The 72,089-nt window shown below is 35.4% G+C and overlaps 4 protein-coding genes across 6 annotated transcripts; 1 reads left to right on the top strand and 3 right to left on the bottom strand.

The window, feature by feature from the left end:
* Positions 1-17,919: 17,919 nt before the first annotated feature.
* On the top strand, positions 17,920-29,499 carry LOC18589742 (Cell differentiation, Rcd1-like protein). 3 transcript variants are annotated; one of them, XM_018127139.2, is made up of 9 exons: positions 17,920-18,290; positions 19,808-19,876; positions 21,039-21,128; positions 21,356-21,398; positions 22,683-22,789; positions 23,716-23,811; positions 26,310-26,500; positions 26,607-26,676; positions 29,154-29,499. In XM_018127139.2, exons 1-9 carry the CDS (start codon positions 18,105-18,107, stop codon positions 29,262-29,264), a joined length of 963 nt encoding a protein of 320 aa, XP_017982628.1. In that variant the 5' UTR covers positions 17,920-18,104; the 3' UTR covers positions 29,265-29,499. The 3 variants fall into 3 exon arrangements, with proteins under 3 accessions (XP_017982628.1, XP_017982627.1, XP_007014910.1); XM_018127138.2 differs by having other exon boundaries at positions 17,921-18,290; positions 19,805-19,876; XM_007014848.3 differs by lacking the exon at positions 19,808-19,876 and adding an exon at positions 19,696-19,767 and having other exon boundaries at positions 17,921-18,290.
* An 8,597-nt stretch (positions 29,500-38,096) lies between these two features.
* On the bottom strand, positions 38,097-44,993 carry LOC108663428 (uncharacterized). Its single transcript, XM_088809491.1, has 3 exons — positions 44,817-44,993; positions 41,726-44,695; positions 38,097-40,942 (listed from the first exon to the last, which is right to left on the bottom strand). Exons 1-3 carry the CDS (start codon positions 44,991-44,993, stop codon positions 38,372-38,374), a joined length of 5,718 nt encoding a protein of 1,905 aa, XP_088665617.1. The 3' UTR covers positions 38,097-38,371.
* A 42-nt stretch (positions 44,994-45,035) lies between these two features.
* On the bottom strand, positions 45,036-46,542 carry LOC18589741 (uncharacterized). The gene is made up of 4 exons (XM_088809710.1): positions 46,341-46,542; positions 46,056-46,258; positions 45,516-45,981; positions 45,036-45,427 (listed from the first exon to the last, which is right to left on the bottom strand). Exons 1-4 carry the CDS (start codon positions 46,540-46,542, stop codon positions 45,036-45,038), a joined length of 1,263 nt encoding a protein of 420 aa, XP_088665836.1.
* A 5,572-nt stretch (positions 46,543-52,114) lies between these two features.
* On the bottom strand, positions 52,115-53,342 carry LOC148760953 (uncharacterized). The gene is made up of 4 exons (XM_088809709.1): positions 53,227-53,342; positions 53,061-53,162; positions 52,716-52,924; positions 52,115-52,410 (listed from the first exon to the last, which is right to left on the bottom strand). Exons 1-4 carry the CDS (start codon positions 53,340-53,342, stop codon positions 52,115-52,117), a joined length of 723 nt encoding a protein of 240 aa, XP_088665835.1.
* Between the last annotated feature and the right edge of the window lie 18,747 nt (positions 53,343-72,089).

Genomic DNA, 72,089 nt, shown 5'->3' with positions numbered 1-72,089 from the left:
AAATAGTGAAGAATTCTGAGCTAAGCATTTTTTATTTCACTAGCATATCTTCTAGAGGGAAACTTCTCCCCATTTCCTGTGATAACTTCCCATAGATAGTTTGGTTCATATTTCTCTGGCATTTTGTATTCTCCTACTTCAAATTCAGTCGTTAAGAATTCTCATAGATCTTGAGCACTAATTGAAAAATCTTTAACAACTAAGAACACATTTAATCTATCCTTTGCAAATTCTTCTTCTTTTTCCAATTCAGTTTTGTTAATAGCTATACTAGAATATAACTCCTTAATCAGAGTTGAACTATACATTCTATCTCCAAATGTACTTATAAATCTTAATTTTAGAAATGCAAAATATCTCTTAAGATCTTCTTTTACTCTTGGTGAATCATTAAAACTTTCCCATTCAAAGAATTTCCCACACGAGATTGTAGCATTTTCAATCCTTATAAATCTATCAGCATGCAAGTCATTCTGAAAATGAAAGGAAGAATCAATACCTTTCTCTGCAGAGGATTTTCTATCTGTTGATCCTTTTCCTTTCTTTGTCAATTTCCTTTTGCTTTCTTTTTTCTTATCCGCTAAATGTCCTTTGATTTTTCTTTTCTTTTTAAAGGAATGTGATGAAGAATCATCAGTTTTCCTTTTACGTTTCCCTTTTTCAGCTACTTTGTGGGTGAAAGAAGTTTTTGCCATCGAATTTTCTTTTTTAGGGTTTCTCAGGTTTCAGAGAAAAAAATAGAGAGGAAAATCTAAAGGCTTTTGATATTGATTTTCAATGTAACTGACTTTTTAAGTAGATGGGGGGTCTTTTACAGGGAGTTATAACCGGTTACCTACGTTTTGAGTATGAGCTATCCAGTACCACTTACCCAGTTTTTTTTTTATTATTTTGAAAAATTCCTGCACGATAGCCTATCTTTTTCATAGTTATCATCTAATTAATTAGAGGAGGCCTTAATCGATTACTATGTTTCTGACTTGAAAGCCCTTTAACTACTAAGCTTGTATTAATCGGTTAAGGGAGTTGCTAACTGATTATTGCCTCACTAGCTCAGGTTAACTCCTATAACATAGAATTGTTTTAATTGATTAGGGAAGTCCTTAACTAATTAGAATGAATCTTATCTTCCATGTAAGGTCCTTTAACTAACCTAGAATATTCACTAATCAATTACACTAAGCAGTAGACACACTTATCATGCACTATATATATATATATATATATCAACAAAAACATCATCATTTCAACATAATTCATATTTCAGTAGCATCAATCATCCTTAAATTTCTCTTAATTCTACAAAATTGTTATTCATTCAATGGTTTTGTAAAAATGTCAGCCAATTGATGCAAGGTAGCTACAAAATCTATTTCAATATCTCTCTTAAGCACATGATCTCTAATGAAATGATGTCTAATTTCAATGTGCTTAGTTCTAAAGTGTTGAACAGGATTTTTGGAGATATTTATGGCACTCATATTATCACAATAAATGGGAACTTTCTGTATAGCCATTCCAAAATCATTTGGTTGTTGCCTAATCCATCAAATTTGTGCACAACAACTACCTAGTGATATATACTCAGTTTCAGCAGTTGATAAAGCAACAAAATTTTGTTTCTTGCAAGACCAAGACACAAGCATGTTTCCAAGGAATCGACCAGTACCACTTGCGCTTTTCTAATTAGTTTTCCTACTAGCAAAATCAGTATTAAAGTAACCGAAAAGATTAAAAAAATAAACCTTTTGGATACCATAAGCCTAAGCTTTGAGTATCCAAGAGATATCTAAAAATCCTTCTTATAGTAATCAAATGTGATTCCTTAGGACATGATTGGAATCTTGCACATAGGCATACACTAAATAAGATATTAGGTCTACTTGTAATAAGATAGAGAAGTGAACCAATCATACCTCTATAGTGCTTTAGGTCTACATCTTTCCCTTTATCATTTTTGTCAAGCTTTGTGAAAAGACTCATGGGAGTTCCAATTGACTTCATATTCATTCCACCAAGCTTTTTCAGCATTTTTTTGGTATACTTCTCTTGGTTGATGAATATTTCATCCTCACATTACTTGATTTGTAGATCAAGGAAGAACTTTAGTTCTCCCATGATGCTCATTTCAAATTCTCCCTGTATTTTCTTAGCAAAATTCTCACACAACCTTTCATTAGTAGCACCGAATACTATATCATCAATATATATTTGAACAATAATTAAATCATTCTCATTTTTCTTAATAAATAATGTATTATCTACACTTCCCTTAGAGTATCCTCTTTCAATTAAAAACTTAGAAAGTCTTTCATGCCAGGCTTTAAGAGCTTTTTTAATCCATAGAGTGCTTTGTGCAGTTTATAAACATGATCAAGTTTATCAAAAACTTCAAATTCAGGGGGTTGTTCTACATAAACCTCTTCTTGTATAAAGCCATTGAGAAATGCACTTTTAACATCCATTTGAAACAATTTAAAGTTCATAAAGCATGCATAGGCAAGTAAAAGTCTTATAGCTTCTAATCTAACTATCGGAGCAAAGGTTTCATCATAATTAATACCTTTTTCTTAATTGTAGCCTTAAGCAACTAACCTTGCCTTATTTCTTACCATATTTCCTAACTCATCCATCTTATTCTTAAATACCCATTTTGTACCAACAATTGGATAGTTGGTTAGCCTTAGAACTAAGGTCAAAACCTTGTTCCTTTCAAATTGACCTAACTCTTCTTGCATAGCAATCATCCAACTCTCTTCTTTTTCAGCTTCCTTAAAGCTCATTGGTTCCACTTGTGATATGAATGCAAGAAACTCACAAGCTTCACTTAATCCCCTTCTAGTTTTGATACATTCTAAGGGATCACCAATGATGAGTTCTTGAGGATGATTCTTTACGAATCTTAAGCTTCTGGGAAGATCATTGTGCTATTCTTCAGTTCTTTGCAAGTTTTCTAGTGGTGATTCATTATCATCTTTCCCTTTTGACCTTTCTCTATCATTTTCTTTGTTGTCCAAGCTCATATTCTCCATTTTCTTCTCAATGTCATATGCATCTCAAGTACTACCTTTCTTTATGCAACATTAGTCTCATCAAAAACAATATGAATTGACTCTTTAATAACTAAAGTTCTTTTGTTAAACACTATATATGCTTTAGAATTCAATGTATAGCCTAAGAAAATTGCCTCATCATTCCTAGCATCAAACTTTTCCAAAATGTGTTTCCCATTATTTAAGACAAAATATTTGCATCCAAAACTCCTTAGATGAGAAATATTTGGTTTTCTTCCTTTGTAAAGCTCATAAGGCGTTTTAGAAACCATGGCTCTAATGGAAACTTTGTTCAGTATATAAGTTGCAGTGTTTACAGCTTTAGTCCAAAAATATTTTGACAAGTTATTTTCACAAAACATTGTTTTTGCTATTTCTTTTGGAGTTCTATTTTTTCTTTCAACAACTACATTTTGCTTTGGAGTTCTAAGAGCAGAAAAATTATGATCAAAACCATTTTCATTGCAAAAGATTTTAAAATTATCAATTTCAAATTTACCAACATGATCACTTCTAACACCAACAATGGTGAGGCCTTTTTCATTTTGAACTCTTCTACAATGTTTAATAAAAATTGGCAATCCATCATCTTTATCAGCAAGAAAATACACCTATGTAAACTTAGAGTAGTCATCAATAATGACAAAGCTATATGACTTGCCTCCTAAACTAGCAATAGTGATTGGTCCAAACAAGTCAATGTGAAATAATTCAAGTCACCTACAGGTTGATATGACTTTCTTTGATTTGAAAGAACTTCTAACTTGTTTTCCAAATTTGACATACATCACAAACTTTGTCATTCTCAAATGATATCTTTAGAAGTTCAATGACTAAATCTTTTCTCATAAGTTTTGAAATTGTGTGCATACTACCTTGTCTTAACATTCTATGCCACAACCAACCATCACAAACATCATTTGCAATCTAGCATGATTCATAATTCTTAATTTTATCAAGAAAAATGATGTACATATCTTTAATTCTTTTGCCAATGAATGCTACTTTGTTAGTGTTAACATCAATTACTTGACATGCATGGGAATCAAAGCATACTCTAAAACTTATATTACAAAGCTGACTAACGCTTAGCAAATTATATTTTAAACCTTTAACAAATAAGACATGTTTGATTTGTGTTTAAGATGTGTTACCAATGGTTCTAATTCTTTGGATAATACCCTTGGAGTCATCACCAAAAAAAACACTACCACACTTTTTTCCTATCAAGCTTAGTAAATAAGTTTTCATTGCCAGTCATGTGTCTCAAGCAGCCACTGTCCAAGTACCAAGGCTGCCTTTTCTTTGGTTGAGCTTCAAAACATTGATCCTTTTGTCCTCACTCAACCTACAAAATACATTTTCGATTTTTCTTTAAAGGTACCCATACTTTGATAGGTCCTTAGGGGTTAGCAATCACATGGGATCCTTTTGGAACCCAAACCAATTTCGTTCTAGGAAATATTTTATTAGAATGAAAACATTCATAAGACAAATGAACGTTCCTACCACACACATAATAGTAACATGAGACAATATTAATTTTCCTTCTAAGATTTGTTTTTCTTTTAAACTATTCTTCATCTTTTGATTTCAATTTTAGTCTTTTTTATCTATCAACTTTAAGTGCAGCATTTACATCAAAAACTCTTTGTAATTCTAAACTTTTCTTACCAATTCAAGCTTCAAGAATTCAAAATTAGTTTTAAATTGTTCTAGTTCAAATTGAAGCATGTTCTGTCGATCAAAAAATAAAGTTGTACTCATGCTTGATTTTTTTTAAGTCTTTATTCAATGCAACAACCTTTTTCTTCATAGTCTTATATTTTGAAGAAAGTTTTTCAAATTTAACATATAGACAGTCATATCCATCTTGCAATTCATCACAGGAAATATCACATGAATTAGAAGTTACTTTGATTTCTTTTTCCTTTGCCATCAAGCAAAATTGGCTCTTCCTTCCAATTTTTCTTTTTCTTCTTCTGAACTTGATGAATCACTATCAGACCATGTTGCTGCCACCATTACTCTTTTTGGTTTCTTTACTTTCTTTAAGGTTTCTTCTTTGAATAATAGGCATTTTGATCTGAAGTATCCTGATTTTTTACATTCGAAACACATCATCTCATCCTTTCTGCTGAAATCACCTTTGTGCTTGTTTTTCTAAGAAGGACCTTGATCCTTCTTATAATTTTTTCTTCCAAACTTTATGCCTTTTCATCCCATTAGCTTTCTAAATAATCTGGCCATCATAACTTGCTCTTCATCATCATCACTTGATAGCTCATCAAATTATTCCTCAAGTAAACTAATCTTGAGTGCCAAGTTTTTCTTCTTCTCTTTTTTCCTCCTCTTTTTTTTCTTTCATTTCAAGTTCATGTGTGAAGAGTGAGTTACAAATTTCATCAAGTGTGACCACATTAAGATCTTTGGCCTCTCTAATAGCTGTGACTTTGGGTTTCCAGCTCTTAGGGAGACATTTAAGTAATCTTTTTACTAACTCATATTCAAGGATGGTTTGTCCAAGTTGATTGAGCTTGTTTGTAATCTTGGTAAACCTATTGAACATGGTAGTGACATCTTCACTTAGTTCTATTTTAAATATTTCATAATTATGGGTAAATAAGGCAATTTTGGACTCTTTTACTTGAGAAGTTTTCTCATGAATGACTCTAAGTTTTTCTCAAATCTCTTTGGCTGTAATATAGTTGGAGATTTTGTTGAATTTCAAAGAAGTAAGTGCACAATAAAAGGGTGTTGATGGCTTCAAAATTTGTTTGGACATTTTTGACGTCATCCTCAGTCCACTCAGCTTTAGGCTTAGACATTTTCTCACCAGTGACAAAACTAGGTGAGGTGGGAACATAGGGTCTTTCCATAATAACATTCTACATTTAATAGTTAAGGGCTTTAATGTATATGGACATTCTAGTGTTCTAATAGGGATAATTTGATCCATCAAATAGAAGAGGTTTATTTGTGTATTGTCTCTCAACAACAATTGATTTTTGCAAAGCCATGTAAATCTTCCCTAAGGATATTAAGTCTTAAATTTGAAAGTATGGCTCTGATACCACTAATTGGTCTCGTTTGAGTGCTAAAAAGGGGTGAATAGCATTAAAAATTTTCTACTTAGCCCTTTAAAGCTTGAAGAGCACTTAATCAACTAGATGAAGGGAATGACTAGAATTTGTTAAAATTACAAGACACCAAGTAAGAAAGGGTAAAGAAAAATGGACAATGTAAGAGTATTTATGGTGATTCGGTCCCCTTTACCTACGTCTACTACCTTGATCTCTCAATTAAAGCTTTTGAACCTAACTTCACTAAACTAGTGGAATTAACAGCTTCCACCCAGCTTTTACAAGGTGAGCTTCTAACCCAAGCTCTAATCCTTTACAACAAGTTTTAGAGTACTTCTCAAACTAATTTTTCAAGAAAAATAAGTACAATTAAGTACCTTTACAAGTCTGGACAGATTACAATCAAACTCAAACTCTTTTTTTGGATATGAAATGAAAGACAAGTGTTTTTTGTGAAGAATATTTGACTTTTTGCTCAAAGTAGCTCTTTTCTTCTCAATTATTCAACTCACTACCTTTTTTGACCTTTGGAGCTTCTTTTTATACCTGAGGAGTCAGATTTTTTTGTTGGAGACAGTTTCTAACCGTTACGAATAACTCTGATGCACTTCTAGCTGCTATTTTTTTCTTCTAGTGTTTAAATTCAAAAAGGGAACAAACTTCGGCTAACCAATTATAGGCAGCTCTAACCGATTACAGCTTCTCTGCTTTGCACTATATTGCTACTGTGTTCTTTACTCTAATCGATTATAAGATGCTCTAACTGATTAAGAGTTCTCCGCCTTCAGACTTTTCTTTTTTAATAGACTTTGTCTAACTGGTTATGGTAGGCTTTAACTAATTACAAACTTTCTATTTTCACTTCTCTACACAACAGTCTTCCTCTAATTGGTCAGCACTTTCCTTAACTGATTGAAGCTTTACTTCATTCAACCACAACCAATTAAAATCAACTTTAATCAACTAGAAGATCTTCGAATTTTGAACTTCTCCATTTTGGGTCCCTTTAACGGTCAACAATATTTCAAACTTGTTTTTGGCTCTTGAAGATACTAGGACCTTATGCTCTAACCGATTAACCAGACCTCTTAACCGATTAGCATTTTTTTGTTTTGCTTCAACTTATCACACAACCATGCCTTAGCTAATTAAGGTCCCTTGATAATCAGTTCCTAAGGTTTTGTTTTAGTTCATTAGTTGTTGTTTCCCTTTTAATTGATTAGCTTTACATTAAATTTAGCAAACTCCTTGACTTGCCTTTAATTAACAACTTTGTTAGGGGTATAAAATTAAATCCTGCACACTTATATAGTGAAATTAGACATTAATGAATGAAGAATGTTTTGTTATCATAAAAAATATATGGAGTCAAAAGGTTCTTGTGATAAAGAGAGAAAGCGTTGCAAACAAGTAAAATGATGCACCGGAGGCAACGGAGTAAAAAATCGGAGTAGTTTTTGAAGTACTGAGTGTAGTGGCAGGTGGAAGAGAACAAGAAGAGAATAGGTGTTCTGAGTGAGAATAGGGTGTAGAGAGAAGCTCTAAGTGAGAGTAAAGTAATTCTGAAAGTGAAAAGTCCCCTTTTTAAATTCTGAAGGCTCTATATATAGTGCCAAAAGTAATTTGGGCACTGTAGCAAACGGGGTAGAGAATAGGGTGTCCCCTCTAGAGGCAAAGAACCAGGTATAAAGGGTAGGGGGCACTATAGCAAACGGGGGGGATCAGGAGCCAAAAATCCTAGCAAAAATCCCCAACAACCTGCAAAAACCATAGCAACAAGCAGCAACCCAAAAAATCCTAGTTCTCTAGCAGCCAGAAACAATAAAAAATATCAAAAATATCAAACAATACCCAAAAAAATACTTAAAAAAATGTGTGTGCAGTGAGCGCTGGGGCTCTTGCCGCAGGTTGGAAGAGAAATTTTTGAGGGTTTTTGGGCTTTCGTTTGGGAGAGACCAAGAGCTTTGGGGTGGAAGTCAGCAAAGGAAAAAGAAAGAGCTACCCGATCGGTAGCAAAGGAAAGCATTAGAGGAGGGAGTTTTGGCGTCTGCAGTAGAGAAGCAAGAGATCGGTAAAGGGAGAGCCCGATTTGGGCAAAGGAAGAGCAGATCCAGGCAACCGACAAAGGGGGGTCCGGCGTGGGCTAGTGGCCGATGGTAAGAAGAGAGAAAGGAGAGGATTTGGGTTTTAGAGAGAGAAACAAAAAGGAAAATAAAGAGAGAGAAAAGTAAATTAGGGCTTTATAGCTAGGGCTCAGAAGGCTTAAACGACGCCGTCTGGTAACTCACCCAAAATTCGCTTTTATTCCCTCAAAACTGCGTCGTTTTGGGCACATCAAGGGCTACTGAACAAGGCTCCGAAATAGTGCGTTTTGAAAGAGAAATGCCGGCTTTAGAATAGCAGATTGGATTGGAGCAGGCTAGGTAGTTGGGTCAATTTGGCCCATAAAGATAAATTCCTTATCATTTTCTTCATAACTGTTGTGATTAGGGCTAGTCCATCTTGTTGGTCCATAGGATTATTGATTAATAATTATGTAAGATTAGGATTATATTATTTTAGTATAACATTTTTAAAATTTTTATATATTATTTTTAGGATTAAGAAGATGATAAAAATAAAGGATTATAAATATATATATAAATATTAATAAAAAAATATAAGTAAGGAAATTTAAATGTAAGATAATATTTATGAAAAGAATTTTAGCTAAGGTAAGTGAAGTATATATATAAAAAAATGAATTGCAAATTAGGATGTATTTTAGAGAAATGTAGATGGAAATAAATAATGAATATAAAAATGAATGAAACAAATAAATGATAGGCTAATATATATATATATATATATAGATTAAATTAAAAAATTAGAAAATATTAGATTAATTATTAAAATAATTACAATAAAATAGTTATGAGAATCAATCTTAGAAAATTTAACTCTTAAAAAATATCATAATGTTAATTACAAATATAATATACCGATGATGGGATGATTGGTCAGGACGAGAGAAATCGTAATCTCGGGCCAATTTTTCTTAAGTTCAGAATTCGAATTAAGGCTCCACCAGTACGATGGGAGGACCTCGATTTCAAAATCCCGAAATTTTTTTTATAAAAATTAACAACACAAAATCATCAAAAAATAATAAATAAACAAATAATAGATAAAAAGAAAAAAAATAAATAAATAAAATAATAATGATAATAATTTAGATATGTATATAATAAATTTGTGAAAAGGTAATATCCATGACATTAAATAAATAGACAAATAATAAAAACTATTAATGAGGAAAACCCAAAACAATAAGTAATTTAAAATTGAGTATTAAATATCTAATGGTATAAACTATAGATTAATAAAATGTTAAGTAAAAGAAAAATAAAATTTTGTTCATTAAAATAACACGAAATTATAAACAATTTATCTAATTATAAAAGGAAAATAAGAGAAACTTAGAATAAATAATAAAATATAGGAGAATAAAAAAATAGAAAATATGATAATATGAAATAAAATGAAAATAATAGTTAAATAATAAAAAATGATAAAAAAATGATAATAATAAAATAGATAATCGCATTAGCATAGCATATATATATATATATGTCGCATCATGCATATCATACCATATAAATATTTTTGTTTTCGAGTTTAAGCCCCGATAATGGGATCTTCCGAGGATCTTGCGAATGTGGGTATTTCTCGAAAAGTTTCCTAGGTAAAAAGATATCATCGGGTCCCACCAGTATGATGGGAGGGCTCGAGAAACATCTTTAATAAAAGACTTTTGCCCGGATTAGGTTCATCATGCATAAAAATATTATTTTAAAAGAAAACGTACGATGACCGCGATGACGGGATTTATTCGTCGAATTTGCGAAGGTGAATTTCTCGAATAATTTCTTAGGTGAGAGAATACCCCAGATCCCACCAGTATGATGGGCGGAACCGGGAGAATATCCTCTGTAGACACTAAATTATAAACAAAAAAATGAATTAAAAAATATATAATAAAATTTAAAAAAAAATGAAAAAGAAATGAGAGAGGTACGACTGGCAGGGTGCGGAGGCACCCTGCCAGGCACCTCTCTCACCTGCCAAACGTGAAAAATTCGCGTCTGGCAGGGTAGTGGAACTTGCCCCCTGGTGCTCAGGGACAAAGCAGTGGAGCGTGCCCCCTCCAGAGCTCAGGAACCGGGTATAAAGGGGAAGGGGCACTATAGCATTTTGGTGGGGGGAAGAGGAGAAAACGGGTAAGAAAAATCGGAGATCCGGCAGGCCAAAGCAACAAAGCAACCTGCAAGCAAAAAAGGAAACCACCAGCAACATCGGCAACCACGTCCACCATGGCTAGAGACGAAGCAGTGAACAGCACAAAAAATTCCTAAGCCGCCGGAGCGAGGGAGAGAGAGTCTGCATATTGGCGCCAAGGATCTGCTACTGGCGCAAGGGAAAGGAGAGTTGAGCGGAGGAATAGAGAGAGGAGCGACTGCCAACGCAAGGGAAGGAAGAGTGAGCCTAGTGTCACGGCATCAGATCCGGTGAAAGGCGGACGGCAAAAACCTTGGATCCCATCGCCGGTGAAGGGGGTGGAGAGAAGAAAGAGAGTAAGAGAAAACAAAAAATGGAGATTATTTTTTAGAGAAAAAAGTCAAGAACAAGAAGAATAGAGAGGAAAGGACGAAAACCATACCTCAGTGCAAAAAGAGGCTCCAAACGACACCGTTCAAGAGAGGATAAAGTCATTTCTTCAACTACCCATGGTGCGCACGGCAAAAGGGTGCAGTGGGTTGTGATCCTTCCACCCGGGCTACCATCTAATTCCAAGTGAGGTAAAAAAAAATCATATTTCTTTCATAATTTATTGTGTTTTGTATGAATTGGGTTTATTGTGGTGATTGATGATATATGGCAAAGTTAAATCATTTTAGTATAATGCTTTAAAATCTTCAAATAGCATTCTGTAAGTAGGGAAATTAGCGTGAGCAAAAGTGTAAAGATGCAAAGGGGTAGAATGACAAGAATTTCATTTTAAAGATGATTAGTTAAAAACAAAAACAAAAAAAAAATGAAATAGGTAAGAATAAAAATAGAATGTTTCATAATATAAAAAATGTAAAAAAATGGAGATAGATAAGAACATAGGAGTATATATATATATATATATATATATGATTAAATGTATAATAAGTAATAATAAAATTATGAAGAGGTAGATATTTGGTTACAAAGGTAAATGAAAAAAATAAATAAATATATAACAAAACAAAGAAATACATCTAATTGTTGAAACTAAATATATATAATATGTATACATGTAAAATGTAATGGAATAAGATCGGTAAAATGACAAACAAATCAAAGGAGATAATTTTACGTAAAATGTAGAGTTGATAAAAATGGGATGAGATAATAGATTATTTAATATAGATAAAGAATCATTTAACTTGGTGCCGATGATGGGATAATTGTTCGGGATGCGAGAAGTCGCAATCCCGAGCTTATGTTCCCTAGGCTCGGAATCCTAATCAAGGCTCCACCAGTACGATGGGAGGGCCTCGATTTCAAGATTCCGAAATTCTTAATAAATAAAGAGTTTGATTATACAAAAAAAATTACTTGATAAAAATAATAAATAAATAATAAATGATAAAAAAATGATAAAATAGTAACAATTCAAACATATAGTAAATAATTAATTTGTGAAAATACAATATACATGACATTAAATAAATAAATAAAAATAAATAAAAAAATAAAAATAACTAATTTAAAATTAAGCATCGAATAGTAAATGGCATAAACTATAAAAAAATGTAAAAAATTAAAAATAAAAAATAAAAAAATAGTAATATATATATATATAATAAGATATTAGACATTAGGTTTGAATAAAAGATTGCTTATGAAAAATATAATAATAAAAATATATAAAATAAAAATAGTATAATAAAAAATATATAATTTTTGTTCACTAAAATAACATAGAATTATAAGCAATTTGTCTAAGTATAAATGGAAAACATAAGAACTTAGAACAAAAAATGTAAAGTATAAAAAATAATAATAAGAAATAAGAATAGAAAATATGATAATAAAATATATAATAAAATAAAAATAATTAATAATAACAAAAAAAATAGATAATTGCATTAGCATAGCATATATGTATTGCATCATACATATCATTGCATATAAATATTTCTGTTTTCGAGTTTAAGCCCCGATGATGGGATCTTTCGAGGATCTTGCGAAGGTGAGTATTTCTCGAAAAGTTCTTTAGGTGAAAAGACGTCCTCGGATCTCACCAGCATGATGGGAGGGCTCGAGGACCGTCTTTAATAAAAGGCTTTTGCCCGAATTAGGTTCATTATGCACAAAAATATTATTTTAAAAAGAAAACGAACGATGACCCTGATGACGGGAATTATTCGTCGAATTTACGAAGGAGAGTTTCTCGGATAATTCCCTAGGTGAGAGAATATCCCGAGTCCCACCAGTATGATGGGCGGATTTGGAAAAATATCCTCGATAAAAGGTTATTCGTCCGGCATTTTTATCTCACGCCATGCACTTCATCTCGCCACCCATTTGCATTCCATTTTAAGTTAAATAGGAGATAAAATAAAAGAATAATAATTAAGGAAATATAGTGAAATTAAAAGTTAAAGCCCAATAGGATAATCTAAAAATGGTACCGTTCATAGAACGGGCGTATCAGGGGTGCTAATCCTTCCCTGGGCGTAACCGTACTCCCGAACCTAGAGCTAAAAAAAATCACAGATCGGTTTAAGGTTCTTTTCGGTGGACTTAAAATTAATTTAAGTTTTCATCGATTAGAATCGAGTCATTAGGTGGCCAACCACACCCAGTAAAAAAGATTGGTGGCGACTCCAAGTTTAATTTTTTAGTGAGTTTTTTCACGTTAGTGTCTGGCGGTCGGGTTCCCGGACCCGCACGTTACGACATCCTCGATAAAAGGTTAATCGTCTAACATATTTTTATCCCACGCCATGCATTTCATCTTGCCTAATATTTGCATTTTATTTTAGGTTAAATAGGAGATAAAATAAGAGAATAATAACTAAAAAAATATAGCGAAATTAAAAATTAAAGCCTAATAGGATAATCTAAAAATGGTACCATTCATGGAACGGGCGTCCCGGGGGTGCTAATCCTTCTCCGAGCGTAACCGTACTCCCGAACTTAGATCTAGAAAAACATAAACCAGTTTAAGGTTTTTTTCGGTGGGCTTAAAATTAATTTAAAGCTTCATCGATTAGAATCGAGTCAATAGGTGGCCAATCGCACCTAGTAAAAAAAGATTGGTGGTGACTCCTAATTTTTCCTAGTTTTAGAGCGTTTTCACTTCAAGTTTGGCGGTCGGGTTCCCGGACCCGCACATTACGATAGTTGGCGACTCCACTAGAGATTTTCGAGAGTCGAACCATTAAATAATAATAGGTTATCCAAGGCTTTAAATAATTCGATGTTTCCTTAGTGTTGATGATTTGTTCTGCATATTTTGTTTAATGCATATTTTGTATTTGTTACTTTATTGCTTTTAATAATTGTGAGGATTTAAGATAGAGGGATGTGAGAATGTTACTCCAAACTCGATGTTGTCCTTCACACAGAGAGCACATTTTGCATTCATGCATAAACCCTCCACCAAGGTTATGTCCTTTTTAGGAGGGAGTTTAGTAGCTACGCTCTTGTGAGGTGATAACCTCCGCACGGGCTAGTGAAGACTCCCACTCAAATCAAACCTAGTCCGTTTGAAGCTTGTAATGGGTGAGGACCGGGGTGCCTTACTAGTCCACATGGACGACAGTGAGGAACGATTTGGGAACCTTAGCTCTGTTTATAAACCCCGCTCAACATATAGAATACCGAGAGCAGCTTAACCCTAGGTAGGGTCATACCCGTAAGAGTATACCCTATAAATAGGTACACATGAAGGAATTTCTTCCACTCTCTCTATTTTAAATTTTGCCACGAGATAATAAAATATCGTGGAGTAGACAATAATACCCATGATATTGCTTATTATTCTCTCATTGTTTTTAACACTCCATTCTTTCTTTTTACCATACTAACTTAAGTTTATTTTGCTTGTCATGTGCATGTTACATGTTCATTTGCATGCACCGTAATTGCATATAGGAGAAATATTGACTACACAATATTCAACCTAAGAGATCCCGGTTACATCCATGGCATCGTCATCAGTAGGTCCGCTCAACATATACAGAAATGACTATGAGATAGAGTTACAGATGGGGCAGATTCAACAAGAAAAAAGAGACTATTTGACTCAAGGACATATCCCAACTTTACCCGAGAGAGTTCACTTGGACTTTCAGCAGAATGACTTCACAGAGATGATAGGAATTTAGGAACAATGGAGACGTGCTTACCGAGACAATTTTCAGAGCAAGTATGGACACATTGCATGGCTCCTATACATACTTGTTGATGACCAGATGCTCCAAGCCATCGTCCAGTTTTGGGATCCTTCATACCGTTGCTTTGTCTTTAACAAGGTGGACATGACCCCTACCATAGAAGAGTACTCCTCTCTACTCCAAATAGATCATATGTAGCTTGACAAGATTTATTGGAGGGCTCAAAAGATGGGACACCAGCGGAAGTTGGCCAAGTTGTTAAGAATGACTACGGTAGAAGTGGATCAGCATCTGAAGAAGAAAGGAGACACAGAATGCCTTCCGTGGAGTTTCTTGAACGGATATATCAAAAAACACATGGAAGATGAACAAGGTCTCCTAGTTTTCGCAATGGCAATCTATGGCTTAGAATAAATAATAAAATATAGGAGAATAAAAAAATAAAAAATATGATAATATGAAATAAAATGAAAATAATAGTTAAATAATAAAAAATGACAAAAAATGATAATAATAAAATAGATAATCGCATTACCATAGCATATATATATATATATGTCGCATCATGCATATCATACCATATAAATATTTTTGTTTTCGAGTTTAAGCCCCGATGATGGGATCTTCCGAGGATCTTGTGAAAGCGAGTATTTCTTGAAAAGTTTTCTAGGTGAAAAGATGTCCTCGAGTCCCACTAGTATGATGGGAGGGCTCGAGAAACATCTTTAATAAAAGTCTTTTGCCCGGATTAGGTTCATCATGCACAAAAATATTATTTTAAAAGAAAACGTACGATGACCCCTATGACGGGATTTATTCATCGAATTTACGAAGGTGAATTTCTCGAATAATTCCTTAGGTGAGAGAATACCTCAGATCCCACCAGTATGATGGGCGGAATCGGGAGAATATCCTCGATAAAAGGTTAATCGTCCGACATATTTTTATCCCACGCCATCATTTCATCTTGCCTCATATTTGCATTTCATTTTAGATTAAATAGGAGATAAAATAAGAGAATAATAACTAAGAAAATAGAGAAATTAAAAATTAAAGCCTAATAGGATAATCTAAAAATGGTATCGTTCATGGAATGGGCGTCCCGAGGGTGCTAATCCTTCTCCGAGCGTAACCGTACTCCCGAACTTAGATCTAGAAAAACGTAGACCAGTTTAAGGTTCTTTTTGGTGGGCTTAAAATTAATTTAAAGCTTCATCGATTAGAATCGAGTCAATAGGTGACCAATCGCACCTAGTAAAAAAAGATTGGTGGCAACTCCTAATTTTTCCTAATTTTATAGTGTTTTCACTTCACGTCTGGGGGTCGGGTTCCCGGACCTGCACGTTACGACAGTAATAAGACTTGTTCTCAAATAGAAACTAACAAAGAAGAGCTGTACATGAATAGTTATAAGAGAAGAAGTTATATTGAACAAGTATAGGAGAATAAGCTATAGGTGAACAAGTATAAGAGAACAAGGTAAACGAGAGAAACACTTGTACTTCAGGAAATAGTTAAGAAAGAGACCTCTTAACTACCTCCACATCTGAGCCACCAATCCAAACTCTCGGAACATCCTTAGATGAAAGTAACCCATGAGCCCTACCATTTATTCCAAATTACTTTCACTGTTATCTATGTAAAGTGGTTATTCTATGCAAAGTAGTTGTTCTATTTGTATTAGTTGCTCCACATTGATTAATGCTCCACTTATTCTAATTATATCATGTGAAGTAGTAATTCACTTCTTGTAGTTGTTTTGTGTGAAGTAGTGCTTCACTTATAATGGTTATTCTCATTATTCTCTGTACAATATTATGTTATAAAGTAATTCTTTAGAGAATAAGTAATAACCAAAATCGACTATCTACATGTGTTAAGTGGAAAATCATCAAACCAAGAGCTGCTATGGAAGTTTACCTTAGAACCTATTACGTACATGCACAACTATATATTTTTTGGTCATTGTGGTTGATGTTGGAACATTGTATGTGTAGGAGTTTGGTTATTATTCTCTGTCTTACCATTTTTAATAACTGAGGTTTATATTGGTTGTTTAATGTTTAAAGTTCATATGTGTTTTATTTGAGTTAAACGATATATGTTTTGTTTGATTTATAAAATGTATTTGATATTGACTCTATATGAGATTTGCATATAAACCCATATACACTGAATTTAAAATTTGATGTGCAGACATGCATGCTTTTTAAGTGTATACTACAAATAAAATCTTCTAACATGTATTTTGGCTAAAAAATTTCTTCTTTTTCCTTTTTGAGGAAAAAGCAACATATTTTGTATGAAATTAGGATGCTCCTCACTTGCATTTGTGCATAATCTTCTAATGGTTGGTCTTTAATATTAAATGTTTCAATGGAGTATTTGTCTTTTATTGAGCTTGGTTTTAATTTACTAATAAAAAGATTGAATTGTATTAGCATTGTCACATTACTATGATTATCAGTTTATCAGCATCAATCACATATTGAAGGAATAGTTTCAATAAGGAAGGCTAATAGTCGTGAGTTATTTGGTAATGGAAATTTGTTGAATAGTTAAGGAGTAGAGATTGATAATATCTGAGATGAAGGAATGCTAGATTTTGGCTTTCAATAGACATTCACATTGAATGATAATAAAAGAAGTTTTGTTTCCTTGAAGATTTAGGAGTGATCTTGTTACGAATTATCTGTATTATTTTTCTTTTATATTCGAAACATAAAATACAAGATTTTGATTACATATGTAACTTACATTTATGTCATTTATACATGTATATACCAAATAACTTATAAGAGTAAAATAATGGATTTAAGGCTCTTTTGACACCAAACACATCAACAAATAACAATTTCAATGGAAGCTACAATTAGAGACAAAGAGCAATGATGAGCAACATTGAGTAGTAAGTAAAATGTTTTAGAAAATCTTTTTAGTTTTTTGCTGCTTAGATAGACATAAAATTTATTAATTTAAAACAAAAAAAAACTACTCAAGTAATTTATGATAAATAACCTTTATACTACTTACCAATGACAAATTGTAATATTATAGTAAAAAAATTTATCCCTATCATAACAAAGAAGGAAAAATTTTTGCAAATGAATGGCTATAAAAATTAATTTTATGAAATGAATTAAATAACCAAAAATATTTTTAATAATTTAGCTAAATAATAAGAATTATTTTTCTTATGAAATATTTTATTTTGAAAAAAATTTCGTAAATAAATTATTTTCTGATTAGCAAATAGATGAAAATTAAAAAAAAAAAAAACAACAAAGGAAAAGAAAGAAAGAGTAAGAAAAAAACTTTGAAACGGCTACTTAAACATAACTCTCGCGGATGAGATGACCAAAGATACTCACGCGCATGTAATGCACGTGGTAACTCTCTTTAACTTTCTGAGCTCAACAGATTTTTGTTTGGAACGTACGCTCTCTTTTCCTCATTCGAAACAAAAAATTCAGAAGGAAAGTGCTGGGGAGAACGTGACGCATAGTTTTTTGCTTTTGTTTTTTAGTTTCTACTTTTTTCCATTTCTGTAATTTATGCAAATGGTGAATCTACCCCAATCTCTGTCGATGAACACGCCTTTTGGGGGACCCACATCGTCGAATCCAACTGCCGCCGGAGCTCCGGCTAATAAGGATAGGAAAATGGCATCGGCTGAGCATTTGGTTCTCGATCTGAGCAATCCCGATCTCCGAGAAAACGCTCTTCTCGAACTATCCAAGGTAATTTAATCTTAAAAAACTGTTATCTTCTTTTTTTTTTTTCCTTTTTATAGTATTTGATTAAGCGATGTTGTTCTGCTCTTTTCCTTTATGTGTTTGACAAAGTAGGGTTTTGGTTTAAATAAAGTAGAAAATTTGGATGAAATTTGATTTTGAACTTTTTACTGGTTTAGTTGATGAGGATACCCATTAAAATTGTAGGCAAAGGTGAAATGTTTTATATTTATGTTACTTCTAAATGATAAAATGGGGATGAGAATAGAAATATGTTGTAGCTAAGTTAACAAAAGAAGAAACTAATTCCAAAATTTTTGGTTTGGCTAATAATTTTTGGGTTTATAGATGGCTTCTCTACTCCCTCTGTTTTTTTTGTAAGAGATACAAAGTCATGGAAATGGATATGACATACCTATTAATGGGATTTAGTCATTGATAATGTGTGGAAATGAATACCTATAGGAACATGAGACTATTTTTGGGCTCTGGGGAATAAGGACTAGTAAACTATAATGTCGGTAATTTGGAGAAAAAGAGATTATGGAGAAGAGTTATTATTAGAAGTTTGGATTGAATTAGAAGAGAGTTAAAATTAAGAATGGGTTAAATATCGTCTGTCTAGAGCCTTAAAAATTTTTAGACTCTAATCAGCAGTCTACTCTTTATCTTGTATGGTTTCAAGTTTTACGAACTCTCCTGTTTTTAAATGTAATTTTTGACCAGATTTTCACTTATATGGGTTATTTATTTGTATTAAGCCTTTTGCTCTTGCTCACTAGTGTCCTTTTTATGTATGCATTGCGTATTATTTGTTATGTTTAGATCCTTAAAGGCACAATGACCTTGAAGGAGGTCATATGTATTTTGTATCTGGTTCTTATTTAGGGTAACACTCTCATATCCATTCTCTATGGTTATGATAGGGTAACTGAAAATTGCTTCTGCTCTTTCCTTTTTCTCCTTTGCTAGTGATGCATTTATCATTTTTCTCATGCAATGGCTTTGGTTCATTGTAAAGCATTTAGCATTCCATTTAGCTGCATTCATATGCATTATCTTCATAATGATGCTGGATATTGAGGTTGAAATACTTGTCCTGCCTAGGGAATTAGTCAACTATTCATCAAAGCAAGTGATATGGAGGTCTGGGTGGTTGGTTGAAGTGAATCCATCATCTAGGGGCAACTTCTTTAAAAATAAAATATTTGGGTTCATTGTTATTTGTGAAGGTCTAAAAATAAGATATATGGCCCCAGAATAATTGTTCTTGTGCACTGAGCTTGTTAGGTCAATATCTGCAACTTGATCTCCTGTCATGTTCTTTCTCTGTATGTGGTTATGCAATTTAGCTGTTCAGCATTTGTCTGTTACTACTATAAACTAGTGTCTACCTTTGGTTATTTTTTAGAACAAGGAATTATTTCAAGATTTGGCTCCTTTCGTGTGGAATTCTTTTGGTACTATAGCTGCACTCATACAGGTATGCCTAATAAACTTGTTTTTGTTTTTATTTTTAGAAGAGAGAATTATTTCAAGATTTGGCTCCATTGTTGTGGAATTCTTTTGGTACTATTGCTGCACTTTTACAGGTATGCTATTTATGGTTGGTAGTTCATAATTATTCCCTGTTTCCTCCCTCACCCACTCCCGTTCTCCATGATTTTTGTAATTTCTTGCTCGCTGTTTAATGCATATAAGCTTGATAGAGAACTTTGGCAGTTCATTTTATCATCTTTCTTTTATTGAGTTATTGATGCTACTGCTGTTGTTTTATACGCTTTAATTATTGTGTACTTCTTTTAGCAAGTTGATATCTTTCCATGTTGCTCATGTTGTAAGCTAGCAGTGTAAGGTTGGATGTGAACATCAATGAAATGAGGAAAGGCAGCTAAAATATTATTTGAAGTTAAAGTTAAATGTCATGGTATTATTTCTTCAAAACTGGGTTATGAAAGATGGTATGTCTATATTGTTACTTTGGTAACATTCCTGTGCATCTTTGTTAACATGCAGTTCATTTTACCTGATCGGTTGATATTTGCATCTGCATGATGGCTGCATATGTTCCAGTTTACTGTTTGAGTGTTTCCGTATTTGACTTCAGCTTTGTTTGTTTTGAGAGATTTTACAGTGTTCAACATTTTCTTTGTAAACATAAAATTATGAGTTTCTTTCTTTCTTTCTTCTTCTTTTAGTTTTTTATAGTATGTGAAATTTTTTATCTGGTGCAATTTCATTCAGATATGGTGTATTTACTTCACATATAAAATCATTTTAACTCAATTTGTACTCTATGCCTTCCTTTTAGGACCTACTCAATAAGATAGGGGTAGGAAAAAGTAGAAGTGGTTGTGTTAATTGGAGATATGGTAGAAAGGCATAATTGACTCCACTAGTTAAGGGTGTGTTCTTTTTTGGCTAATGAGAAATGACTCATGGGAAAAAAGGCTTAAATTAGTTTTTCTTTCAAAATAAGGATATATCTGATGTAAACTAATTTAATTTATTTTACATTTTTATCATACACATGGAAAATGTTCTTTTACATGGAAACATTTTAAATCATGGATTGTTTCCCTCAAAACAAGTGTATTCTCGTTGTTTTGAGTCTAATGACCACATAATACATTAGATGCTTCTTATATAGTATTTTGTTATTAATTGAGTTTCCAGTTTTTGAAGTTGAAAATCTTTCATGGTTAGGGGCTTATTCTGTCTCAATCCTTGATGCTAAACCATTTTTACTTGCAGGAGATAGTTTCAATTTATCCTGTTCTCTCACCACCAAATCTAACTCCAGCACAATCAAATCGAGTTTGCAATGCTCTTGCTCTACTTCAGGTGATATGTTTTTGGCCTTTCCAAGTTCTTCTGTTATATTGATTTTTACTTCACTTATAGTAACTTATTACCCTAAGGTTGCCTTTTTTGTTAGTTTGTTGTACATTTTTCCTTATATTGTTGTTGAAGGCTAAAAAAGATAGAAGATTGCATGATTTTTGTTTATTATTGTATTTGTCAATTAGAAGGCACTACTAATGCGTCATAATTTTTCATCTTTCTTACAGTGTGTAGCTTCTCATCCAGACACAAGGATGTTATTCCTAAATGGTACTTTATTATCTGATGAGCATACGTGTTCGGTCTTGAGATGTGTATTTGTTGCTTAACACATGTCAGGGATATTTTCTGGTTTCAGTGTGCATTTTTTTTTTTTGGATTTTATTGATCTTGAGGTTGCATTGAAAATCAGAACATTGTGCGATTAATTATAGACTATCCTCTGAAATAGGATAGTGATGCTGTCATAAATGGAGCTGCTTCTCAGTTCCTGAGTACAAGTCATTCTATTGAGATTACCTGTTGCTAAAATCATAGAAGTTGATATTCCCTTGGGAAGGGAGAATAGCAGTTTGAGATTGTGGAATAAACATTTTAAGTGATACTTGAAATATTAATTTCACTGTAAAATTTCTTTTGTTTTAAGGAAACTTATCCTTTACAGTGGCGGTGGAGTTTTTAAACTCCCCAAGTGCAGTTTAGTGGACATATTTATTAAAATTAATAAGTTAATTAATTATTAAATGGACATATGGAAACTATCTAACTCTGCTTGTGGAGCTCCATTGCTGGAGTAGAGAATAATAATCCAAATTCCTTTTTCAACTATAAGTCCAGTTAAAAGACTGCTGGAAAATTTATATTGTGGCTGATTGGTTAATTAAATGGATTGATCTATACTTCATCTTATTAACAACTGTCATGATTTTCTACTTTAAGATGGCCTCGCAAAATTGTACAGTATTAAAAGTCAAGGGCTAATTATTTCCAACACCTTTTAATAACTTTTCAACTATGATACAAAAGGGAGTTAAAAGAATCTACTCCGTTTATGTGGGGGAAAAAATTGTCAGCTATAATTTAATGCATTTTCTTAGTCTTTGAGCTTTTACAAAGAGAAGAATATTGACAGAGGGAGAAAATTGGTTTCTAAATTTGTTCTTTATTGTAAGGTTGTATTGGCAGAAAGTTTGAATTTATATTGGACATTCGTGTTATTGTCTTTTTTAGGTAGCTTTGAACTAGAAGTCCTTCCCTGTGTGCAGCCTATGCCCTTTGGGCTGTGTGCATAGCTTGTAAATAGAGGGTTGCATTGTGTTGATTTTTCCATATCATCAGTTGGTTTCTTAGCCCATTTGCTGGTTGTTTAGATGTGTTCTTTTCATCCCCCTCTCCCCTCCATAAGACAATATCTTTGTCAAATGCTTAGGCATTTGTGATGTTACTTTCTTGCTTCATCTATTACATTAACGGATTGTAGATTGTCTTTCATCCCCTCTATAAAGTTGTATATGTTCTAATCGATGCCTCTCACTAAATATTTTCCATTTGCAGCTCATATACCGTTGTATCTGTATCCTTTCCTTAATACAACAAGTAAATCAAGGCCTTTTGAGTACTTGAGGCTTACTAGCTTAGGTGTCATTGGTGCCTTGGTGAAGGTAAATTCATTCTTGCTTTATTCAAGTTGATTGTGTCATCAACATTGTGATCTTCATGGATTATAATGCCATTATACGTTTTACTAGAACATGCAAGGCTGAAGGAAATGCATTACCCATGCAGGGTGTGAAAGAATTCTAAAGGCAAATCAATGGTCTATGATTAGTGGATCCATGATCAAAACATAGAAAATAGCAAAGATGTTGTTTACCCACTGTTATAAATAGCATAGAGGGACTTTGCATGATCTGTAACAGATAATTATAAACTTGGATGGGACCCTCTGGAAATTTATGTTCAATGAGACTTGCATTAATTGGCGTAAAGAAAAAGCTTCCATAGCTATTTTACAAACCAGTCTGCAATTTGATTTCCTCTATGTGTTACTTGAACTCTGTAATCAGCTAGCCAGTAGCAAGTATCCATTTCTTGTTTATGAGGAGCTCATACAGTGAACTACATGATCTAGGGAGTTTCCCCATTATTATGTGCTGTTGTCTTTTTAGTGCAGAGGATTGTGAACCTTTATTTCCTCAGTAGTTAGTGATTTTTTCTCCACTTATAAAATGTAAATTGATATGTATCAAAACAAAAAGAAAAGAAACGAAAAGAAAATTCGTATATTGCTTTTGCTTTTTTTTCCCCTCTATTTTAGTCTCTCAAGTTTGAGAGCTTGCAATTCATGCTCTGTATCTTGGGTTTGTTTGATAAAGTATATTAGTATTTTTGCTAATTACTGGTAATGATATTTGCTTGCAACTTTCACTTCCTTTCCCTCCCTCTGTTATGAATGTGTGGGAAAGAGATATTATAATGGTCAAATTGAAACAAACTAACAATTATCTCTTTGTTGTTATTCAAAATGTTGTCTGTAGAATTATTCTAAAGATATTAATAAAATGAGCTTACTTTCTTGCTTTTGCAGGTTGATGATACGGAAGTTATTAGCTTCCTTCTTTCAACAGAGATAATCCCGCTATGCCTGCGCACAATGGAGATGGGTAGTGAACTGTCGAAAACAGTTGAGTTTGTTGATTTTGGAACTTTGCTTTTCTAATTGTGCTGAATTGTCTACTTTTTCTGTTTCCCTATGTGTTTTATCTGAAAATATTTTTGTTATTCAAGTAGCAGGATTTGGGTGGAATTGTGTGATAACTAACATGCATGCCTGGTGGTGCCCATGGCCGGGCAGCCTGCCCAGGCCTGCCATTCCAGCCCTTATTTTGAGTGCGATACAACACTTTTTATTTTATTTTGTGGCATACTTGGACACATACTTCCATAACAATGCCAAAAATATTAGTATGAAATATATATTTGAGATATATATATTGGTTTATAGATTTTTATGATAATTTATAGCTTGTTGATAACACCGTATATTTTTTTAATATAAGTTTTATACTGTTTTATACTGAATACTTAATGGATGGGCTTGGGTTTCCAAATCTAGGTTCCACTTGAGCGCGGCTTAAGCCTGACTTGTATTTTTTCTTGGACTTGGACTAGGCAAAGGCCTGCTTATGCACACCTGATAGTATGCACATGCTATATTTTAATTTTGCTTACATTATATACTAGAACAGTAAATTAGAATATGCATTTTTTTATGGTTTGTTAGCATCTCAAAGATTGTGTCTTGTTATTTGTCTTACATTTCAAAGTCAATTTGGGGTTGAGATAGCATGTCTTGGAGGTTTATGCTCGTGTCACGTGCTAAGACTTTAGTCTGACCCCCGTGCAGCCTTAGGCTCCCCTCATGCACTACTAGGCCACTAAGTGAGCCTAGAAACCCACATTACCTTCTAAGGAAGGAATGAACCAAGAATATGCAGCAGAAAGTTCTCAAGAAAGGAGAGTTAGGAAAAGGGTATTGTATTCACAAAAATACAATATCTACACAAGAGAAACCCCCAAAAACCTTTGCCCATGATAGGGGGTGGGGAGGAGCTCTTTCACTCCACACACTCACATCCCCCAGCTACCCTTTGCTTGGGTGGGGGTGTTCTTTTATAGGGCAAGGAAACCCCTTTACAAAGCCCTCTCCTCTCTAACGGCTAGGAAGAGCCTTTGCCATGATTTCAAACTCCTAGCCTGTTAGAAGACTGTTTCTTCCTGCGGGAACAGTGAGCAGATTGTTGGAGCAGTGCTGGTGTGCTGCCTACCTGTTGGCAAGGCCAGCTGGCTCGCTGGGCATGCAGTCTGGCTCGCCTGGTGCACAGGCAGTGCTGCTGCTGGCTCATTTGGCCCTCCTAGTCAGCTTGAGGGTCCCCTTCAACCTATATCCGCTTGGCTGGTGGCCCTGATGGCCTCTTCCTGGTGCTCCCTAGGCATCCCTCATCTGGTCTAATCACGTGAGGCATGACATGCTCCCCCACTCAATCTAGCGACAGCCTCGTTATTGAGGGTAGTTGTGCCTGTCTCGTGCTCCCTTGCCTAGCATATGCTATTGCATCGCACACGTAGCTTCAGCACCTCACTGCCTTGCATGCTCTCCTGTTGAATGTCATTGTCCCAGACCAGTTTGGCCCTGTGCACTGCGACTCCCTGTGATGTTGCCTTGGATGCTCTCGCCTGGCATGTTGTCTTGTTGCATGCTGCTTCCTTGGGCATCACAGCCTTGCACTGCCTCTGCTGCACCAATCGATGCTTCAGACTTGCATCCCTCTGCCTTGACCTCTCTGTTGAGCAAGCATTCTGCTGGTTGTCATGCTTCTCCCTCTGGCTTCCTTTTTTGACGCACTCTGTGCGACCTTCGTCTCGTGCTCTCAGCCAACATGCCCAACACGTGTTTTGGGTGGAACCTTTTTAACTTGATGGAGTTTGGTGGCATCAGGTTTGGATCATGTCTTGCTGCTGGTACTCTGCTATAAGTGGGACTGGATTTGGGTTTAAGTTTAGGCTGTTGACTTTTTAAGATTAGGTTGGGTTGGGATTTGGGTGTCATTTGGATTGGGCTGGCTTTTGCTATTCCTAGCTGATGCCCCTTTTCTCTTGCTGATCTGTTAAGTTAGTAAAGAACACAAACTTTGCTATACAAATGTTGCAGACCATCTTCACTTTACTCATTAAGAGATTCATAGTGAGAGTTCTATATTTTCTGCTTCTTATGTGATTGCTGAGTTTTGGTAGCTTGACTAGTTCACAAAGGATTTCAATGTTCTCATTCTGTTGCTTTCGCTTCACAGAGTTAGTCATATACCAGCTAGTAGATATGGTAATTAGATCACCAATTTGCAGAATAGTCCACTCTCCTCCCCACCCCCTTTTTTAGGAATTTTATTAGGTCTCTGTTCTCTCGAGCTGGAGTATGTTATAGTCTGGGGCTGCATAGGAGGCAGCAGATTGTGGTGAACCGCGAGATATCTGAAATGGTTGTGCACTTGACAGCTGTTCCACCTCATTGTTAGAGTTGATTCTGTAATAGTTGATTTTAATAAGTGGTTTATCCTGAATTCATTGGATTATGTATGAGGTTCTTGCTTCCTTGATATGTGACAAATGATTTTGTGATGGCAGGTTGCCACTTTTATAGTTCAAAAGATTCTATTAGATGATGTTGGCTTGGACTATATTTGCACTACGGCTGAGCGGTTTTTTGCAGTTGGTCGAGTTTTGGGAAATATGGTTGCAGCACTTGCTGAGCAACCCTCTTCACGACTGTTAAAACATATTATTCGATGTTATCTTCGATTGTCAGATAACCCTAGGTTTGTTAATCAAGTTGATCATGGGCCCATGTGTCAATTTTTGGCTCTAAGCTTACGCTCTTTCCTTTTCCATAATTTTGTTTCTGAGGTTGTTTTCATAATACAGGGCTTGTGATGCGCTAAGAAGTTGCCTTCCAGATATGTTACGAGATGCCACCTTTAGTACTTGCCTTCGTGTAAGTACTGTATGTTTAATTTATATTCCTTTTTGTTAATTTATTTTTGGCTATAATCAAGTACATGTTATTCAAATTATATTTTATCTTGAAGAGTCCTGCTGAGAAGGGTGGTATTCAGCCTTTTTCATATGCGAATTCAATAATCAACATGTGATAATACCTAAAAATGGCCTCGAACTTCACCCAAAAGTGTATTTCAGTAGTCCATCTGTTATTGCTTTCAGTTAAACATATATACTTCTATCTCAATGCAATTTATAATCTTTATTATAAAGATTTGTGCGATGTAGGCCACTAAAACATCAAGACACTACTTCCTGTTGGTTACGCTTTGTTTGCAGCCATGTGGCGTTTATAATGCTTTGTTGTCAGCCATGTGGCATTTCATAAAAAAATAAAGCTAAAAATGAAATATTACTATTGTTTTTGTCTGACTTTGGAAGATATTCAATTTTTTCCTTGCTTTTCTTTGCTTTTTACCCCTTCTTTCTGGTTAACTTTTACTGACATGGTATGGTTTATGGCTTTCACTTGAAATATAAAATTCATAAACTGTAAAAATTTTCAGCAACCATTTGCCTTCATTTGAAATTAAAAAAATAAATGAAAGCCAAAACAAAATGTCACCGAAGCTTTACAAGATTGCTTCTTATGTTTTTCTCAAACATTTTCTGGTGCTTGATTTTACTTTTGCATCATGTTTTGGATTTTGGTAATTGTATTATAGAAAGAGAGAAAGAAAGACCTAAGAGTTGGCCTTTGTCTTGTTGAGATTGTTAATTTGCTTGGCTTCTGGGTGAATTTGGTGTACCAAGACTAGTCAGTCATGTAGTGGATTTGTAAAGGAGATAATTGAGAGAAAATTAATCAAGGTTATCATCTAAAGAATTTAAATATATATATATATCAGTTAATTATATTAAGTGGTGCTAATTTTATTTTTGTTAAGTGGAAAAGCAAGATAGAGAAAAGTGGAAGAGTGGAATTAAAAGAGAGTTGAGTGAAAGGGGAGCCTAAGAGAGAGAGAGAGGGTACTTGGAGAAGACTCCAACAAGATCTAGAGAGAAAGTGGAAAGCTCTTGTTGACCTTGCGGTTTGTTTCAGCTAGATCTTGCTTGACCTGGCCAAGCTGCTGCTAGCTCAGGCAGTGGCAGGTCAGAGAAGGCCTGCTCTAGGCGTGTGGAAACAGCAATTTTTCCGACTTCAAGGCTGGCTGGCGGCAGGGAAGAAAAAGGAAACAAAATTTTTCCCTAATCTTGTTGTCCATGTGGACATAATTTTTGCGGCATTTTTTAAGTTAAATTTTGCCTGCTAAGCATGATAACGGATTATTGATATTCCTTATTGGGTTAATGATACAAAATTTGTGCATGTAGCCTTAATTGAATGCAATAAAGATGCAGGGATGAATTACATTATTGAGTGAAGTTTGAGGGTATTTCCAGCTATTATCTGTATCAACATATAGATATATGTACCTGTATGTATTTGAGGGATCAATTATTGTCAAACGTCTTCAGGGTTACTAACTTTTATACCAGTTTGTGAAATTATGATCTATATTTTACTAAACTGACTTAGATTTAACGTTTTGTTTATGTTTCTCCTTTCGGTAAAATTTCAAGCCAATGAATATGTTTAACTTCTATTTTTTTTTTCAAATTTTAAAAAAAATGTGGAAGTGAGTTTAGGGAATTGTATAAATTTAATGCTAATAGATGTTAAATTGACTGTAATTTTGTCTTGTGACGTTACATTGAATATTGTTCGACCACTAGTTTTGTAAAATGCTATTAATAATGCACTCGAAAGAAAAATACTAGTAATAATATGGTAAGTTATTGATCTGTATTCTTTGTACACATTTCAGTTACAATAAAATGGAAAGGTGCACATGTACATTTATTAGAAAAAAATACCTTTTTTCTTGGCATAGTTGAAGTTGATCTTAAACTCTTTACATATCTGCTGAGAGTTTTTGAGACTTCATAGTATTATGTTTGATGGGCTTCAGGATTTTAGTTGTGTATCTTTTATGCTTGTGGTTATTTGTTAACGTGTAGTGATTGGGTTTCTTGAATGTAAAACCTACATTGGGAGAATAGTTAAACAAGGTGACTTTTTAGAGGACTTAGCATCTACAGATCTTTAGGAAGATATAGCCCACAATTGACCAGAATGGAGAAAAGGTTCATGTTGCTGATTTAGGTTGTTTTAAAGATAAAGGCACGGTTGAGTTCAATCGGTTGTGACTGCTGGTTGTTGGCTGCCTGTGAAATTTATTTTATTTTGTGGTGTTAATAAAATCCATTTGATCTAAACTTGTTATTCTTGCAGAAATGATGTGTGTACATGTGTTCTGGAACTGGAAAAGAGAATTATTCAATTTAAGCAATGAAATCTGAGTAATCTTAATAATTGGGTGATGGGAAACTTATCTTTTTTGGTCTCATCCTCTTTGTTGATGCTTCTAGGAAGATCAAACCACTAGAAGGTGGCTGCAGCAGTTGCTTCACAATGTTGGGGTGAACCGGGTGCCAACCCTGCAGGCTGGTGGGGGATTTGATCACATGCTGGTTAACTGAATAGCTTGCAATTTTCTTTGGAAATTCAAAGCTGGTTTCAGCAGGGAGGGAGGTGTCCTTTATGATTTTATCTAACTAGTGTTTTTGTAATTAGTGATTTGGCCTTGAAAGAAAAATCCAGTTGGAGATTTAAGCTGGTCAGACTGTTTAAATGTTTTCAATCCAAATTGTGTACATTTAGTTTAACTAATCCTAATGTGTAAGGAAATAATGATCAGGCTGCTGATTGGTATCATCGCTTGCTTCGTTGGTTTGTTTGGGGGAATAGTTCAGTCATTCCCCATTTATTCTTTGGCCTTTTATATTACCTTTTGGTTCATTTTTGAATCAAGGAATAGACAGTTCTTTAAAGCAAGGAATAACTAATATTAACCTCCCAGGGTATTAGTTATTTCAAGCTTTATGAAATGGAGTTTAAATAGTTATGGGCAACCCTGCTTATACTGTAAAATTATTATTGGAATAATAAATTTTTAAATTTATTATATTTTGATAAAATTTTAATAAAAAAGATATTAACAGAAAAAAATGAAAAATGAGAAAAGGGAAAAAATTTAATGGGAAAAGAAATTAAAAAATTAAAAAAGGAAAGTTGAAAATAAAGAAAAAATAATAATAAATTAAAGTAAAAAGCATACATAATATTGTAATACTACATTTTTAATATTTTAACAGCAAATTAATATTTTAATAAAAATTATTAATATGTTAATGATAAAATATTATACTATTATTAAATCGTAATTTAATAATAACATATTGCCAAAAGAAAATGAGTTTCAAACACTCCCAAAATTTTATTAAATTGTAATAAAGGTATCATTATCATCTTATCACTTAATCTTTTATTATTTCAATGTTATTATTGATAACTAAATATTGAAATAGTGTCAGAATAACAATTTCATTTAATTAATCAAATTATATAATGATTGTTTTATTTTAATTTTAATTTTTTTTTATTTTTACAAAATAGTTGTTACATTTGTTGAACCAAACGTGTCAATGAAAAAGACAAATGCTAATCGTAGTATATATATGATACCTAGAGGTGGCAAAGAAAACTCATTTGAAAACTTTTGAACTCAAACAAATCAAATTTGAATTGATCAAAAGATTGGGAATGGAACTTTTTGAATTCAAAATTATTCCAACAAAAGCGGAATTCTTGTAAGAATTTGAATTTAGCATTAAAATTATGAAATTCAATCATTAGTTTCATTCTAACTTGAATTCAAAATGATTTCAATTCAAAATATAACTTAAATTCAAAATGATTCAATCGAATCATTTCATTTGTTATCTCTCTTTAACGATAAACTCAAAATGATTCAATCGAATTAATCTATTTGTCACTCTTGTCTAACAATAATTGTTGATCTAAATTCAAAATGATTCAAACGAATTGATTCATTTACTACCTCTCTCCCTCCCTCCAATGATAACCATAATTTTGTTGAAAAGCGAAGGCAAATTAGACACTGCTTTGTTTTAGGGCTTAATCCTTTCTTGGATGCAAGTCATTATTGATTTTGTCTAGTCTTTTCCCATTTGAAAATAGGAAGTGCAAACCAACTCCATAGTTGCCATCATTTGTATTTACTACTAAATCTCACGCAATGAATTTTGGGAAGTCTCACTTGAATTACATCTTTTTAGCACTTGAGCTTCTTAAGTTTGCTGCATCATGAATAAAGTTCATGGCCTCCCAAGGAGGGAAGGACAGGCTAATTCTATGTGATATAATCTAAAGGGTTCTTTTTTTAAATGAGTCTTATGCATAACGTGTTTTTGATAATAAATCTCTCTATAATTTTAACTATTTTTAGCCAAGAGAATTAAAATTTAGACAAAATTACTCTTAATGAAATCGACCAATTTATTTGGCTTCACGTTTCAACCCGAAATCTATTAACGGGTCAAGTATGTTTAGATTTGCACCTCAAACTAACACATATTTTTTTAGCTTTCCTCACCAGACTATTCATCTCTAGAGCATTCCTTACCAGAAAGAAAAATGTTTAAGTATTTTGAGCATTTTGGAGTAGTTTTTGATACACGAAGAAAACCTGTGAGTGTTTGAGCATTTTTAAGCATTTTAGAATGATTTTTGATATATGAAGAAAAACTTTTGAACATTTTGAGCATTCATATTTGTTAATTATGTTGTTAAATAGAATATGGTGTATCGTTTAAAATTGTTGATCTTATTAAATGGAATTCAGTAGTTTTGGTAATTTTTGAGAATTACGTGACTAGTTTTTAGGCATTGCGTGACTGACTTTGGGTATTGCGTGACTGACTTTGAGCATTGCGTGACTAATTTTTGATAAGGCATTGCGTGATTAGTTTTTGATAAGGTATTGCGTGACTAGTTGATAGACATTGCGCGACTAGTTTCTGATAAGACATTGCGTGATTAGTTGATAGGCATTGCGTGACTAACTTTGGGCATTGCGTGACTAGTTTTTGATAAGACATTGCGTGACTAGTTTCTGATAAGGCATTGCGTGACTTGTTAATAAGGCATTGCGTGACTAGTTTCTGATAAGGCATTGCGTGACTAGTTGATAGGCATTGCGTGACTTGTTAATAACGCATTGAGTGACTAGTTAGTAAGGCATTGTATGACTTAGGCATTGCTTAAAAATCAATCATGCAATGTCTAAAAACTAGTCACGTAATGCCTAAAACCAATCACGTAATGCTAAAAACTAGTCATACAGTGATTTAGTCATACAGTGATTAAGTCATGCAATACCTAAAAACCATTAAACTCAATTTTGAGGTCTATGAATAAACCAATAAACTCAAGAACCTAAAACACATACTTTTGTTTTTGCTAAGCCATGAAATTGTGCATTTCATAAAAGATAGGTTACAAAACTCCATAACCCTTTAAAGCAAGAGAAAATATATTCCTATTGGAAGGCCTTGCTTACTCCCCTTATACAAAAACAAAATATACACTCTTTACAAAACATTCTCTGAACAATTTCAACTTAAAATCCCATAAAAAAAATCAAAATCCCTAGCAAACATGCTTAACAATCATCTCAATCAAAAACACAACAAAACCGTTAACCACTATAAAACCCATCAAACATGCTTTAGTTTTTCTTTCTCCTTGAGCAAAATTACTGCATGTAAAGAGCAAAATTACCGTTTATTGCCCTTAAGAACCCCAAGATCCACCATCCAAAAAATTAAAACAAAATAAGAAAGAGCTTGATGTTATCTCTGCGAATTAGATGACGAGATAGACATATTTGAGCAGAGAGAGAAATCGAGATTTAATTTTGAAATTTTTATCTGGATGGTAGGAGAGAGAAAACTGAAACCATTTTAATTTGTCTAAAATTGTTTAAAGGGTATTATTGTCAAGTCATGCAAAAAATTGACCAAAAATAGTTAAAATTATAAAAAATGATATTTTTGAATTGGACTTATGAGGAAGGTTATTTCTCACAATTTCCTCTAATCTAAAACATAATTTCCCAAAATTATGCACCATGAACTAGTTTGCTTTGCTGGTGTGCTTATTCAATTATAGAATCAAAACAGATTCCATTGAAGACAATTGTCCATTGATCCACGTTAAATATTGTAGGAAAATCTTTGATGAGCTTTTCCAATGCAAATGATCAGTTGCCATATGATCTTCAAATTTGCACTTAACTAACCTATTTTTGTTAAAAATTGAGTTCTGTCTAGATATGGAGATCTTTTTTGTTATTGTTCGCACTAGGTAGTCGCTTGTTGCAAAGAGAAAGATAATCACTAGTAAGTGAGTCATCTGATTCATTAACCTATGCAACACTTTTTTAGTGTTACAAGTTTATATAGAAAATGAGGCTCTTTAAAAGAGGCTCCATTCATTGATTATGTTTGGGTCAAAAAGGTGTATTTTGTATTTCCCATTGTAGTAATTATGGGGTCCATGTTTCATTTTTTTTGTTGGTTTCAATTGTTAATTTGTTTTATCCAACGGTTTTCTCTTTATAATAATATGATAACCAATTGTTGCCTTTAAAAAGATAGATTTCTCATTAACATTGGTATCTATGTGTTGTTCTTTATCTTTACTTTTCATTCTCATATTTTCTCTCTCCATCAAAATTTTTTATTATTTTTTAACGTGTTAAATTTATCAAAAAGTAAAATTTATCATGCTATTAGAGCCCTTAATAATATTAAAGGACCAGTATTTTAAAATAAAAAAATATCAAATAAATATTCAACCTTTTAGATAGTATTACCAACCAAAAGCTCTTCGTGGCATCCTCAAATTTTAATGCAGCTGCACTTCCAATATTCTCAAGTGAAAATTATTAAATTTGGATGGTCAAAACAAAAGCCTATCTTAAGGCTTTTGATCTCTAAGATATTATTTCGATAAGAGGTGAACTCTTGGAATTAAGATAACCAAACCCAACCAAAGCTCAATTAAAATAGCATAGTGAAGAAGTTTGTAAAAGATTTAAAGCATTATCATGTATTCACCCTACTATGTTTGACACAATTTTCACTAGAATAATGACTTGTGAGACAACTAAAAAAGCTTGGGACAAATTGAATAAGGAATTTCATAGAAGTGACAAGACTAGATAAATTTAAAATTTTAATCGGCTTAGAGTATTTGAAATATTAACATTGAAAGAGGATAAAATGTTAAAGATTATACAAATAAAATTATGAAACTTGTTAACCAACTAAGATTGTTGGGAGAAAACTTGACTAAAAAAGGATAGTTTATAAAATTCTTGTGAGCTTGCCAGAGAAATTTGAAGCTAAAATTTCTTTTTTAGAAGACTCCAAAGATATCTCACAAATTTTAGTAACTAAGTTGATTAATGCTCTTCAAGCTTAGTAGCAATGAAGAGCTCTAAAACAAGAAAATTCCATTGAAAGAGCATTGATTGTTGAGCAAAAGAGAAAGGCATCAGTAGCAGTCATTTAAAGAAAAATGATTATGACAGAAAAAATAAAGAAAAGAAGGGCACTGATGGAAGACAAGGAAAAAGCAAAGCAAAGTTTCCTCCTTGTCTTTACTGTAAAAGGAAAAATCATTCAAAAAAATTCTGTTGATTTGGACCCAATGTTAAGTGCAGATCACGCAACCAAATGGGTCACATGTAAAAAGTTTGCAAGCAAAAAGACACGCATAATGAATAGAAAGCAACGATGATGGAACAACACAAAGAAGAAAATAGACTCTTGTTCATGGTGAGGAAACCTGATAAACTAACAGAGCAAATACTTGGCTCATTGATAGTGCCTGCTCCAATCATTGAATAGGGAGAAATGAGAATTTTTTTAATATGGACAAGATAAGTCACAGGTTGAGACAGGAAATGTTGATTGCTTAACAATTGAAGGTATTGGAATTGTGGGAGTGCAAAGTGTGAATGGTATTAATTTAATTGCAAAGGTCATGTATGCACTAGAGGTAAGCTAAAACCTTCTTAGCATGAGCCAATTGGTTGAAAGTAATTATATTTTAAAGTTTAAAGACTGATGTTGCAAGATATTTGATGCAAATGGAAGTAAATTGTTGACATTAGAATGCATAATAGATGCTTTCCCTTGAATTGGATTAAAATAAGACAACAGGTATACAAATACATTTTATCTGACACTGAATTGTGGCATTAAAGATTACACCATGTGAACCGTGACTCATTAAGTCACATGGACACGCCAAACGTGATTGATGTGTTGCTAAAAACCATAAAACTAGAAAAAGTTTGCAAGACATGTCAACTTGGCAAACAAACAAGGACACCATTCCTAAAATAGAGTAATTCAGGTACCCATAGCAAGTTGCAACTCCTTCATGTAGAAGTGGGAGGCCCCATGACAGTCATATCTCTCAATGAAAATTTCTATTACCTCTGGTTATTGATGACTTTATAAGGTACAACTGGGTTAGTTTTCTAAAAAGAAAAGCTGATGAGTTTGACAGGTTTAAGAGGTTTAAAGTCCTGGTAGAAAATGAAGTGAACTGCAACATAAAAGCCATCAGATTAGATAATGTGGGTGAGTTTAACTCAAAATGAATTTAAAAATTATTTGAATACAAATGGCATCAAACACTTTACCACTATACTAGACAATCCCCAACAAAATGGGATTTGTGAGAGGAGAAACAAAACCTTGATTGAAATGGCTAAATGTCTTTTTCAAGAGAAAAAAATGCCTAAAACCTTTTAGGTAGAAGGCGCAAATGTTGCGGCTTAATTGCTCAATATTTTGCCAACAAAAGCATTAAACATGAAGAGCCTATTAGAAGCATAACATGGACCTAAACCTTCAATCTTTCATCTGCATGTATTTGGATGTCCTTGCTATGTAAAATTTCCTAATAAAAGATGTACAAAGCTTGACATAAAATCTGAGGTTGCTTTTTATTTGGATTTTAGTAACTCTTCTAAAGATTATCGGTTTTACAATGTGCACACAAGTAAGGTATTTTTGTCAAGAGATGTAAAGTTTGAAGAAGACATGAGATGGGAATAGAAGACTAATCAAGTTAAAGATCTTTAAAGTACAAATAATGATGAAGGTGAGAATACCAAAGAGACTGATGAAGAAGGCGATGATGATTATGTTGTAAAAGGGACGAGAAGCCCCCAAGAATTTTATGAAAAGTGCAACATGTCCATTGTAGAACCCACTACTTATTTTGATGCAACAAAAAGCAAAGCTTGGCAAGAAGCAATGCTTGTCGAAATGGATGCAATCAAGAAAAATGGCACATGGGTATTAGTTGACAAATCAGAAAATAAAAGAACCATAGGTGTCAAGTGAGTATATTGAACCAAGCTAAATGCAAATGGTTCAATGAATAAGCTCAAGGCTAGACTTGTAGCCAAAGACTATTCATAAGCGTACGGGACAAATTTCATCAAGATTTTCACAGCAGTAACTTGGCATGATAAGATTTTATTATTATGTGCTTTGGCTACAAAAGAAAAATGGTTTATATGGCACTTGGATGTTAAGTCTACTTTTCTTAATGTCTTGATTGAGGAAAAAGCTTATATTGAGCAACCAGAGGAGTTTATGGAGCAGGGAAATGAAGACAAAGTTTGTAAACTCATTAAGGACTTGCATGGCTTAAAACCTGCTCTAAGAGCTTGGTATGAACGAATTGGCGGCTACTTGCTTAAGAAAGGATTCAGACGCAACTTAATGAACCAACTTTACATGTCAAGAGCTCACATGACCAAGTAAGTCTAATAATTTCCCCTTATGTTGATAATATTTTGGTGACAAGACCTAACAATTTTGAGTTGAAAAATTTCAAGATCCAAATGAAACAAGAATTTGATATGATTGATCTAGGAAAAATGCATTACTTCTTGGGTCTTGAAATCATAACAGAACCTTAATATATTTGTCTTCACCAAAGCAAAGATTCTCAGAAACTTCTCAAAAGGTTTACTATGTAAACTAGTTGATACCCCTATGGCTTTTGAAAATAAACTGTATAGAGAAGATGATGCTCCAGCTACAAACATGTCTTAGTATAGAAGTTTGGTGGGTTGTCTACTATATTTAACAACATCTAGATTTGACATAATGCATGCAGCAAGTGTTTTGTTAAGATACATGCAAAATCCTTCTAAGACTCATATGATAGTAGCAAAACGAGGCCTACGATACATCAAAGGAACTATAAAATGTGGACTCAAGTATATCCATAAAAAAAAGTGGAAAACTTATGAGATTTTGTGATAGTGACTAGGTCAATTGTTCATTTGATGCCAACAACACCACAAGTTTTTTTTTTTGTGCTTGGAAGTGCTGTATTTGCGTGGAATTCAAAAAAACAGGAAACAATGGCTCAATCTTTTGTTGAAGCCGAATAAGTGGTTGTTGCCTCTATTGCCAACCTGCACTTTGGCTAAGAAAAATTCTAAATTACTTGAGTTTTAAACAAGTTTGTGAGACAACAATTTGGCTTGACAACCAATTCGCAACAGCCATTGCCAAGAACGCAGTACAACGTGGTCGTACCAAGCATATCAAAGTCAGATATCATGCAATGAGAGATGCTATAAAGAATGAAGAAATCAGTGTAAAATATTGCAATACAGATGAACAGGTTGCAGATATCTGCATGAAAGGATTAGGCAAAGATAAATTTCTTACTTTCAGATCAAAGTTGGGTTTGTGCAAGACAGAACTCAAGGTGGTGTGTTAAAAAATGAACTCTGTCTAGACATTCAGATGTTTTTCATTGTTGTTCGCAGGTGGTCCCTCGTTGCAAGAAGAGAGATAATCACGTATAAGTGGGTTATGTGATTCATTAACCCATGCGGTACCGTTTTTAGTGTTACAAGTTAATATAGAAAATGTGGTGGTTTAAAAGAGACCATGTTCATTGATTATGAGTGGGTAAGAAATGGTACTTTGTATGTGCTATAATAGTAGTTATGGGATCCACATTTCATTTTTTTTTTATTGGTTTAGATACTTGCGTGTTGTTTTAACTTCACTTTTTCATTCTCAAATTTTCTTTCTCCATTAAAATTTCTGATTTAATTTATAATGTGTTAAATTTATCAAAAAGTAAAATTTATAAATTTATGTGTCAATGAAAAATTTTTGACGTGCATCTATATCAAGACGTTGAAGAATGTTGTCCTCAAGTCATTTTGATTTGGTGCCAAGGCAGCTGTAAATGAAATTAATTGTTCTACGAAGTTATCTGAAGCTAGAACTAGAAAATTGCTCCATTTAGTGAGGGAAGAGGATATAAATTACAACATGCGACCTTTGTTCAGAGAATGAAAATATCTATTTATCTCAAAACTTGGTGGTACATGGAGAATATTCGTTCTTATATATCTGCAAATGTATTGTACGAAGTAATCGCATTAGGCTTTTAAAAGCAGAACTGTTTCGCTCTCTGATTTGTACAGAAGAGATCAAGAGCTCGAGACAGAAAGATTATTTCACCTATAAATTATCTTCCTAAATTTCTATAAAAGCTGGTGATTTATTGATAAGACCAGCAAGTTTGCATAATATTATAAGCTGAGAAGGTATATTACTTCTTTCACAAAACAAGTGACAAGTAGCGAAGCATTAAGAACCCTTTACCTTGACTTAATGATCTCTTCTTTCATGGCAAGGGAAAGAGAACATAGACTCCCTCCACTCTCCACCCTTACCCCAGGCATGACCACTGCTCGACTTCCTATAAACCCGCCTTCTCCAATTCTGATTTTCCCAAACTTAACTTTCCCGCCTTCTCCTTCATATATGTGTCCAAACAAGTGAGCTTCCCTTCCTACACATCCTCCTCTCTCAATCTCCACCATTTCAGGATTCAGTGAAGCTCCCATGCTATCCACATACACCCCTTGGTCCAGTTCTATATCTGAACCCATTAACTTCATCCATAGCACGAACAAAATAGATCCACTAGTCATTTCCATGAAATATTCCCCCACTAGTGTTCTAAAAGCTTGCCAGATGGTGTCCATGAAGACCCCTTTGCTCCAAATCTGTACTGTTTCACCTTCATTCTTCTTTCCCACAAGAATCCATTTGGCCACAACACAAGTTAATGCAGCTATAAGTCCGGAAGAAACCCAAAGCAACGGAAGCAACCAATGTAGGGGGAATTTCTTTGACTCCTTCATGTAAAGAACAGAACTTAAAGGTGCAAAAACTGCTAATCCCAAGAGGAAATAAGGGAGCACAGTTTGTAGTAATGGTTGAGCAAAAATTGCCCACGAGGTTTGATACCACGTTCTTTCCAAGGTCACTTTCCCTGTTTCCTTTTTCTCCAATGCTGCTGCCATTGGACAGCCTGAAAGGTCTACTTTTACATCAGATTGCTCAAGAAAGATCTTCCAGGCCTCCGGAAGTGGTTCCTTATTTCGCAAGCGTTGGCAAATCTCATAGATAAGAGAGCGACCATGATCAATAGAAGCACTCTGAGAGGATGTTGAAGCCCGGATGACATCAACCTCATGGCATCTGAGAAAAGGATTAAACTCTAGTGCTTCTGCTTCTTCCTTGGTGAGATTTTGTTCAATATAAATCTCACCAACATTGATATAAGGGAACTCAGTCTCATCCCATGGTTTAGTGCAGTCAAGTGCAATGTCACGTGTGGCTTCATCTTGTGGAACTGGCCGGACTTGTAATTGGAAGATGTAGCGAACACCACCAGAACTTATGCGGTGCTGGAAATCTTCAGCAAGGAAAAGTAGGGGGCGGGTATCTTTATCATCCCTTGGAATGGCACCTGTTTCTGGTGGGAGAATCCCAGTAGGTTCCACCTTCCCAGCATCCTCACTGATACTTTCATCATAAGGTCTCAACTTGAATTTCACATACGATTCCTCTCCATCTGCGAATCGAAGAAGCCTAACAAAATTTGAGTAATAATGCAACTCTGTATATGAGTTAGCTTGGCAAAGGGACATCCACACTGCATTACGGACATGTGGGACTCGCTTTACATGCTCTTCTCTTGCAGCAAGCCCACACACAAGCCATGTTGCAAAATCGGATATTGTGCGAGCATAAAACGCCTTGCCAGTTTTAAGTGTTAAGTCAAGGAGTGGGGTGTTATTCTCTGCAAGTATTCTCACTGCAGCACCGCGAGCATCTATTCTTGCATCATCATCAGCACTCAAGCTATTGCTATGTCTAACTACGACACCATAGCATTTTCCAGGGTGCAAAATCTTGTGATCTGGAAAGCCTTCTATCTTGTCATATACTTTCAAATAGCCATTCCCTCCAACACCAATTCGATGAAAATATCTTGATTTAACCTTCAAAGTAGTAGAAGCTAAACTTGCCGCCAGATTTCCTACTATTTTCTTATATTTCATGTCCATTTCTTCTATCCGGTCATCCAAAGCGTGCTTGGTATTCTTGACCATGGTCGGAGTTTGAGATCCAACATAAACACCACCTCTTTGTAGAACTGTGTTTTCTGGAGCCACTGAAAGTGCACCAAGAATTACATCCTTTTCAACTAAAGAGCCAGGGAGGATTAGGCTTTGACTCCCGACAACTGAATTATCTTGCACCTCAACTTTCTTGCGAATAAAACCATTGCATGTATAGAATCCGGTAACGATTCTGCTAAAGTCACCAAGATGAACACCATCCCCGATTTTGACCAGCTCTGGATCTGAAATTGGATTGATAGCTCTGATTGAACAATGTTGCCCAACCTTGGCACCCAAAAGCCTTAAGTACATACAAAAAGCTTCTGTTCCAGAAAGAAGTTTGGCAAATCTGAGGTGGCAAGCAATGGTAATTCGGTGTCCAAGGAATACCTTGACATGAGATTGCTTTGACTGTTGTCTCTCAGTAAGAAGATGGGTTAAAGCGCATGTAAGGAAACTGAGTATTATGCCATGAGCTAAGTAAGCAACGGCAACTGAGATGGCAAAGCTTGCTGGATTCAATGTGATGCTAGCAAACATGGTAACGTATGCAATAACCGCTAAAGGAATCCAATGTACGGCTCCAGATATGCAAACAAATGCAAAGTGTTCAGCGGAAGGAGGAGTTTTGGAGAGCCAAACGCATAGGAAATACAGAATAGCTGCTGAGAAACCGCTAAGGAAACCCACCAAGTAGATGCCCATGAAGTGGGACATGGTCTTATTTGGAGTAGCATTTGATAGCCCTGTGCTCTGAAACCATGGTAGAAGAGACAATAAATGATCAATTTCCAACTTATCTCATTAAGAAGAAAGGGAGAAGAAGAAAGAGAAGAGTTCATATACATCAAATCCTATATGACATTTTCTTAATGATACTAGTAGAATTAAGCACTATGAGCTTGATCATTAGTACGGATTGTATTTGAGACTAAAGGCCCTAACTTTTATTATTCAAGTAATCAAAGAATTGCATTATTAACTTAACAATATCTTCTATAAGAATCTTCAAAAAAAAAAAATATCTTCTATAAGAAATTCCAATTAATTTCACCAGTTTACTAAGATGCTAAGTTTGTAGAAAGTTGTTTGCTAACAGCGGACACTTTGTCCAAGCTCTATGTGTTGAGTCTAAGATTTAAGCTAGTCCTATTTTTTCCACCCATCCCTTCAAGCACCCATCTCCAGTTCTCCCTTCTTTGTGTGCATGCCGGTTTAGTTTTAGTGATTTAAGAAACTTCAGGAAGATCATGTTGCCTTTAAGGAAGTAGCATGTGTAATAGCAAAAGATATGTGCAAGATACTATATTTCTTATATAAATATTTATTAAGAAATACAATTGCGCCATATTTATATTATCAATGATGAAAGTTGCAACCTTAAAACTAGAATCAAATGAAAGAAATCCTAACTGCTTAGTTAATGCAATAATTTTTCTCTGCAGTTATGGTGACTTTATACATGTCTTGATCAGCTATGTTATTTGCTACTTTTGAACCATAAAACCTGGAGATTTGAAAGTGCTAAGTACTTACTTTTTGGGCATTGTTAGCCTTGGCTGATCTGATTATGGGTGTGCCTCCTTCACTCTTCTGTAGGGGCAATATTTCAGCTCCTACTCCCAATACACTACCCTTTTGGATCACTGTATATGGCCCAATTGTTGAATTTCGGCCAATTCTAATGGAGTGGAAGCTTAGTATTCCATTCTTCACCTCATGGCTTTGAATTAGTGCCCCTTCTGCAACCACAGCTCCATCTCCAATTGAAACTAAAGATGGGTCCGTAATGTCAACAGTATCTAGCAAAACTGACGACCCAATTCTTGCTCCAAGCATCTCAAACCAGTAATTTAAGAATACCGTTCCTCTCAAATGCTCTGCAAATACTTTTGAAGATATTTGTTGGACCTTGTAAAGTGCCCACCACTTAACAAAATCAATTGACCAAATGGAAATGTCATGACTGAGTGCATAGTTTGGTCTCAAGAATGGATTTCCAAAGACAGCTATGCATATGCAAGTTAAAGCCATGCAGAGGATCCAAACAAGTGGTGCAATGGCCAAATATATCAAATAGGTCGACCAGTGTATTCCGCCTGTTGTTGTGTGGCTCACGGAGGTGAAAGTCATGAATGCAGAAACTGATAAATATGCAGGCACACTCAACATGATAGACACGACGATTAGAGCCAGAAATTGTAGACACCAGAAACCCACTTGGCGGTATATCGATACTTCCACCAGATACTCATCAGAATCGAGATCAGGTTCAGGAAGAAGGGATGAAGTTGTCATAAGTTCAGGTTTAGACTTTGCTATGAGATTCTCTGAGAAGTTTGCCAAGTCCACAATGCAGGTTGCAGTGAAGATATCTACTGCTCCAACTGGCACGCCTAGATAATCTGAAAGCTTTTGAGCTGCTCTGACAACACCAATTGAATCAATTCCATACGAGGCAAGGCTTTCAGTAGCAGAAATATTCTTGGTGGGGATCCCGGTTAGCTCAGAGATTAGGCCTTTCAGGAATTCTACAATGTCCTTATTTCTCAATCTTGGACTTGGTAAAGGAGAACTCAAAAGTTGACGAGGTGTTCTTCCTTCTTTACAAGTCCCAGTAGTGAATGATCGGACCAAAGTTCTCTTTGAAAAGGTTGGTTCTTGGACAATGTTCAAAGATCCCTCAGTAAATTGTTTGAGGCATTCAAATCTCTTGATCTTTCCGGATGTTGTTTTACTGATGGTCTTTGGCTTGATCAGTTTGATGGCAGCAACATTAACACCGTGTTCTTCTGTAACACGTGTTTTAATTTGTTCAATGATGTCCTTATCAACAGGTTTTCCATCTCTAACTTCTGCAATTACGACAAGGCCAACATTGTCAGAACCATCTGGAACTGAAATTCCTTTCTCCGATAGGACTTCCTCTGGAACACCAATGACAGCACAACAACCAGGCCGTAAAAGTTCAGATGAGCTCTCAACCGTCTTTTCTACATCTGCTGAGTAAATATTCCTTCCTGCTACAATTATTATATCCTTGATTCTTCCGGTGATGAACAATTTTCCATCAATGATTCGTCCCAAGTCTCCAGTTCTAGTGTATTTTCTTCCAGTGCGATTTTTTAGCTCATTTCTAAATGTTTGGTGGCTATATTCTTCCCTACCCCAATAACCAATGCCAGCACTTGGACTACTAATCCATATCTCTCCTTCTTTTCCAACTTCTTCAAGCTCTACACCAGTCTCTGGATCAACTATTCTTATCTCAACATCTTGATTACCTGGATCAACATAACCACAACAAACTCTTCCCTGCCAATCAACCAAGATGGGCTTCCCTTCTCCATAAGCACAACTGACAAAGACGCAATTTTCAGCCAAGCCATAGCCAGGAGCCATCACCTCTTGAGAAAGGCCAAATGGATGAGTGAGCTCAACAAATCTTCCCAGAGTTCTCTGTCTTAGTGGCTCAGCAGCAACCATGAGGAAAATAAGGGAAGAAAGGTCATAGTTCCAAACCTTATCCTCAAACTCCAGTCTTCGAACCACTAGCTCAAAAGCAAAATTGGGGCCAGCACTGTGAGTTGCTTGGTATTTGCTCATGATCTGAAGCCACATGAGGGGGTTTCTGATGAACGTCATTGGGGAAAACAGTATTGCCGAGCCACCACTAACCATTGCAGTAAAAAGTCCCCCAATGAGGCCCATGTCATGGTATTGAGGAAGCCAACTGACTAATACAGTCTTTGAGGTGCTCTTGTATATCTTTCGCATCAACTTCACATTATGAATAAGCCCGCTGTGAGTAATCATGACCCCTTTGGCATCACCAGTTGACCCAGATGTAAATTGCAAAAAGCATATGTCATTTGGCTGAGGTTCGGGTTGATCAGCTATGTCATTGAGAAGTACTTTCTTGAAGTTCTTGATCCATGAATCCGTGTGCAACCAAGGAAGATTAGGCCAGTTAGCTGATGATTTTCCATTCTTTCCAGTCAATGAGAGTAGATTCTTCACCATACCAGCCCGAACTGCTGAGTGATAGACAATAGTTGATAAAATTGCCACTGCGCCACATGATTTGGCAATATTTTCAATCTTTAAAAGTGCTTGTCCGCCTCTTTGTAGAGGATCTGGAGGAAGAACTGGAACTGGTAGCACCTTTGCTCTTAAGCAACCAAAAAATGCATCAATGAAGTCCAGACCTGGAACATAGACTAATAGAACCCTGTCACCGGGCTTGATGGCTGGTTTTCTGCTTGTCAAGATCTTGTGAGCGATGGAGAAAGCATTAGCATGAAGTTCTGCATAAGTCCTTTCGCCGAACGCTGCACCTTCCTCGTTAATCCACGTATAAAGTGTTTTGCTTTGAATAACTTCATGAGTTCCCCAGTGCTTCAAATAGCCATCTAGTGTGGACAGATCAGGAAATTGCACTCCTGGGTCTTCACCTAATTCTTTGGGATTTCTATTCCCACAATCTGATTTTAATGGAAATAAACTCTGCAAAAATCACATTATAAGTCAAGTTCTGGTTTGGATCTTTGATTTTAAGCAAACAATTCGGAACATAAATTTCACAGTAAAAAATCGATCGCCTTAAGCATGTAATTATGTATATTACCTTAACATATGGAAGCACTGGCGGAGAATTGTTATTGGCAAAGTGCTTGCAGACTAGGGCCATTGCATAAGAAGAATTCCTCTCTGTAAGCTCAAATGCCGTAAGCCCACCAACGTAGTAAGTATTCCTTTTACCTTGAAGTTCAGACTCTATGCGCTCGTAAAATCCATTCTTCATATCTGTAGTAAAATTAAAATATCAGCATCCATCTGGCATAGTTCAATGGTCTAGCAGCAGCTGCTTTAGCATACCTTGACTAGAAACGTGAGGGAAATACTTAAATCGTCGTTGTAGAACCACCTGCTCAACTTCTCCTCCCATGGTTTCAACTGCCTTTATTGCAAGCTCACAGACAGTTGCTCCTCGTATATTAAGGGAGTTGCCATATGACCAGAACAAGAAAATGTCAGCATCAGCGAAAAATCTCTGCATTGCAACAGGTTGTCCAATTGTTGCGGGATCGTCCATATATTCGCCAAAGTAATAAAAACCAACAGGCATATCTTCTAGCCCTTTTATTTTCAAGGCAGTGGTGTAGTAGTCAATTGTCATTACTTTACTGAACAGCTCCTTTTCAAGATCATTCAAATCCATTACTCCAGTTTCATTCTCTGTGCAAAAACACTCGGTTGAGCTTCTTGTGGGCAGGGCAGAAAAGAAAAAAAGAGAAAGGAGGAAAAGAAGAAAAAGAAGCTAGGCTTACAGAAGTTGACGAACCTGCAGGATGTGAAAGTGGTGATCTATATGTTTTCCCATTCTTGAAAGGAAAGGCTCCTGAAACGATCAACTTATCGAACTCCATAACATCAGAATCCCCATTAACGTTTTTAACATCAATACTGACACCAAGAGCATTTCGTCTCACTGCCAATACTTCAGCGTTACAAATGACTTTCACTGGAAGAGACTTACTGATCTTCTCCCAAAAACTTGTGTATCCACCTTTAAAACGTCGTATTTTTCCAGCCATTGAAGTTCTTGTGAACTCGTGGACGTAGGCATAAGGCATGTCTTGAACGAATCCATAACCAGAAGCAGTGTATCCATAAGCTACAGATTTTGGAACAGATTTAAATCCATGACCCTCGAGATAGGTTGGGGTTAAGTCTGCAGCTAAGTCGCTCACAGCATTGACACCAATTCGATTCGAAGCCTTTGCTTTATCCTGTGAAAAGTAAAATGGATTCTTAAACTAACTCCCGACTTAATAGTCTGGAAACAATGAAAGTAGCAACTAACCTGAAGTTCTAATGTTAGTGAGATCATGGACACATAATCATCCGCAACTTTAATATCCTGATACTTCCCTGTAGAACTGTCTATATGGGCAAGCTTGTGGGAGTCCATTTCTTCGAGTTCAGACCCAATCTCTTTTGCCAAGTGAAAGATGACTGGTGCGCTGTTTGCAGCAAGAACTTGGCCACCTAAATCATAGATCTTTCCTGCATGATGACATATGGCACAAGTAGTTAACATACAGAGCATTAAATTTAAATAATAATAAGAAGAAACTCATTTTAGTACCTTGTATTTCAACTGATTCACACATTCCACCTACTGTATGATACTTCTCTAATATGGTTACATTATTATAACCAAGCTTGATTAGCGCATAGGCAGCAGATATGCCACTAGGACCAGCCCCTATGATCCCAATACTTGTGTTTGTAGGGAGGCATGGATGCAACTTGGAGAATTGATCTTCTATTGATTTTCCTTGGTCCATTTTTGACAAGTTTAGACCTCCTACCAGCAGTGACTGTTGAACTCAAGAAAAAAATCTTGTCCAACTTCCGTACATTGTTAATTTCCAGTTTCTGCAGAGAACCACAGTACAAGGATAAATCAAATAAAGTCCTGAATTTAAAAACGGAACTTGAGGGTGCAAAAAGGATGCTCTTATGCATCTTCTTGTCTATTCTGGTTAAGAAAGAAGGCTTACATAACCTCTAAAATCGACACATGAACAGAAGGACAAACATATATAGTTGAGATAACAATTCTAGCAAGAAGCTGACAGGGGAGAAATGTGCATCATACAAATTTATCATGAAGAAAATCCAAAATGCAATAAAACTTCATAGTAACTAGCTACTTTCATCATCGCTGCAACTATTTAGAACATTAATGAATTTACTTTAATAAATACTGCAGCCTGGTTCTGCAAGAATCGCAATAAAAAAGAAGAGTGCTCGATAAAACAAATTAAACACCAAAAATCTGAAGTTGTTTGGCATGGTGGTTGTCACACCACAATTTTCTGCCTATGCAGAAAGACATTTTGCTTAGTGCAGCAAACGTAACACGAAGCAAATGGAAGCGAAAAGCCTGAGAACAATAGCAAAACTAGAAGAGGCTGTCTTGGCAGACTAAAAAACCATGTGTGAGATAAAAGACTTGTATGGAAACAAAACCTTACAAATTATAAAGAATGCAGAGTACGACGTCTTTTCCACACCGGCGTGAACATTTCCGAACACAGTATGAACCACTCCCTGTTATGCCATGACATGACCCCCACAACCACAATCTAAAAAATCAAACCTTGTAGACGTCCTAACAACACAAAGCATATTACATTCTTCTTTCTTATACCCTTCGCTTCCATTTTCTTTCCAAACTCAAATTTAAGAACATATATTCTACCCCACCAACAAAAACAAACACATTGGTTCTTCAGTAAATGTATTATATATGTTTCAATCAGAAACTAATAACAAATGAATATATGACACTAGGCGGTAATAAGTTTAGAAGCAGCAAGAATCTAACCTTGGAGCTGAAGTTGGCAAAAGAGTCTGAGACCAAATGGCGAAACAAGTGGAGAAAAGAATAAGAATTATAGAAAGCGTCAAAGAAGCTGAAGACGCCGTATCTCCATACATGAAATCTGCTGAGATCACAGTCGAATTTAAAGACGGAGAGATTCCTGTAGCCTCCATCAAGAAGACGACAAATCTCACTGTTGTTAATATTCGAGATTCCTCGTTTACTCCGAGCATGTTCTTTCTGTTTCGCAAATTCGGTTTCTTTGATGCTCATCCTTTCCTGTCGAAGCTTGGGAACACCGTCGCTTAAAATGAACAACATTAATAACGACTAAAATGTCTCTTCCTGTGCATTCATTCATGCACACTTATGCATGTGTTTCTATATGTTCATATACCTTTTAACAACAATGTAAAGGAATCTATCGGGAACCAAGAGATAGGAAAAGACGATCAGTTGGATTTCTTGGAAACGATTATGTGTCTTTTGTGGATTCAGTGGGTCGAGTACTCGAGTTTAGTGTCCCATTCTAATTGTTGATTCTCCCATTTTTTTCATCGTAAACCTGTGTTTTCATCGTAATCGAAAACAATTTTTTTGATTGCATACCAGGAAATTCAAGGAACAACAATTTAAACTTCCAATCTTTAACTTTTGAAAGACATACAGAGAGTTGTTAAGTTCCATCTGGATTCTTCCCCGTATTAAAATTCGTACAAGTGATACTCAAGAATTGTTGAGTTTTCAAAGAAAAGATATCCAGAAATCTAAAACTTGAAGAACAGAGGTAGAGAACAAAGAAGGGCAAAGTGATGAATTAGTGAAAACTGGAAGCGGCCAATATTCATTTCATATGATGCTGATATACAAGCATTTTAAAATAAGAAACTACCCGAGCTTAGATTTAGCTTGGGAAAGCAACCACGAGAAAACAGGAACAAAATAGCTAAGCTCAGAAAACCAGTATAGTTTTCTGCGCAATAACGACTTCAGTGAGTAACAACCAAGTGGCTGTTAATCCTTGCAAAGAAAGCCTCAAAACGACCAGGAGGCCTTCGACACTTGAAATGACAGTAGGTGATTATATTTCACTAAACATAAAACACGACAAAAATAAACACCATACAAAGATTTTCCGTTTTGGAGAGCTCAATTTAGTAAAGCTGATACGAAGACCTTTTCATGTCCATGATTGTTTTCTTCAACCTTTAAGTGACCTTTTTTCCCACCAAAACATTGCTACTTTAGTCTACCAGACTTAGATCACTTTTTAACACACCCACATGATTTAATATCTGATAAACACCCAAACACGATCTCAAAAATTCAAATTTATCTCTGTTTAATCCTTTAGTAAGGATGTCAACCAATTGCTTGTCAGTTGGACGGTACTACAACTCACCTTCATTCTCTTTCCCAGCATCTCGTAGGGCATGGTATTTAACCTTGATGTGCTTGGTTCGACCACGCTCTACAAGGCTTTTAGCAAATGCAATGGCAGACTTGATAACAATTTTCAGCACTGTACCTTTCTCTTGTTTAAATCTCAAGTCAGACAAAATCTTCCTTAGCCACTGAATGTGGTTTGCAGTAGCAGCGATGTGTTGGAGTAAATAGGGTTTAGATGGAATTTAGGAAACCGGCAAAATTGACTTCAAGGCAAACCTTTCAATAGATATTATGTTTAAAATTTATTTTGTTCTTACCACTCGGTATGCAAAGGGGAATAATACGAATAGCTTTAGAGATACAATAAAGTCAATGTTTAACTTCGTCTTGCACTTTACGAGAGTAAACCTCTATATACACCCGAGGGTTTGCAAAGTTATTCAGCCTTAGAGCTTATTTTTTGCAGTAAGTAGATTATAAAAACTTTGGACGCTTTTGTAGTTGATAGGAACTTAAGTGTTTATGTTAAGAGAAAACAATACTTTTCTTACTCTTGATTTTCGGCTCTTGTTTTGTTTTTGATTTGATATGTCAAAATAGTTGATAACAAGCCCTTTATATAAGCTTGCAACTGTCTCTTCTTCAAAGACACAACCCTTTCATTAATACACCATTTTGTCTAAAAGAGATCTTTACGTTTTGCAAGACACAATCTTTGGATGAAGGTATTGTTTCAATAATCATTTTATAGAAGGACAACTATTTATTCTATAAAACATAATCTTTGAGTTATAATTTGAAATAATAACTTTTCATATTTAAACTTTAGAGCTATGATATTTTTTCAATTTGTCTCATAACCTTTGGATGTTATTTTACCAAAAGATATAAACATTCATATGAAAATCGACTTACAATCCAATAGTCACACTATGTCACTTTATGTGATATAACTTTTAAGTTAAGATAGCTTTTTATTATATGACATAATCTTTGGTTTTGAAATTACACCAATACAGTGGCTATATATTCAGCCTCTACTGATGATTGGGTCACTATGTCCTACTTTTTAGAGTTCCAAGAGAAGACTCCACTCTTAAATAAAAAGCAAAATCCTCCTGTACTCTTCGAATCATCTATTGGCCTTGCCTAGTCACTATCAGTGTACCTTTAAAGATCTCTGTTCTCTAATTTACAGTACATGAGCCCAAAATTCACAGTGCCTTTTATGTACCTTAGTATTCTCTTAGCAACTTTAAAATGCATCTTACTAGGAGACTATATGAACCTTGACAACAAACTGTGGAGAACATTATTTCCGGTTTGGTAGCAAACATATAAAATAAAAAACCAATCATACTCCTATAGACAAAACCACTAGCATCAGTTGTCTCATCATTCTTCCTAAGCTTATCTCCAGTTGATAATGGTGTATGCATAGGCTTACAAGACTCCATTTAGAACTTTTTCAAAAGATCTTTTGCATATTTTGACTGATGTATAACAATCTGATCTGCACTTTGTTGAACTTCCATTCTAAGAAAGTAAGTCATCAATCAAAGATCAATCATCTCAAAAACATTCATCACCTGATCTTTGAATTTTTTTAAATAATCAGTATTAGGTCCAGTGATCAATAGGTCATCTACATATAATGTTACAATCAACATAACTAAATCATTTGAACTCTTGATATATAGAGTAGGTTTAGTCAAGCTTCTATTAAACCCTTAATCTCTAAAATGCTTATCTATTTTTTCATATCAAGCTCTTGAAGCCTGTTTAAGACCATGTAAAGCTTTAATAAGCTTACATACCTTGTTTTCAGAACCCTTCTGTTCATATCCTTCACATTGTTGAATGCAGTCCTCTATTAAGACTTCATTTAAGAAAGCTGACTTAACATCCCAATGAAATATCTACCACCCTTCCCTAGCTGACAAAGCAGTTAGTAATCTAATTGTGTCATGCCTTGCTACAAGGGCAAAAGTCTCTAAATAATCAACTCTATAAGTTTGTGCATATCCTTTCATAACCAATATGACCTTATACTTGTTGACAGTGCCATCAGGATTTAACTTGGTCCTGTAGATCCATTTAACCCCAATGACATGTTGTGTGCTTTATTTGTCAGCTAAAGTCCAAGTTACATTCTTCAATATCGTGTTTATCTCAACATCCATTGTAGCCCTTCAATGTGCATAAGAATTTGGGTTAATGGAGCTCACTCGATCAAATTTAACATCCTTGTTGATGAATAGCTTCTTAGATTCAGGATCATAAAGTATGAAACCTTTAGAATGCTCACTGCAACTAAGATGTATAGCCAGGACAGATTTAGGATCTAGCATAGTCATTTTCTCATTTGGACCCTTGGCATAACAGATGCAACCAAAGGTTCTCAAGTGACTTACTAATGGTTTATGCTCAAACCATAGTTCATAAGGTGTTTTGAAGACTAAGGACCTTGTATAGGTCATGTTTAACAAGTAATTAGTAGTATTGATTACTTCTACCTAAAATACCCTTGGGAAGTTCTTCTCAAATGATAAGCACCTAGCCATTTTAACCAAGGTCCCATTCTTCCTTTTTAAGACACCATTGTTGTTAGGGTGAATATGTCACTGTAAGTTGGTGTTTAACACCTAGCTTTACTAAGAATTCTTTAAATTCAGCTAATGTGAATCTTAAGCCATTGTCACTTATCATAATTTTTATATTAACTTTGCTTGATTTTCAACTAAGCCTTTGAACCTTCTGAAATTTTGTAAAACTTTTAATTTGTTCTTCATGAAGAATATCTAGTAGTATCTTGTCAGATCATCAATGAACACGATGTAACACCTGTTGTTGTTTGGTGACAAAGCTTTCATTGGGCCACAAATGTTAATATGAACAAGTTCAAGTTTCTGAGAAGCCTTCCACTTTCTTTCCTTTGGAAATGACTTTCTAGATTGCTTTCCATATTGACACACTTCACACAGCTTGTCAGGTTTCATTATAGCAAAGAGGCCTTCCACAAGCTCACTAGAGACCATTTTGCTCATTTAACCATAATTAACATGTCCCAATCTCTTATGCTAGATCTTAGATAAGTTAGTTTCATTATAGTAAGCATTCAACTCAGTTTCCATTAGCTTTTAAAGGTAGCATTTGTTTCTCATTTTGACAATCAATAGTTCCACACCAACAAGGTCAAAAATGGTGCATTGCTTATCTTTCAATAACAATGCATAATGATTATCATCTAGTTGCCCTACATTATGCAGGTTTTGATCAGCTTCAGGTACATAATGCACATCATTTATGAACTTGATACCAGAAAGAATGTCCACACTTACGGTACTAATGCCAAGTATACCAAGATAAACTTCATTCCTTATTTTCACACGAGCTTTATAACTTTTATCAAGTTCAGTAAACAAGCTTTCATTATCTATAAGATGATTTAAGCACTAGCTATCAATCAACCAAATGTTCCTAGCTGATGAGATACCATCCACTTGAGCCATGAACAACAACTTTTTAGGTTCACCAGCATCTTCAACTACTGCAATTTTACCATTTACTTATAATTTCTTGTTTTTGCATACCTTCTCGACATGTCCTCGCTGATTACAAGCCCTACACTTCACATTTGGTTTGCACTAGCAATATTTTGGAGTGTGATTCTTATTTTTATAGTGAGTGCATGAAGGGTATTTTTCATTCTTCTTTCCCTGTTTTCCTTCACTGGACTACCTTTGCCTTTGAGCTTCTTTGAACCTTCACCTTTAACTCTTAAGCCTTTGGTTTTTGCAACCAAAGCATTTTCCATTGAGTCTTCAAACTTGAGGGTTCTCCTCTGCTCTTGAGCCAAGAATGCATTAATCAACTCTGTTGTTGAAATCTTGGTTAAATCTTTTGAATCTTCTAATAATGAGATCTTTGCTTTGAATCTCTCTGCAAACCTACCAGAATCTTATTCACAACTCTCCTTTCAATAACCTCTTCTCCCAATAATCTCAATTGATTCACTAACTTCATCACTTTATCTGAATACTCTTGAATATTTTCTTTTCCTTTATTCTTAGAAGTTCAAACAACCTTGACAAATTCAATACTTGCATTTGCCTTATTTGATCACTCTTTTGAAATTCCTCCCTTAGAGTGTCCCAAACTTGCTTAGGATAATCGAAATTCATAATCCTAGCAAATATAGAATTGAAACAGTAGATTGTAAGCATGAAATAGTCTTGTACCTCTTTGTTACCTCCTCATTATGCTGCTTGATTTAAGCCAAAGTGGGATAGCATGTCTTTGCACTAGAGGTTCACTACCTACCTCAACTACATCCCATAAATCAAAAGCCTTCAAGTAAGATCTCATTTTTATGACCCAAAATAAATAATTCAAGCTTGAAAAAGCTGGTGCAGTTGAAGTACTGAAGCCTACCGTTGCCATAAAAAAGTGACTCAATTAATTAGAAAATAATCAAGGTAAATAGAACAAAGTTCTTTTGTAGGTCCCTTGAGATGAAAGCTCTAATAACATGTTGAGTTTTCAAAGAAAATATTGCCAAAAATCAAAAACTTGAAGAATAAAGGTAGCAAGCAAAGAAAGAGAAAGTGATGAATTAGTGAAAACTGGAAGCACCTAATATTCATTTCATATAATGCTTATATACAAGCATTTTAAAATAAGAAACCAGTATAGCTTAGATTTAGCCTTGGGAAAGCAACCACAAGAAAACAAGAACAAAATAGCTAAACATAGAAAACCAGTATAGTTTTTTGTGCAATAACGACTTCATAGAGTAACAAACCAAGTGGTTGTTAAGCCTTACAAAGAAAGACTCAAAACAACAAAGAAAATAGGTGTACAGTCCTTTGACACTTGAAACGACACTAGATGATGACATTTCACTAAACACAAAACATGGAAAAAATTAAAACAACATAAAGATTTTTCGTTTTGGAGAGCTCAATTTAGTAAAGTTAATGCGACAACTTTTTGGTGTCCATGATTATTTTCTTCAAACTTCAAATGACCATTTCTTCCCTCCAAAACACTGTTACTTTAGTTTACCAAACTTAGATTACTTTTTAACAAGAATCAATATACACTTTTCTATGTTGACGAGTAGAAAAGTCTATATATATAATTCATAACATTCTATTTTAATGAAATTAGTTTATGAGGTATCGTCTTAATCAAAAAGGGAGACAGTACTAAAAATAAGACATAATGTAGCAATGTATAAATGGATCTCCAAAGATTTTTCCTGAATAAAAAAAATCATGATATTTAATAATAAATTTTTTGTAAAATCAAATAATTTCCTTATTCTTTCCTTAACCAATTAAATTAAATGGTGCATCATACTTCTAATTGTAAAATCAACATTGACATGTAGTATAATGATAAGTTTGGCTTCAATCTCCTTTTTTTTTTTTTTTACAAAAATCTTCATATAGTATACAAATATTTTTTCAAAAAAAGTCATTTCAATCTAAAATGTGAACTAGAAACTATGCATTGCAGAAATTTTTGTTCAAGGAGTAATTGACCATTAGGTGTAAAGTTTATTATTCCATTAATCTTATAAATACTGTCTCAATTTAACTATTTTTTAATTAAAATTATTCAATTTTTATTTATCTATTTCTAATTTATCATATATTGAATTCTAAAATACAAAACTGCTCTTTGAAAGCTTTGAATGAAGTAAATTTCAAATATAATTATAAAAATTTTTCAAAAAATAAAGCCAAAATTTTATTTAAAAAATTATCATAAAAAGTCAACTTAAGATCATGGGAGAAAGAGAAGAATGTAAGTAAAAATTAAAAAGCATAATTAATTTCGATTAGTTCTCTCTAAACTAAGGTTTATGAGAAAGAATGTCTTATGATTCAAGGTAGTCGCCAAGACAATTTTTAGATTTTGGCTCTTTCATTTTTTGGGATTGGTTCTAGTTTTAATTTTATGAAACTTGAGTAGTGAATTGTAGGGAGAATTTTCAATCAAAATGGAGAGAGCTTAGGTTGACTGAGGCGAAAACATGTCCGCTACGAATACAATAGAATCCTTTGGTAGGATCTTCTCGCACTAGAAAAGAGTTCTATTTGATAGGATCGATTTGGGAGCCCAAGTCAATTAAGAAAGATGCAATGATAAAGACATTAGGTAATATGTGGAGATTGAGGGGGCAGCTTTCAGCAAACGAAATTAGAGATAACATGTACCTATTTACTTTTACAAAAAAGAGTGATTATAAAAGAGTAGGAATCGGTAAACCATGGTGTTTTAATAGATGCTTGTTGGTTTTGAAAGAGTTTAATGAATAATATATGGATTCGACTGAGTTGGATTTTAGTATGGGGGAATTCTGGATTCAAGTTACAAGTGTCCCTTTAAAACTAATGAATGGGGAAACAGCTAAAGCAATTGGGGGTATGATCTAATGTTTTGTGAAGATTGATGGTGAGGAGGATAATTTAACATATTGTTTTTTGCATATTAGGATTTTAATGGATCTTACAAAGCCTCTAAGAAAGGGTATAATGTTAGCTTGTGAGGATAATCAGACCAAGTGGATTAGTTTTCAGTATGAACATTTGCCTAGGTTTTGAAATAGGTGTGGAGTGAGGGGCACAATGAGAAAGATTGCAAAATTCCAAGCGTAAATGAAGACTATAAAAAGGTCACTGATCAATATGGTTCCTTTTATGGTAATGCCACTGCAAAAAAAGGTTTCAAGAATTGTCATTAATGGATCTATCTCTAAAGATACTGAAAGTAAAAAGGAAAGGAACGTGGAGACAGATTGTAGTTTTAGTAAAACAAATGATACAATGGATGCAAATTCACTAACAAAAATTTGGATGAGTTTCTCTCTAATGATCAAAATTTTGTGGGTTCAAATAACCATAATGTAGTGTCAAGCTTCAGGGTGATTCTCTAATACGAGTCAAAGATGACATTAACGTGGAGCTTAGGGGTATACGTGGTGAAGATGGCAGCCATAATAACATTGAACTTGGGTGTGAGTGATTGTACGTGTCGAAAATGGTAGTAACGTGGAGACTAGGGCTATATGTGGTGAAGGTGGCAGCCTTAATGATGTCGAGCTTCAGGGTAAGTCTCTTGTACATGTCAAAGATAACAATAAAGTGGAGATTAGAGGCGTGTTTGGTATAAGTGGTGAAGATGGTAGTAATTTAGAAATTAAAGACAAGGTTGCAGCACGTGTTGAAGATGAGAATAGTGGGCAGGATGCTGTAAAGTTAATTAATTAGATGGTAAATGATGGGCCTGTGCTGCATGAGAGTGACGCATAAGTAAGGACACAAACAAAGTTGAGAAAGGAAGTGGAAAATAGCATGAAGTGTAATACCTTATTAACTAAGATCAATGGGGCTAATCTATTTACTGTAGATGTGTTACCAGCCTTAGGTTAGGGTTCTAAGGTTCATAAGCAAGTAAATCGTAAGAGGAAGAGAACGGGATAACAAGCTAAAGGGTTGGAGTATGGTAAGTGTAGCAGGGTGCATGCAGATTTAATAAATGAAACGATAGTGCAGAAGTGTCACGACAACCAGCACCGTCTAACTAAATGAGGTTAGTAAGCTAGAACTATCGAGGATTAGGGAATCCTTGTACAGTTGAAATACTGCTGAAATATTTAAGGAGTTTCAATCTCGATGTTTTATTTTTGATGGAGACTCGAAAGAATAGTGTTGAGAGGGAGAGATTAAGGTTGAGCTTTGGTTTGGACTATTGTTTTATGGTGGATTGGATTGTTAGAGCTAGCGGGCTAACTATATTATGGAAAAAGGAAATTTCCTTAGCAGTGACATCATTCTTTCTGAATCACATCAATCAGAGATTTTGTGATGAGATGAAATATGGCGATTGACAGGATTTTATGGTAATTTTAATACTTCAGATAGGCCACTAAGTTGGGGATTGCTCAAAACACTGAAAACATAGTCACAATGTCATTAGCTTTGTGTTAAGGATTTCAATGAGATATTTTATGATAGTAAAAAGTTTGGGGGTAGATAAAAATGAATGTCAAATGCGAGCATTAGAGAAGTGTGTGACAATTGTTTATTAAGAGACATGGGGTAAAAGGTCTTAGATTTACATGGTGGAATAACAGAGATGAGGAGGCTTATATACGATGCAAATTAGATTGGACTCTTGCTACTTCTAATTGATCCAATAAATTTTCTAGAAAGGCAATTTTCATGAAATCTTTAGGAGCTTCGGATCATCTAGCCTTGAAAGTGGACCTTTATTTTCAAAAAAAGGTTAATTGGAGGCGTAGATTTCATTTTGAGGTAACTTGGTTGAGGGATGACATGTGCGAGCGCATGGTGTCAAATGAATGGCATGACCCTGTGTCCTCTTCATCGAATTTCCTTGGTAAACTAAGTAATGTTAAATTGTTATTTTATTCTATTAAGCCTAACCCATTAAAGGATATAGAGGATAGAATTAAGTTGAAACAAAAAGAGTTGCAAGTTGTGCATAAGGCAGATGTTACGATATTTGGGAGTTGCAATACAAAGTCTTACAACGAGAATTGAATGAGTTAGCCAAAGAAGAGGAAGTTATGTGGAAATAATAGTCTATGGTGGATTGGCTAAAAGAAAGTGAGTAAAATTCAAAAAATTTTCATCAAAGAGCTTTAGAGAGAAACAAGATGAATACTCTCTAGACATTGAAAAAAAATAATGGTGAATGGGTGGATTCACAAAATGGTATTTCTTTTAGGAGTATGATTTTTTTTCTCATCTTTCACATCTTCCCATCCTTCAATGATTGATGAGGTGTTAGCTTATATCCAACCGTGTGTGACAATGGCAATGAATGAGGAACTGTCTACAGATATCTCATTAGAAGAGGTTCGATTGGCATTATTTCAAATGGCCCCATTAAAGGCTTTTAGACTGGACGGATTGTCAGCTTTGTTTTTGTAGACACTAAAAATTATAATAAAATTTTATTAATAAAAAAATCATAAACAAAAATCACACCAAAAAAAATATAAAAATAAAAAAAGGAGAGAGAAAAGGGGAGAGGGGTATGACTGATAGGGTGCGGACGCACCCTGCCAAGCACCTCCCTCACCCTGCCAGATGCAAAAAAATTTTCCCGTCTAGCAGGGTAGTGGAGGCACTACACTCGACCAAAAAGCCGAGTGTATAAAGCCCCACTGTAGCAAAGGGGATCCGAGGAGGAAAATAAGAGCGACAGCTAAGAACGAGCAATCAAAAACCCTAAAAAATCCTAGCAACCAGCAACAAAAAAATCCCTAGCAAGCTTCCTAGCAGCCACAAAAAATCCACAATCAAACCCAAAAACCAATAAAAAACCAAAGAAAGAAAAACCAAAAATCATAATAGAAAACTTTAGGTGCCGCCGGATTTGGGAGGAGAATCTTGGGTCTCCTGTCGCTGGTTAAAAAAAGAAGGTTTTGGGGGGTTTTGCGCCTCGACTGGAGGGTGAGCGAAGGAAGGAGAGTTGCGGGCCTCTTGTCTTCGGTTAGAGGAGGGCAATCTAGGGGGTTTTTACGCTGTCGTTGGGAGAGATCTGAAGTTGATTTGGGTGGTTGTCGGTAAAGGGAGGAGAGAGAGATTCGAACGGCACCAGGAAAGGGAAGGCTATTGGGTGGTCAGCGACTGGCAAGCTAAAGAGGGTTGAGAAAGCCGACGCCGGTGAGAGAGAGAGGAGAGAAGAAAAGTGAGATTTTTTGTAAAGAGAGAGGAGAGAGATCCGACTGCTAGAGAGAGAATTTGAAAGGAGAAAATGAAAAAGGGTGAAAAAAAAAGCCATTTTATACTTAGGGTAGGACATCAAAACGACGTAGTTTTGTACTTGGAGAAGTGGGCTTCTGGAGCTATTGTGGGCATCTGTGGGTTCAGTTTTGGGCTAGTCCAAGCCCGACCTTGGTATGTTCTGGACTCTACAGTTATTGGGTTTGAATCTTTGATGTCTATTTTGAATGTTTTTAATTTTGTTTTATTTATTTATCTAATTTAATTATTTTTAGGGAAATAAAATTACAACTTTGTATATAAGAAGTGGGATAAGACAAAAATATAAGAATATATATATATATATTTGATTATGTAATAAATAATAGCAAAATTAGGTAGAAAGGTTATTTAGTTATAAAAATAGATCCAAGAATAAAAATATATAGAAAGAAACAAAAGAACATTTAACTAAAAATAATAATAGGTTTAAGTGGATGTTGAATATAAAATAACATTAAATATTTAGTAAATGGGAATAGGTTCACTTAAATTAAATTATATATATCAGAAAAGGAAATATATGACTAGATTAAGAATATGGGTAAGAAAAAATATAAAATGTAGGAAGAGTTGAAACATGAGGCATAATAATAACACACTTAACTAGGTGAGTTTATATGGGAAAATCATGAATGGAAAAGAACTTGAAAAAATAATAAAATAATAAAAATAGAAAATATAGTAGAATAAAATATGTAATTGTCAAAGTATTTAAAAAGATAGCTTCATAAATGAAAAAGAATGAGAATGGGGCAAAGTGATGAGTTATTCAATTTAAATAAGATAAGTAAACAATATCGATGATAGGATGATCAGTCGGGACGCGAGAAGTCGCAATCCTGGACCCATATTCCCTAGGTTCGAAATCCGAATCAAGGCTCCACCAGTACAATGGGAGGGCCTCGATTTCAAGATCCCAAAATTTTAATAAATAAAGAATTTGACTATACAAAAATTACTCAATAAAAATAATAAATAAATAACAATAGATAAAAAAATGATAAAAATAATAATAATAATTCGAATATATAGTAAATAATTAATTTGTGAAAATGCAATATACATGACATTAAATAAATGGACAAAATAAATAAAAAAATAAGGAAAAAAATCCAAAACAATAGCTAATTTAAAATTAATCATTAAATATCTAATAGTATAAATTATAGATTAATAAAATGTTATGTAAAAGAAAAATACAATTTTGTTCACTAAAATAACGTGGAATTTTAAACAATTTATCTAAATTATAAAAGGAATACATAGGAGAAACTTAGAATATAAAAAAAATAAAATATAAGAGAATAAAAAAGTAGAAAATATGATAATATGAAATAAAACGAAAATAATAATTAAATAATAAAAAATGACAAAAAATAGATAATTGCATTAGCATAGCATATATATATGTTGCATCTTCCATATCATTGCATATAAATATTTTTGTTTTCGAGTTTAAGCCCCGATGATGAGATCTTCCGAGGATCTTGCGAAGGCGGGTATTCCTCGAAAAGTTTCTTAGGTGAAAAGGTGTCCTCGGGTCCCACCAGTATGATGGGAGGGCTCAAGAAACATCTTTAATAAAAGGCTTTCACTCGTATTAGGTTCATTATTCACGAAAATATTATTTTAAAAAAAACATACGATAACCCCAATGATGGGATTTATTCGTCGAATTTGCGAAGTTGAATTTCTCGAATAATTCCTTAGGTGAGAGAACGCCCGGATCCCACCAGTATGATGGGCGGATTCGAGAGAACGTCCTCGATAAAAGGTTATCCGTTCGACTTTTTTCATCTCATACCATGCATTTCATCTTGCCTCACATTTGCATTCCATTTTAGGTTGAATAGGAAATAAAATAAGGAAATAATAACTAAGGAAATATAGTGAACTTAAAAAATTAAAGCCTAATAGAATAATCTAAAAATGGTACCGTTCATGGAATGGGCGTCTCGGGGGTGCTAATCCTTCCTCGGGCATAACCGTACTCCCGAACTTAGATCTAGAAAAACGTAGACCAGTTTAAGGTTCTTTTTAGTGGGTTTAAAATTATTTTAAGACTTCATCGATTAGAATCGGGTCAATAGGTGGTCAATCGCACCTAGTAAAAAAGATTGGTGACGACTCCTAATTTTTAGAGTTTTCATCACGTCTAGCAGTCGGGTTCCCGGACCCGCATATTATGACAACTGGCGACTCCACTGGGGAAGTCGAGAGTTGAACCATTATATAATAATAGGTTATCCAAGGCTTTAAATAATTCGATGTTTCCTTAGTGTTGATGATTTGTTTGGCATATTTTGTTTAGTGCATTTGTTTATTTCGCATTTGTTACTTTATTGCTTTTAATAATTGTGGGGATTTAGGATAGAGGAATGTGAGAATGTTACTCCGAACTCGATGTTTTCCTTCACACACATAGCACATTTTGCATTCATGCATAAACCCTTCACCCGGGTTATGTCCTTTTTAGGAAGGAGTTTAGTAGCTATGCTCTCGTGAGGTGATAACCTCCGCACGGGCTAGTGAAGACTCCCACTCAAATCAACCTAGTCTATTTGAAGCCTGTAATGGGTGAGGACTGGGATGCCTTACTAGTTCACGTGGACGACAGTGAGGAACGATTTGGGAACCTTAACTCTATCTATAATCCCAACCCAACATATAGAATACCAAGAGCAATGTAACCCTAGGTAGGGCCATACCCTGAGAGTATACCCTGTAAATAGGTACACATGAAGGAATTTCTTCTACTCCCTCTATTTTAAATTTTGCCACAAGATAATAAAATATCGTGGAGTAAATAATGTCTAATGACGTTAGCAATACCCATGATACTGCTTATTATTCTCTCATTATTTTTAACGTTCCACTCTTTCTTTTTACCAATACTAACTTAAGTTTATTTTGCTTGTCATGTGCATGTTACATGTTCATTTGGATGCATCGTAATTGCATATAGGAGAAATATTGGCTACACAACATCCAACCTAAGAGATCCCGATTACATCTATGGCATCGTCATCAGCAGGTCCACTCAACATATACAGAAATGACTATGAGATATAGTTACAGATGGGGTAGATTCAACAAGAAAAGGGAGACTGTTTGACCCAAGGACATATCCCAACTTTACCCGAGAGAGTTCACTTGGACCTTCAGCAGAATGACTTCATAGAGATGATAGGAATTTGGGAACAATGGAGACGTGCTCACCGAGACAATTTTTGAAGCAAGTATGGACACATTGCAAGGCTCCTATATGTACCTGTTGATGACCAGATGCTCTGAGCCATCATCTAGTTTTGGGATCTTTCATACCGTTGCTTTGTCTTTAACAAGGTGGACATGACCCCTACCATAGAAGAGTACTCCTTTCTACTCCGAATAGATCACATGTAGCTTGACAAGATCTATTGGAGGGCCCAAAAGATGGGACACCGGAGGAAGTTGGCCAAGTTGCTAGGAATGAATACGGTAGACGTGGATCAACACCTGAAGAAGAAAAGAGATACAGAATGCCTTCCGTGGAGTTTCTTAAACGGATATCTCAAAAAACACATGGAGGATGAACAAGGTCTCCTAGCTTTCGCGATGGTAATCTATGGCTTAGTGGTCTTCCCGAAGGTTCTAGGTCATGTGGAGCTATCACTCATAGACTTTTTCGATCAAGTGACAAGGAGCATCAACCCGGCCCTATCCATCTTAGCTGAAACCTTCATATCCTTGAATTTCTGTCAATGCAAAGGCGAGGGACGATTCATCGAATGTGCCTAACTTTTAACCATATAGATCAAAAGCCATTTCGAATGCAAAGAAAGCAAATTTCGAAAGCCTTATCTGTCTGCGAGTTGCCCTATTCTTGAGTTCTACAAAAGTGAATGGCCCGACTACAAGAGGAAAGAAGAGTGGGTCATGAGGCTCCGGAAGTTAATGAGAGTTGAAGTGACTTGGAGAGCTCTATGGATGCCGCGAATGCAAGTAATGTATAAATACGAGGACAAACCGTGGGTGCCGCTGATGGGACCATAAGGAGCCATTAGCTATGCACCGATAATGGTACGGAGATAGTTCAGATCTGAGCAATTCATGCCCATGACTCACTAGCTTAACCAGTTAGAGTTTACATATGAAGAGCCGAAAACACTAAAAAAAATTGAGGAAATTGCACAAGATTAGAAAAAAATGTGCCGAGTGGATCAAGGGAGGGTTACCGATGAAGTCACCACAGGATATGATACTTGGCATGATCAAAGGGTGAAAAATGTCATATACCCCCCGAGAAATCCATCAAAACATCCCATAAACCCAGAACCTCAAGATGTCTTGCTAGAGAGCGAGTTGACAAGAAAGAGACTTGAAAAGAAGATGATGAATATGAAGTGGAGACATGAGGATGAGCTAGAAGAAGTGAAAAAAGAGATGACAAGAAAGGTATGGATGGCTTTGGAAGAGCAGGATGAGTGACGGAGCAAGTTTGAGGAAGTGAACATGGCAAATTCTTCTCTTATAGCTAGAATGCAAGAACTCCAAAGTGTCAACAATGCTTTGCAACACGAGGTACGAAGACAAGAACAAACTATCCAAGAGTTGAGAAATGACTGCGGCTTGATGAAAAATGCCATGGACGGCTACAAGGCATAGTATAAAGAAGTAAGGCAATAGTATTTCCAAATAAGGGAAAGAAATGATTCGTGCACACAAAGCCTTCAAAGGAAAGAAGCTGAAATGTGATGGATATTGAGACAGATGAGAGAAGTGGCATTTAGAGCGTGACTAATGGCAGACAAGATCGAAGAACTCAGGTCAACAATGCTTTGCAACACGAGGTACGAAGACAAGAACAAACTATCCAAGAGTTGAGAAATGACTGTGGCTTGATGAAAAATGCCATGGACGGCTACAAGGCACAATATGAAGCAGTAAGGCAATAGTATTTCCAAATAAGGGAAAGAAATGATTCGTGCACACAAAGCCTTCAAAGGAAAGAAGCTGAAATGCGATGGATATTGAGACAGATGAGAGAAGTGGCATTTAGAGCGTGACTAATGGCAGACAAGATCGAAGAACTCAGGTGAGAGATTCTTTCAAGGGATGAATTGAGTGAGCGGTTGATCGAACACCTCAGGATGGTTAGGGACCAATATGACAAAGTTGGTTTTTCCTTTTGGTAGTAATGTAATGGTTTTAGACAATGATGTAATTGGATATTTCAGTTCTATAGATGTGGATTTTCTTATGGTAAATGTTGGATGGCCAATATTTTTCTTATTTTTCTTTTCTTTTCAAACACATTTCACTTGCATCATAGTTGCATGATTCATATAAATAATAACAAATGACAATGCATTCATCAACATAAAATTCTAACTTATCCATTTGGCCCATAAAGAACAAAATTCCAGAGAAACGAACCCTACACAAATACAACACAAGAGCTTACTCTAAGATCATGGGGGATGAACACTCGGAGAGAATGCATAAGATCTAGAAGAAGCAAGAAGAGATTATGGGTCAGTTGTCAAAGATTTTGGAGTTGATGTCGACAGATAAAGGGAAGAGAGTGGCAAGGAGTTTTGGTGCACCAGAAGATGTTCAACAAACAGAAGCCAATACAGACCTCGTATATCCACCAGGATTCACACCACCACCGACAAGGAATGCATCTATCCCCATGCCATCGATGGGTCAATATCCGTTTTTTATGGGATGCCAATGCTTATAAGGCCACCACCGACTTATGCCCAACAGAGGCCAATTTAAGGGGCAAGTCTTTCAAACCCCATCTTTGTACCTGATCTGGACGATCCAAAAGAACAAGAGAAGCTCAAGTGTGGATCCGTTGAATCAAAGGACAATCCGGATACCCACCAGAACTTTGACCTTTTGGAGGAGAGACTACGCATGACAGAAGGAATGAGAATGTATTGCTCTATGGATGCAATCAAACTCTATCTCATTCCAGATGTGGTTATACCCCTAAAATTCAAAGTTTCAGACTTTGAAAAATATGATGGAACCAAGTTCCTGGTCACACACATCACCATGTATTGCAGAAGGATGGCTGCATATGCCCATAATGACAAGCTCTTGATACACTGCTTCCAAGATAGCCTCACTAGTGCTGCAGCAAAGTGGTACATCCAATTAGACCCCAATCGAATTCACACATGAAAAGACCTTGCTCGGGCGTTTGTAGCTCAGTATAAGCATGTTACAGATATGGCTCCGGATCGCCTTTCTTTACAAAACATGGAGAAAAAATCCACTAAAAGCTTCAAAGAATATGCTCAAAGATGGAGGAATATGGCTTCTCAAGTTCAGGCACCATTGACTGAGAAAGAGACCACCGTGATGTTCGTTAACACCCTGCGAGCCCCTTACTATGAACGGTTGGTCGGTAGTGCCACAAAGAACTTCGCTGATATGGTGATTTCATGAGAGATGATAGAAACTGCCATTAAGCAAGGGAAGATAGAAGGAGGTGATGTAGCACACACGAAAAAAGGGAGAACTTTTAAGAAGAAGGAATGAGAAGCCCAAGCCATTACTTCGGGACAACCCCAAAGAGGAAGCTACAACCCTTACCAGCCATATCCATCATACCCCTATTACCCAGTTGTGAATAACGCTTCACAAAGCCCATACCTATATCCACCCATGCCAAATGCCTTTTTTAACCTATACCCATATGCTCTCATCCAACAGACACCTTACCCCACAAATATCCATCCATCTACTTCCACACCCGTTACAGCTTCAACCACATAACAAACAACACCTTCAAACAACCATACTGCCGATGAATCAAGAGGATGGGGAAACAAGCAAGAGAAAGTGCAGTTTGACCCAATCCCAATCCCATATGTTGAACTCTTCACTCAGTTAGTTGCAAACCATCTGGTGACACCTTTATACATAGAGCCATTAAAACCTCCATTCTCGATATGGTATGACGTTTTTGCCCATTATGATTATCATTATGGAATTGAAGGTCACTCGATCGAGAATTGTACAGCATTCAAACATAAGGTGCAAGGGTTGATCAAGGCAGGAATCTTAAATTTTGAAAAGAAGTCGGAACAGAATGTTAACAATAACCCACTGCCAAATCATACTGGGGTAGGGGTAAATGCAATCGAAAGGAAGGTGTATGTTAAAAGGAACATTCGGGAAGTAGAAACCCTCATGGAGAAAGTGTTTGAAGCCTTGGTAAAGGCTGATATGCTCAAGGTTTGGTCGAGATGTCCTGATGTGAATGACTCAAGAGATATCCAATGACCATACTGCTTATATCACAAAGGATGTGTGGGACATTTAATTCGATATTGTAGTTCTTTCTGAAAGGAAGTGCAAAGGATGATAGACGAATCAAGGATTGAATTCTACGTGGAAGCCTTAAGGCCAGCAATAAACATGATGGCCAAAGATTCCACTCACCCAATGAAGATAAAACCTTTAACCATTTTCTATGAACTAAGAGAAAAGTTTGTGGAAGGCAGAACCCATGCCAAAATGACCATCGAAGTCCCTAAACCTTTCCCTTACAAAGATGACAAAGTTGTCCCGTGGAACTATAATTGCAATGTACAAGTTTCAAATACGGGAAAATGGATGGCCGAATCTCAAGATAATGCTGCAAATATAATTGATGTTGGGGGGATTACCAGCAGCGGACGTTGCTATACATCGGAGGCATTAGAGAATCTCAAAAAGTGCATTCTCAAGAATCGACGGATGGCTCAAAGGGGGCTGTGACGGAAAAAAAAGCTGTCGAGTTTTTCAAGTTCATTAAACATAGTGAGTACAATGTGGTCGAGCAATTGAACAGGTTGTCTGCTCGTATTTCACTACTATCTTTGCTCCTCAGCTCGGAATCACATAGGAACTCTTTAATGAGGATTCTGAACCAAGCATATGTGGATCATGACATTTCAGTTGAAAATTTGGACTACATCATTAGGAACATTTCAGTGGGTAACATAATATCCTTTAGCGATGAAGAAATCCTTTTTGGAAGTAGGGGAAACTACAAAGTCTTGCATATCACTACCAAGTGTAAAGGCTGTACCGTCGCAAAAGTGTTGCTTGATAATAGATCGTCCCTGAATGTGATGCCCATGAGGACCTTGGCCCACTTACCCATCGACATGTCTTACATGAGAAAGAGCCAGATGATTATGAGAGCCTTTGATAGGACGAGGAGAGAAGTAGTAGAGAACATAGAGATACTGATAGAAATTAGCTCGTGTACCTTTACCACTGAATTCCAAGTTATGGATATCGCTTATTCATACAATTATTTGTTGGGAAGACCTTGGATCCACTTGGCTGGGGCCATACCTTCATCGCTTCACCAAAAAGTCAAGTTCATAGTGGATGGGAAGATTGTATTTGTTAACGGGGAAGAGGACTTACTCATAAGCAAGCCAGCGGATACTCCATACGTGGAAGCGACGGAAGAAGTGCTTGAATGTTCCTTTCGATCCTTCGAGTTTGTTAACACCACATATGTTGGAGAATGAACCACACCACCCATTTCAAGGCTTTCCAAAACCACCAAGATGGCTGTTAGTCAAATAGTATGGAAAGGATACTGAACGAGGGTAAGATTGGGAAAAGAGCTGTAAGGCATTAAAAAGCCAATACTTGCTGCCAAAAATGAAGAAAGTTTGGCCTAGGATATAAGTAGACTAAGAAGGAAAGGGAAGAAATGATAGCTGAAAGAATAAGGAAAAGGTTGGCTCGCTTTAAGGGGCACGGGTTGAAAAACCATATAATGATATATCCTCATCTCTACGAGACATTTCGGTCCGGAGGCTACATCTTTCCTAAATCACTCACCGTTGGGAGCCAAGAATCAGTGTCAGTATTAGGGGAAGCCTTTTTTGATTTATCAATATGTGTAACGAAGGAAGGCGAAGAGCAGCTAGGAAATGTGGAGGGGATCCCTACTACATACCTCGGGCCACTTGAGCTGAAGTTGAGCAGTTGGACCACTATGAGTTTATCAGTCACTTGTGATTCAATTTCAAAGTAATGCAAACTAAACATCTGTGCTTATGCCCAAGAGCATTGAAAATTTTATGTATCGGGCTTTTTATCATTTATCATTCTAATAAATTGACATGCATAGTGCATTTCTCATATCTCTTCTCATGATTCACCATTTCCATTCTTGTCATCTCATCTTTTTATTTTAACTATTTATCTATACAATAGCTCTACATCTTTCAATTCCCTTTACCTTTCAGGATTCCAAATAATGAATGCGAAGATGATAGTGACAGTGGTTTTGAGGTTAATTTTGAAAAAGGTACAAGTGTCAGTGAACTTGACGATACAAGAAACGTAGAGGATTATGATTTAACTTCGGATTTGTTAAGACTAGTAGAACATGAGGGGAGACAAATTATCCCACATCAAGAGACTTGAAATGATTAATTTGGGAAATGAAGATAATAAGAAAGAAGTTAAAATTGGTACGACGTTGGTGCAAATTGAAAAAGAAAAACTAATAAAGCTACTTCATGAATATGAATATGTGTTTGCATGGTCCTATCAAGATATGCTAGGACTCAATACAAACATTGTAGCCCATAAACTACCTTTGAAACCTAAATGCAAACCAATTAAGCAAAAGTTGAGAAGGATGAAACTTGAAATGCTGTTGAAAATTAAGGAAGAGGTGAAAAAGTGATTCGATGCAGGATTCTTGGAAGTAGCTAAGTACCCCAAATGGGTTGCAAATATTGTCCCAGTGCCTAAGAAAGATGGAAAAGTAAGAATGTGTGTGGACTATCTAGATTTAAATAGAGTTAGCCCAAAAGATAATTTTCCTTTGCCCCACATCGACACCCTCGTTGACAATACAGCTCGCCATTCCATGTTTTCCTTTATGGATGGTTTTTCAGGATATAACCAAATTAAGATGGCACTAGAGGACAAAGAAAAAACTACCTTCATAACTATGTGGGGGACCTTTTGTTATAAGGTAATGCCATTTAGATTGAAGAATGCTGGGACAACTTATCAATGAGCCATGGTGACTTTTTTCCATGACATGATGCACAGAGAGGTTGAGGTGTATGTGGATGATATGATTGTAAAAGCTCGCAAAACAGAGGACCGTGCAACCAATCTTGAAAGGTTATTTAAGAGGTTACGAAAGTTTCAGCTCAGATTAAATCCGGTAAAGTACACTTTTAGAGTCACTTTAGGAAAGTTACTTGGTTTCATCGTCATTGAAAGAGGAATAGAAGTTGACCCGGATAAGGTTCAAGCAATCCGTGATTTGCCTCCTCCCAAAACGCAGAAAAAAGTTAAAGGATTCTTGGGAATGTTGAATTATATAGCCTGGTTCATATCAAAACTCACACTCAAATGTGACCCAATCTTCAAGCTTCTTCACAAACATAATCCTGGGGCATGGAACGATGAGTGCCAAGTTGCTTTTGACAAGGTTAAAGAATATCAGTTGAGTCCGTCAGTATTGGTACCACTTGTGGCCGGAAGACCCCTCTTTTTGTACCTGATAGTAAATGAAGGATCCATGGGATGTGTGTTGGGACAACATGATGAAACTGGTAAGAAAGAAAGGGCAGTTTACTACTTGAGTAAAAAGTTCACTGAGTACGAGTCCAAGTATTCCTCATTGGAAAAGATGTGTTGTGCTTTAGCATGGACGGCGCATCGACTTAAGCAGTACATGCTATATCATACCACTTGGCTCATTACGAAGTTGGATCCTATTAAATACATCTTCGAGAAACTATCCTTATCAGGTAGAGTGGCAAAATGGCAAGTGTTGTTGTCTGAATATGATATTATATATGTGTCCTAAAAAGCTATCAAAGGAAGTGCAATCGCATATTTTCTGGCGGAAAGGGTGGAGGAGGATTATGAACCAATGGAGTTTGAGTTCCCAAATGAGGACCTGATGTTGGTTTGTCAAACAAATAAGGAGTAATCAGAGGAGAAAGAGAATTGGAAGATGTTTTTCGACGGAGCTTCGAATGCCTTGGGGCATGGCATAAGGGTCGTGTTAGTGTCACCAGAAAGAGATCATTATCCCATCATAGCTAAACTCAACTTCTATTGCACCAATAATGTGGCTGAATATGAAGCTTGTGTCATGGGTCTTCAAGCAGCAATCGAGAGGAAAATTCACGTTTTGGAAGTGTATGGGAATTCTGCTTTGGTCATTTATCAGTTGCGAGGAGAATAGGAGACACGCGACTCGAAGTTAGTCCGGTATCATAAGTATGTTTCAAAGCTGATTAGAAATTTTGATAAGATTTGCTTCGCCCATTTGCCCTAAGAGGAGAATCAAATGGCTAATGCATTAGCCACGCTGGCAGCAATGTTTAACGTTGGTACCGATGTCAAGATTCAACCCATCATGATTAATCTTTGAGAGTGCCCCGCACACTGCTCTAGTGTAGAGGAAGAAATAGACGGGAAACCGTGGTACCATGATATTGTGCATTATCTCAAGTTCCAGCAGTATCCGGAGCAAAGCTTAGAAAATGATAAGAAAACCATTAGAAGGTTGGCAATGAATTTCTTCTTGGATGGGGACATCTTATACAAGAGAAGTAGGGATCTAGTGCTTGAGATATGTGGATTCAACTGAAGCTCAAAGAATAGTTGAGGAAGTTCACGAGGGACTTTGTGGGGCACATACAAGTGGGCATATGTTGGCAAGACAGGTCATGAGAGCAGGGTATTACTAGCTCACGTTGGAAACGGATTGTATGGATTTCGCTCGAAAGTGTCACAAGTGTCAGATATACGCAGACATAATCCACACTCTTACAAATTCACTGAATGTATTGACATCACCATGGTCATTCTCAATGTGGGGCATGGATCTGATTGGGTTAATAACCTCGAAGGCATCAAATGGGCATCGGTTTATTCTGGTGGCAATTAACTACTTCACTAAGTGGGTAGAAGCAGCATCTTATGCCAATGTGACCCAGAAAGTGGTATGTAAGTTCATCCAAAAAGAAATAATATGCCGCTATGGTCTCCCGGAAAGGATCATCACAGATAACGCCAGTAACCTCAATGGTTCAATGATGAAAGAGGTTTGTGCCAAGTTCAAGATCAAGCATCACAATTCAGTGCCTTATCGCCCAAAAATGAATGGAGTGGTAGAAACAGCCAACAAGAACATCAAAAGGATAATTGAAAAGATTACAGATATATACAAAGATTGGCATGAGAAGTTACCCTTTGCTTTGCATGCTTATCGCACAATAGTCTGAACTTCCACGGGAGCTACACTGTTCTTTTTGGTATATGGGATGGAAGCAGTTTTACCAATTGAAGTAGAAATCTCTTCCCTAAGAATCCTTAAAGAAATTCAGTTGGAAGAAGCCGAATGGGTTAACGCTCGTTATAAGCAATTGAATCTCATAGAAGGACAAAGGTTGACAGCAGTTTGCCACGGGAAGTTATATCAAAAGAGAATGATGAGGGCATATGGCAAGAAGGTACATCTTCGTCGGTTCCACGAGGGAGAGTTAGTATTGAAAAGAATTCTTTCGAACCAACAAGATCCTCGCGGGAAATGGACACCGAATTGGGAAGGACCATTTATGGTGAAGAAAGCTTTTTCAGGAGGAGCACTAATTTTGGCAGAGATGGACGGAAGGGAGTTTTCCAACCCATTGAATGCCGATGCTGTCAAGATATATTTTGAGTAAAAAAAAAAGAAAAAAAATTTCAAGTTGAAAACCTGAAAAGGCAGTTGAGTATGAGAGATGTGTTTAGGGCGAAAACCCAAAAGGGCGGTCTAGACACGAAGGAGGTCCAAATACTACAAGGGCTTAACACAGAAATGGTGAAAATCATGATCCGAGATGTTCAGACAAAAGACAAGGGAGCTGACGCTTGTGCCTGCTTTGAGATAAAATTTCAAGGCTACTGTCAATATCTATCAGAACAGTCATTAAGAAAGAACTGTATCTCTTTTGTATCAATTGGTTTTCCCCTGTTCCTTGTCATTATGCCTGATAGTAGAAACTTCCTTTTTTTCTAATGAAAAATAGCCTTTCTGCTCCCAACATTGTCATCATTTCCATTCTGCCAAGAGAGGAGATATGAGTACATTGCATTGCATTTGTCATAAAATTAGAATGATATTTAATAAAGAGCATGATCAAGTAAGAAATGTTTGCAATATTTTGAAAAATGATCGTAATTGACGGGGAATGAAATGGAGTCTGGTAATGTAAAAAAGAAAGAGAAAAGACTAAGAAAAGAAAGAAAGAAATGGAAGTAGCAACAAAACGGA

Source organism: Theobroma cacao, chromosome 9, assembly GCF_053813885.1.
Source record: "Theobroma cacao isolate CCN51 chromosome 9, ASM5381388v1, whole genome shotgun sequence".
Taxonomy (NCBI): Eukaryota; Viridiplantae; Streptophyta; class Magnoliopsida; order Malvales; family Malvaceae; genus Theobroma; species Theobroma cacao.
The sequence above is the reverse complement of the archived record's forward strand: the minus strand, read 5'-3'. Positions and strand labels throughout refer to the sequence as shown.

What these genes read in the sequence shown, in the direction of transcription:
- LOC18589742 (XM_018127138.2), top strand. Translation starts at nt 18,105, where the DNA reads ATGCAAATGGTGAATCTACCCCAATCTCTGTCGATGAACACGCCTTTT. An exon ending in CGATTGTCAGATAACCCTAG is followed by an intron (nt 26,501 to 26,606) that starts GTTTGTTAATCA and finishes TTCATAATACAG; the next exon opens with GGCTTGTGATGCGCTAAGAA. An exon ending in CCTTTAGTACTTGCCTTCGT is followed by an intron (nt 26,677 to 29,153) that starts GTAAGTACTGTA and finishes TGATGCTTCTAG; the next exon opens with GAAGATCAAACCACTAGAAG.
- LOC148760953 (XM_088809709.1), bottom strand. Translation starts at nt 53,342, where the DNA reads ATGAGATCTTACTTGAAGGCTTTTGATTTATGGGATGTAGTTGAGGTA. An exon ending in TCAAGCAGCATAATGAGGAG is followed by an intron (nt 53,163 to 53,226) that starts GTAACAAAGAGG and finishes TATATTTGCTAG; the next exon opens with GATTATGAATTTCGATTATC. An exon ending in AAAGAAGCTCAAAGGCAAAG is followed by an intron (nt 52,411 to 52,715) that starts GTAGTCCAGTGA and finishes ATCATCTTATAG; the next exon opens with ATAATGAAAGCTTGTTTACT.
- LOC108663428 (XM_088809491.1), bottom strand. Translation starts at nt 44,993, where the DNA reads ATGAAGAATGGATTTTACGAGCGCATAGAGTCTGAACTTCAAGGTAAA. An exon ending in CAGTGCTTCCATATGTTAAG is followed by an intron (nt 44,696 to 44,816) that starts GTAATATACATA and finishes TGATTTTTGCAG; the next exon opens with AGTTTATTTCCATTAAAATC. An exon ending in AGGCTAACAATGCCCAAAAA is followed by an intron (nt 40,943 to 41,725) that starts GTAAGTACTTAG and finishes CCATGGTTTCAG; the next exon opens with AGCACAGGGCTATCAAATGC.
- LOC18589741 (XM_088809710.1), bottom strand. Translation starts at nt 46,542, where the DNA reads ATGGACCAAGGAAAATCAATAGAAGATCAATTCTCCAAGTTGCATCCA. An exon ending in TGAATCAGTTGAAATACAAG is followed by an intron (nt 46,259 to 46,340) that starts GTACTAAAATGA and finishes GTCATCATGCAG; the next exon opens with GAAAGATCTATGATTTAGGT. An exon ending in AGGTTCGTCAACTTCTGTAA is followed by an intron (nt 45,428 to 45,515) that starts GCCTAGCTTCTT and finishes GTTTTTGCACAG; the next exon opens with AGAATGAAACTGGAGTAATG.